This window comes from Amborella trichopoda, chromosome 11 (genome assembly GCF_054954075.1).
Source record: "Amborella trichopoda isolate Santa Cruz 75 chromosome 11, AtrichopodaSantaCruz75HAP2 v2.0, whole genome shotgun sequence".
NCBI classification, from domain to species: domain Eukaryota; kingdom Viridiplantae; phylum Streptophyta; class Magnoliopsida; order Amborellales; family Amborellaceae; genus Amborella; species Amborella trichopoda.
In genome coordinates this window covers 1,783,021-1,855,109 of record NC_142346.1, presented here as the reverse complement: position 1 = coordinate 1,855,109, position 72,089 = coordinate 1,783,021, and the positions used below count along the sequence as shown (strand labels likewise).

The window sequence follows — 72,089 nt, the reverse complement described above, 5'->3', positions numbered from 1 at the left end:
TAACTGTAAAGGAGTTTTAAGCCTGTCATGTGTGTGCACGTGTGTGCGTGTGTGATGCCCTCTTGAGATCAAGGTTCACCCTTTCCAGGACTAATCCAGTCATGGAGGACTCTACGGCTATGACTATTGAGTTTTTGCGAGCAAGATTGCAGTCCGAGAGATCTTTGTCAAAATCGGCTAGAGACAAGGCTGTTGAACTGGCTAAAAGGGTTAGCCTCTCTATCTCTCTCTCTCTTTCGTACTTCAGCATTACACATCTCTCTCATACAAGAAATGCCATGGAGTTGTGGATATGGCTTGATTATTTTCTTTACTAAGTTTTGACCAACTAAACATGGGGTTAATCCAAATAGACTGTTTAGATCTGGTTTTGGCTATTGGATTTCTCAAACTTAGACCCCCCACCAAAAAAAAAAAAAAGAAAACAAAAAGAGAAAGGGGTAATGGGTTTTGTTTGCTTTAAATTTGAACTAATTTATGGATCCAATTTTCCTCAATTTCATAAGCTCAAGTATGTGCTAATCTTGTTGCAATGTGAAGCTCACAGTTGCTGATTTTATTGAAAATGGTGCTCTTAAAACTTTGAGTTAAAGCAATGTCTTCGTGTAATTTTGTCTCTTGATTCAGATGGTCAAGAAATCAAATGCATTCTGTGTTTATATATCACGTGAATTCTCCTAGTTTACATTCTCAAACATGAATGATCCCAATTATCACATGCTTCCATCCTAATCATGTCCCAATTTAGGTCTCAGAACTTGAGAAGCAGCTAGAGATCGTTCGAAGTGAGAAAGAGAGTGCAGAGAATGCCACTCAAGCTGTTCTTGAAGTACTTGACAGTCTTGAAGTCGTAAATATTTCTGATAAATCTGATTCAGACATGGAGCAAGATGGAAATATCCATGAATCGAAAGCTAGTAGTGTTACTTCTGCCAGGGATAACTCCATAAATGGTGGTGAGGATGAGGGAAATTCCACAACCTCGAGATTAAGAAGCGATGGTGATGATGAAATGTCGAGTTCGGAGGTTGATACAGGCAAGGTTGAAGCTTCACAATTTCTGCAGAAAACCTTATCTTGGAGAGGACGTGATGATACATGTAACTCTAAGGGAAATTTTTATAAGAAGACCCCTGATCAAGCAGCTCGGCTTAAGTATAGTAGCATCATAGTTGTTCGGGATTCTCCCAAAAGGCGTTTTGGTAAGTCGTGCCGCCAGATAAAAAGGAGGTAAGCAAGGTCAGTTGATCGAATTTCAGTTTGTTGCAGTTTTTAAATGAACATTTGACCAAAGCCTTTGTGAAGAACAAAAATATGTTTTTGAAAATGAAAAGGTGTTAAAACTTTGAACCTGGACAGAAATTGGGCTGATTTGAAGATTGCAAATCCATTATTTTTCAAATCTTATATATTTTGTATGTCTTGGTCTAGCAGCCAATTATTGTGTGTGGGGCAGAGACAATCCATAATCAACATGTGTATTGATTACGAAATCCTCTTGTGGATATCGTAGTTTTTTCAAATGATATTTCCTCCAAATAACCTTACTGAGATGCGGATGAAATCCCCAAATTTAAATGAAATTCATCAAAATTTGACCAAATTTTTTGAACTTAGAATTAACTTTATCGAAATCTCTTGTTTGGTTTTGTTTCTTCAATCCTTAATCTAGTAGTATCTTCTATCTGCTGTCCAGGTGCAACTTTCGGCTGAGACACATGAAAATTCCTTGCATTTTAACTTGAAAAAAAAAACCCTTGAGTTTTAATAATATATACATAAATCTGTTGTGGCCATTGTGGTTTGGTCTTTCTTCAAACCTCACTCTGGTTCTATATTAAGCTGTTCCATTATCCCCATTTGAACGTTAGCTGAGATTCACCAAATTTCAGCCACATCTCGCCACAATTCTTATTATCAGTATGAAATCTCTTTCATATTACTTGTCGATGAAAGAAGGATCTCATTTTATTCTCCTCCTGCTTTTAGTTTTCTTTTAAGCCACTGTTTGGTTTTCTCTTGCTGTATGTTCCCCAGAGTACCCATTTCTCATCTCTAGGTTTGGCCAAAAGAATTCATTGAATTATACATGATTGGCTTGGAATCTCCTAGTGCTTTTATATTTTGCCTTTCTTTTATGATTATTCTTTCATACTTTTTCTTTCTTTGAGTCTGACTCTAGTATTGGACCCCATTACTCATATCACAAATGTTCTTGGTACCAGATCAGCTTCTGCATATGTGCCAGATGAATCCTCCCTCCTTAGTGATCAAGGATTAGGAGGAGATGTTTCAAAGTGTATGGGAGTTAAATCTGAGATCTTAGATATCAGTCATGGATGTATTAAAGAGAATGCTGCCTTGGTTGATCGGCAACTCTATGTAACCAAGGAGACCATGTCTGGGCAAACCTCAGGTGAAGAGGGTGCGGCCAAAGTGCACCCCGAAAGTGCATGCTTAATAGAAGATCAGAGAGAAAAAATTGACCCAACGAGTAGTCCTTATAGAAGTGAGGGAGATATTAATATGGACGGAGCATTGGAGAGGATTTCCCAACTCGTTAATCGTTATAAAGCCGAAGAGAGTGCCCAAAGAGAATGGGAAGAGAGACAAGTCAATAGTCTAACTACGGTATGGTTTCATATCTTGTTATTGTTATGGTGATTTAAGGAAAGTATACTGCTACAATTCAGTGGGCTAGTGCATGTTCATAGTCCATTTTATTCATCATCATATTCGATGGGATGGTGCTGGAGAGAGAGTGGGACACTATTGGGTTCATGTCTTGTTACCCAGTCCCACACTCTCCGTGTTGCAATCCATCATTTCATTGACAGTGATGATCTCAATGGACACTGGTTTTCCATATCCCATTTGGATTACAGTAAAAAAAATTATTTTTTATTTTACTGGCGAAGTAGGGTATTTTATAATTGCTTGTACATGCATGCTGCACAAAAATGCAAAGACCATGTATGAATATGTTGCTATTTCAGTTTGAATGGCTTCCTCATAAGCCTCATAATCACTATTGAGTTAACTGATGAAATATAGGCGGGGAGACTTTATTTTTCTTTGGTTCTTTACTTCTATTAATGCATGCATTTAGTATTAGAAAAAAAAAAATGTTCGCTTTTTACCTTTTTCTTTCTTGGGGTGATTTATTGGGACACCATCTAAGAGCTTCCTCTTGTCTCTATGATTGTCAGGATATTCCCATGAATGCATAGCATTTCTTATTTTTAAGCTAACAAACTGTTTGTATCTGTTGATGCACAGGGTTCTTCCATGCCTGAGAGCCAATCAGATGCCGTCCAAGAAAAGATTGATGGACATAATGAACAGGAACCGGCAACTCCACCTCAAGAGAACTTAGTCAAGATTGATAAAGAGAAGCAGGAGCAAGATTGTGCGACTTTACCCCAAAGCAACTCCTCAGTGATTGATACAATAAAGAAGCAAGAATCTAGTGAAGTTGATTGCAGGAGAGTTCACAGTGGGAACCATTTTGTAGGAGCATCCTCCAGGGAACAAGGAGATTTTATGAGAGCTTCTTTAAAGGAAGATGTGTTAGTGGCTCTTGCACAGGCTAAGTTGACAATAAAACACGAACTCGATAGAGCCCAGCCTTCAAATGGAGGGGCCATTGTACCCGTTGCAGGCCCTGGTGTTCAGAGAAGCAGTGAAGCTATCAGCTCCATGGAGTTTCCCCTGAACTGTAGTGGCCTTTTCAGACTACCTCCTGATCCAAGACCTGAAGCTTTTCCTAGTCAAGTGAGCTCTTCAAGGAATTATCTTGATACGAGTTCGAATTTTTCAAGGCCAGAACCTATGACCAATCGTTATCCTGAGATAGTTCCGAGTTTCTCTAGACCGGAGCTTATGGCCAGTAGATATCCTGATCTGGGTTCTGGTATTTTGAGGTCAGAGCGCTCTTTTGATCGATATCCTGATCTGGGTTCTGGGTTTTCGGGTTCAGATCGCTCTTTTGATCGATATTCTGATAGCAGTTCAGGTTTTTCAAGGTCGGTGCCTTATTTTGATCCATATTATGCTATGAATACAAAATTTTTTAGTGCAGAACGAGATTTTGATCGATATTCTGGTTCAAGTTTGGGTTTCTTAAGATCAGAGCATGGTGGTGCTCAATATCCTGATATGGGTATGAATCTCATGACGCCAGCCCGTCCAACTGATCGATATACCAATATGAATTTGGGTTTCAAGCCTCCAATGCCTTCTGGAAGCAGGTTTCCCAATAGTGTTTCAGATACAGAAGCCAGAATGGCTACTACTAGTCGTAACCATCCTAACAATGATACAAAGACTAGTAGGCCCTCTGGGAATATGCACTCCTATGCGAATCTTTCTCCGAATATAAACAGTGAGATTTCTACTAGAGAGAGAAGCATGTTTACACAAACAGATATGATGGCTAGAAGTGACCAATCTTCTACTAGAAAGAGAGACATGTTTCCAAAGGATGAGATGTTGGCTAAGACTGACCAATCTTCAATGCTGTCTGGAACCAGGTTTCCCTATAGTGGTTCAGATATAGAAGCCAGAATGGCTACTACTAGTCATAACCATCCTTACCATGATACAATAACTGGTAAACCCTCTGGGAATATCCACTCCTATGCGAATCTTTCTCCGAATATAAATAGTGAGATTTCTACTAGAGAGAGAAGCATGTTTCCACAAACAGCTATGATGGCTACAAGTGACCAATGTTATACTAGAGAGAGAGACATGTTTCTAAAGGATGAGATGTTAGCTAAGGCTGACCAATCTTTGAACTCATCTCAGAATATGAGAAATGAGATGCCCCTTGGTGATCGGTTTTCCTTTTGGGGTGGGAGGAATGGGCCTACTGGACAAGGCTAATTAGCCCTCTAGCTCTGAAGACCAGTGTTATGGTGCCATTTCTTGTCTTCTTCCACACACAGGACATTTCTTCTTTTTTTTCTTCTGGTGGGAAACAGTAATACTTGGTTTCCGAAACCGGGTTGTAGTATATTGGCTTGGGGTATGTATATCTTTCTTCTTTAGATCCTTTCTGTGGATGGGAATTTCTGGTTTTGGAGCAAAGTTATGTTGTCGGCTCATAAGTTTGGCATATCTTGTGGAGCATTTTGATTGAATGGGAATTGTTTACTTTTAGCAACGAACAAGTTGTTGGATCTGTTAGCTCCTTATGCAATTAGGTAACAAATTAATGTCCTTGAGTTTTCTAGAGGCCTTTATCTCTCTTGTTTGATAAAGTGTGAATTCTAACATGCCTCTTCACGACGGCTTGTCCTGCTGTCATGGTGGTGTGTTGTTCATACGTGTCGATGTCTCGGGTTTGTAGCCCAGCTTGACTGATGCCTTCTCGATTTAAGAACCCTCTCCCATTATGATCATCCAAGTTTTCTCATCCTCTATTTAGGCCCCATTCCCCATTTGTATCTACTTCATTCAGGCCACTTCCACAATCAGATGATCTAGATTTTCTTCTACTCTCCAAACCACTACTTTGTTGAACATGTCTGTGTTTCACTATCAGTAGTAGCCCATGTTGTCGAACTTCTGTGGCATGTGAGTTATGTGTTTGACCTGAGGCTGGCAATAGGCCAGGTCTCACTCGCTAGAATCCTGTCCCAGGCTCTTCCTTTCAATTTGACCAGCCTGGGCCATGATTTGCCCAATCCGAGTCCAGGCCAATGAAGCACTTATACTGGTCTAGTGCTGGGCTTAGCTGGGTTGGGCCGCTCTATGTGCGCTTTTGTTTGTTGAATGTTCATGCCACTCCTTGCACACTTAAAGACTGTCAATAACTGATTTGCGGATATGAACCCAACTACCGGTCAATCAATGATGCAGCAACTAAGGGCTAGTGCGATACTCTGCGCGGTTAAGCTAAGGGCCTGTTTGGAAGGACTGCTCTCTATTATTGTTTTCTTCTGCTGTGAGGGATGTTAACTCATCTCATTTGCATTCATGACTTTTTGGAAATATTCTTGTGTGGAAAACGCTACCATATAGTGGCCATTTGGTAATCAATGTTGGGAAGCTTTTTATTCTGTGATAATGAAAGGGAGAATATCCATTTTGGGGTGGGTTTAGGGGTAGGAGAATATCCATTTTGGGGTGGGTTTAGGGGTAGGAGAAATCCATTTTGGGGTGGGTTTAGGGGTAGGGACAGGGCCCTAGAACAATTTACATTTAGGTCCATGACTTTCGATAGGTAACATTCATTACGAATGCTCATCCCTGAAACACAATTCCTGGAACCATAGCAACTGCTCATCCCTCAATAGATCCTAGAAAGTGTTGAAAGGGAAGTGATAGCAAACTGTCTGGTACAGGGCCTTTGTCTTTGTTTAGAGATAGTGTTTAATTTTTTTTATTGTAAAACAACCGCTCCAACCAGGCACTAGAGCTAGAGAGTTTCAAAAAGAGAATAGGTGAAGTATCCATGGTGGATCTTAATAAAAACTTTACACTTTTCTATCTTGTTTGAATTTTATTTCTATTAGGTTTGAGCTTTTTTTGAAGCATTTTTTTGGAAGTGGCTAATTATGACGACTTCCATGGCCTCATTATCTTGGTTTGGGACCCAGGATTTTAAGACCCTAGAGGGGTATTAATCTTTATTGGAAGTTGGCCATGGCATGGAATATTCATGTGCCTTCTTTCGTCCACCTTCCCGTAACCATTATTACAAATAGATTTCTTCCATTATTTTTAAGTAATCCATGTCATGATGGATGTTCTCAATTAGATAAACCACACCCATCCCACTTGGATCCTGGATGATATGAGGAAGGGACCTTGGTGTTTAGAAGAAGTGGAATTAGATAGAGGTCTCAAAAACGTTTTTAGAGAATTGAGAGTCCTATTCAATCAATGGAAACAAGAAAATGGTGTAACTTGGATATAGTCGAGTTTTCATGGGACCAATTGGACCACAGTTATCAACATTGGACTAAACCAACGGGTTTGACGGATGGATTGGTACCTCGGCCGATGTGTTTCAAAGCAAAAACTAGTTTCACTAAAAGCCACTTAAAACCAATTAAACAATATTGGGTAAATTCTATTCTTATTTTTTACTTGTTTTGGCTTATCGGATCGGATCCACCGCTTACAATAGCTAAAGTACATGGGTAAAGTTATTTTGTGATTTAAATTATTTTTTGTATTTTTTTATTTTATAAAAGAATAGAGTAGCTAGTTTTTTTGTGATTAAATTATTATTATTATTATATTTTATAAAAGACTAGATCAAATAATTTGATAAGTAGTCATATCAATTTTGACTAGACGATTCAATGGTCGGTTGGAATCATGATAACACTGGATTGGACAATGTAAAATTTGTTCCCTCCTTAAGAGATTCCTAAGATAACTTCGTCCTCGTAACTAGTCTATCGAATGTCTTGGTAATGAGTGAACTTATTTAAAACATTGAGAGTGGACATAAAGTGTGGTAAGCTTTTTATGCTTCCCCTACAATATAAACCGAATATATTTCCCCTTATCCAACCGTTCATTCTGAATGGAGGGCTAGATTGTCCCAATCACAATGTCATGTCACTACACCATTTTATTTATAATTTTTTTCTATAAAATATTTTGGCACTAAATTTTGAGTGTCCAATTCTCTATTAAACTCGTACTTACGAAAAATATAAAACAAATATTCCCAATAAATTAAAATGACCAAAATACCCCTTAAATTTTTAGGGGTATTTTGGTCATTATTTTATCAAAAAAATATTTTTAATATTTTTTGTAATTGCGTCTCGAGGAGAAGATGCCACATACCAAATTTCATATTCGTACAATTTATATAAAAACAATTAAAATAAAAATACTCTGAAGCATCAGATTTAATATTAAAAAGTGAGTGGCTCATTTGATCAAAATTGGACAACTGAATGGTAGGGGAAGCATAGATCTTCCATGTTTCCAAAGTATTTTTGTGTGTAAAACGTGTAATATTAAAAATATAATACATGCACATGTACACATGTGCATGTGTCACCCACACACACAATAACAGGATTTTGTTTCGACGAGTCCTAGATTTTATGAAATCAAAGTAAAGCCTATGCCCAAATCCTCGTGTGGGAAACATTTTTGGCATCGGAAATTTTCATGATGGCTCTAAAATCAATTTTCAATACCGATTATAAAATTTGAAGTTAAAAAAATATTATAAATCTTGAGTGGATGGTTTTAGATAATGTGTTACAATATACACTTTTTAGGGTTTAAAATCCTAATTCTTTTTTCACAATCACATTATTAAGACTGAGATGATTGATTTAAAGGTTTTTCAACACCTACAATTTTTTATAAATTTTGAGGTGATGTTTTATTTATTTTAATAAAACTGCAGCTATATCAAAATATTTTCCTTAATTTAATAGAGAGAGAGAGATTTGCGCTGTTAAAGGGCTAGAGAGAGAGGTGCTCATCAAATGGGGAGAGAGAGAGAGATAGTAAGAGGGAGATGCTCACAAAATCGGGTTCCAATTTCCAAGGGAGCTAGACCACTCGTGCTTTTAGGTCTTGCGAGGGACTGAATGAAAGTTGAATTTCCATGAAAATAATTTTTTATTATTCGAAATTGTCGAATATGCCTGGTAGCAAAGCACATACACCTTTTTAAAGTGTTATTTTCTCACTACAAAGTGGAGTCCACCTCTAACCCACCACTTTTTCCACTTCTCACAAATCTTATTTACTCAACAAATTATTGTCCCTGTCACTCTTTAGACAGAGAGAGAGAGAGGAAGAGAGAGAGAGATATGAACAGTTCAGACTTCAAAGAGAGTGATCTGAGCAGTTCACAAAACAATGAGAGATGAAACTTATGCATAGTGGACATAGCATGTGTAAATATACAATAAAACCGTTTATTTTTTATACAAAATTTTTATAAACAACCGTAATAGTTAGATGTGAAATATGACATAACATAATTTCATCAATGTATACCATTCACTATGGCTGAGTGCCATTTTGCACAATAATAAAATTTATATAAAGCGCATGCAAATAGTATGTTACACACTGATACTAATATATTAAAAGGAAAAAGAGGAAAAAAAAAAGAAGGGTTCATTTGTTTAGTATTTCAGGACATATTTTAGTGGTTCAAACCTTTGACCTCCTTCACCTAAAATGACACATATACACATAAACGAATGAGGATTGTATACAATAAAAAATTGGGATTGTCTACGAAGACACTATTTATTTTTGGAAAAAATTTATATAAGGTTGCAACTTTAAAATGTAGAATTACATATGCACCTCAAACATCCATCGCAAAAGGTTGTTTTAATGTTGCAAAACCCCCTAATTGATCATCTCGACATCGAGATGTATGAATATGAAAAAAAAAAAGATTTTGAGTCCAAGAAATAGTACATCTTGCAACATATTATTTAGACCTTCCATTTTCAAGATTTTCATATGTTTAGAGATCTACTTGATTTTAACCGTATTTGGAGTTTAAAATTTTATAATCAGATACGAAAATAGATCTGAAGATAATCCTAAGAATGTTTTATACCAAAATTACATGTTATGATAAAATTTGGAAGTACACTTTAATCGGATTGTTTAAAGTTGCAACTTTATAGAAATTACATCATTTATCTTTTGTACATAGAGGTCACAATCATTTTCACTAATTAGATGTCAAATTGTATGGCTTGAGATGAATCACGAAGTTCAAGCTTTTTTAAAAAAAAACTGTGTCTATTCAATGACACTTCTACAATCACCCATTTTGAAATTTAAGCTTTATTGCTTTTTATTTCAAAGTGTTAAATGAATGTGAGGCACTCAAATACAAACCAAAAACTTGGTATTTAAACCTCTTTGATAATTCATTACAATATGTAACGGGGCAAGCTTTCTATGTTTCTCCTACAATATAAAACTTATATACTTCCCCTTATGCAACCGTCCATTCACAATGTCACATCTCTACACTATTTTATTTTTAATTTTTTTCTCAAATTTTGGACATCCAATCCTCTATTAAACTTGTACTAGCGAAAAATATAAAAAATATATTTTTAATAAAATAAAATAACCAAAATACCCCTAAAAGTTTCGAATGATATTTTGGTTATTATATTTTATCGAAAAATTATTTTTAATATTTTTTATAGGTGCGCCCCAATGAGAAGATGGCACGTACCACATTTCATATTCATAAAATTTGTATAAAAAAACTAAAAATAAAATACTTGAGACGTCAAATCTAAGATCAAACGGTGAGTGACTCTCTTGATCAAAATTGAACGGCTGGATAGTAGGGGAAGCATAGATCTTCTACGTAGTAGGGTAAGTATAGAAACATTTCCCATATGTAAAATATTCATCAAACTTCTTTTTCAAAAAAATAAAAAAATGGTTTTTAAATATTTTCAAACAAATTGCACGCGTTTACAACCAGACCATTCTTTCCAATTCAGTCCAGTCTGGTTTATCGAGCCAAACCGGGACTGGTGGGTGCCTGGTTCAAGCCACCGGCTGGGATTTTTAAGCACAGTTGAATACCGACCAGTCACTTTTGAAGTCTAAGAATATGCACTGGAGATAACTAGTAGGTTCAACATGTTTTTGCAGTAACGCACTGAAGTTGACTAGTGGGTCCAAGTAGTTTCCTTAAAAAAATCCCTACAAATATATCTCTTCACTCTTCCTTTTTATTCCATCCACATAATTTTCACCTTTTAAAAAAGGGGATAAATGGGTGGGTCCGCAGTCTGGATCAGCAATCCAGAAATATTGAAAAAATATTAAAAATAAAAATAAAGTAGGGCTCCGACAAAGCCGGTTGGGCTTTGATGTTGCGCCAACAATTGAATTCATGACGCAAAACGCACTCGTTGAAACATACGATGCGATGTAAGTGAGTGCAAGAAAACCACGAGGTAAAAAAGCAAACTAACAAATGCAAGCAAAAAACATATACGTGTTAGTGTAACGACTTGCACGCTAGGCAAGCCGTTGCTTGTCGTAAAAAAACGAATGCAAGTTAGCGCAACTGCTTTCACACAAGGCTAGCTGCTGCGTTGCAAGAAAATAAATGTGCCTTGTGCTAACGACTTTCATGCTAGGCTAATAATTGTTTATTGCAAGAAAACAAGAACCGGCCAAAACCAGCTGGTTCATAAGGGAACTAGTGGGTTTTGATATCTAGTAGGATTTGGATCGGCTTGATATCAACCCAAATCAACCAATTCCAATCCAAATCACCAATTTTTGAAACCGATTTTTCAGGTATACTTTCTTTCCTTAACAAGAAGAAAGTGTCGCTAACATAAAAATCTCTCTCTCTCTCTCTCTCTCTTTCAGGTATACTTTCTTTCCTTAACAAGAAGAAAGTGTCGCTGACATAAATCTCTCTCTCTCTCTCTCTATCTCTCTCTCTCTCTCTTTCTCTTTCTCTCCTTAATAAGAAGAAAGTGTCGCTTAAATAAAAAAGGGGTGATAATGGACCTGATTAGATCTGCGACCGACGAGTATAGTCGATCTCGGGTCTGAGTATGAGTCCAAATTTTGGACCCGAATACTATTCGGGTCTGGTTCTAGGTCCAATTGGACCCAACCCATATCAATAGTCATAGCGTATATGATGGTAATCATAGGATATATTATGCCAATCATGTGCCTTTAAAAATGCACTAGAGGTTCATATTGTCACAATATCAACAACATTTACAATATTATTGGTAAATAAATAATAAATAAAGCTCATAGTCCTAAGGTGGCAATGGATCCAACTAGACCTGAGACCCGACGTGTCCATATACCGGTCCAAATTTTGGACCTGAATGCTATTCGGGTCCAGGTCCCGTCGGACCCAACCTTGCCACATTGTGTATATTCTCTCTCTCTCTCTCTCTCTCTCTCTCTCTCTCTCTCTCTCTCTCTCTCTCTCTCTCTCTCTCTCTCTCTCTCTCTCTCTCTCGGCCCAACACATTGTGTATATGTACAACACAATGATTTAGAAAGCAAATAAGCAACCTGGATTAGGCACCCCAAAAATCGGTCTGGATCGGTAAATCGGAAGTCCGCATCACCGTTATATTGTGTGGAAAAAACTGTGGACTGATGAAAAAACACATGAAAAAATAGTGAACTACCAAAAAACCGATCTGAATCGATGAATTAGCAGTTCGGATTGCCATTTTAATTTTATTGTAGAGAATTGTCGTTTTATTGTGCAGAACCGCCGATTTCTTTCTAGACTCCCGTTTTTCTATATATACACAAAATCAGAGTGGGGTGACTGTTCCTCAGGTTGGACCGAGCATTTCTGTGCGGACCCGGTATTTTTTAAATAATTGGTCCAAAGGTACCTCTTTCACCTTTTCCCCTCTTTGCTTTATCCTTTTTCCTTCTTTTCACATATTATTTTCCTTCCCACCTAATGCTTGTTTGATAACTGGAAGATAAATTATGAATTGGAAATTGGAAATTCTTTTTTGCTGGGAAGAAAGAAGTTACTGTAAAAAGTTTTGGGTTACTGTGTTTGATTACCTACTGGAATGTTAAAGAAATTCTAAATAATTGTGTTTGATAACGTTCTGAAAGATTAAGAAGTTCTAAACAACAAATTACACATTATTCACTACTCAAGTATACACATATCTATTTCCATAATTTCTCTAAAATATGATTTCTTCATTTATGTATTCAAAGCATCTAATTGACTGTTCACTTCAACAACCTATTCAGCCACTAACATCAACTACAATCAAGCCCACCATTATCTAAAAAACGAATTACACACATTATTTATTACTCAAGTATACACATATATTTTCATAATTTCTCCAAAAACAATCTGATTTTTTCATTTGCATTCCAAACATCTAATTAACTATTCACTTCAGCAACCTATTTAGCCATTACCATCAATCAAGCCCACCATTATCTAAACAACGAATTACACATTATTCATTACTCAAGTATATATATATATTTTCATAATTTTCCCAAAAACAATCTAATTTTTTGATTTATGCATTCAAAGCATCTAATTGACTATTCACTTCAACAACCTATTCAACCATAAACATCAATTACAATCATATCACTTTTCTTATAACCAACAAAGGTATATTCAGTTACAATTGTATCAACATTGATGAAGTATAGACAGATTGACCAAATAAAGCCCAATCATTTTCCAAGTATCGAAATATTCTTAACATGCAAGCCTACCCAAACTTATGAATTAGAAACGACTGACAAAACGACGGGTAATGTCTTGTATGACACAAGGAACAAATTAGCCTTCCCAGCTTTACATCTCCACCATTAGATTGACTCATTGTTAATGGCCCACAAATAGGAAAAGTAAGTGTTCAGAGTATAAAGGGAGGCAGGAAGCAAAGATTGGCATTAATTAACACAACACATTGGACAAGTAAAGGAATGTTAGAGAGAGAAGTAGAAAGCAGATGCGTCTTAGTGATTCCTCTTTCCAATGGTGTATACCATGTACTTGTTAACACATAGAGCCATAAGGCTTAGCGTGACTTTGTCTGGGTTGGAAAGCCTATAATTGTGGAAGGAATCATATGCTTATTACATCCAACATCCACATGAACCAACGTCTATATGAATGTTGGATAGATATCCCTAAGATCAGGGAAGACCCTTTATCAGATACCCGTTGAGAAATACAACAGATAGCTTTTTTTCTCCCTATAAAATGGGAAGCTTAAGAGAGGAAGAAAGTAGCAAAAAAAAAGAAAAAAGATATACAAAGTTTCATCTGTAAACAAAATACTTTTCTTTTCTCTCTCTCAAAAAAGCAAGAAAAACCTAGGCTTTGCGATCACCAGCCTCACAACATCTCTTCTCTGATCTCGGGTTGGTCTCGCGCTCCATCAATTTTTTGCTAACACTGGTATCAGAGCATGGTTGTAATGATGATCTAGGTGCTATCGTAATTTTCTCAATCTCAAATCGGCTTTTTTTTTCTATTATGAGTACCTAAGTTGTGAGTTCCTTCTTTGATCTTTTATTTATTTATTTATCTGTTATCATCCCTTTTGGAAGGTTATTTACATAAGGGCCATCATCAAATTTTGCTATATTATCGTCTTTGTTTTAGGAAAGTCCCGCTGTGTTTACAAAACAGTAAACCCCTATTGGCGATAATGCAGTGAATTTCAGTGCATACCATTGAATGTCACTGCTGTTCTTTTTTTTTTCTGACTTCATACTCATAGAATATCTTGCAAGTACGTAAAAGTCACATGCTAGTCTGATAAGCAACTAAAGTGAATTGCTATTTTTTTTTTACTTTATACTCATAATATTTTGCATTATGATAAGCACCTAGAGTCGCTTGATAATCTTGTTGTTACATTGTTTCTAAACAAACAAAATTGCCATCAATATCTAGTTGGTATTTTTTTTTAAGATATTGCGATATTGCATGCAGCCATATTGTTTAGGATATTGCGATATTGCATGCAGCCATATTGTTAGGATATTGCGACATTGCATGCAGCCATATTTTTAGGATATTGCGATATTGCATGCAGTCATATTTTTAGGATATTCCGATATTGCATGCAGCCATATTTAAGAGATTGCTTATGATTACAGAAAAATATAAAACGATGGGCAGCACACATTTTTTTTAAACTAAGAGAGTTGAAAATATTTTTGCTGGGCCCCAATCTCATGTATTAGTTGCGTGCAAGTCATTGCAACCCACCCATTAAATCGTACATATATCACATAACTGATAAACATTTTGTGGTGGATTATCTGTTACAAAGATATAGTCACTCGAAGTATATATCTTGTCTTATATATTGCTGATATTTTTATTAAAAAAAAAAAAAGGGATTATAGAAAACTTGTTTTGCTCAATTTTAGTATTGCCGATTTTTTGATGCACTTACTTGGTGTGATATAGAAGTTGATTTGTCTACTTGATATTTTTATAAGGGCTCACACACCCTTGATATTGCTCTTGCACCCCAAGTAAATAATATAAAGGGGAAATTTTCCATTATAATTGTAGTGCTTACCTATAAATTGAGAGATTCCTTTTTTCAGTTTTTTTTGTCATCACTTAATAACTGACATTGTGTGAAATAATTGCAACTCTCTTTGTACGAGTATTGACCACATATTAAATTTTGGTGTCTTGTTTAGCTTCTTTAGAACTTAGAAAGAATTAGTTTGCTCATACAAAACTTAGTAAATGGCTAGTAGAATTGTAATGGCTAAACTTTCTAAAGTTGAAAAATTGAATGGAAATAATTTTAGGATATAGAAGAGGAAGATGAAATATCTTCTCATCTAAGATAGAATAATATATGTACTAAGAGAAGATCCACTAGAAGTTAGTGATAAACCAACTAAAGAAGATAGAAAAAAGCTAGAAATTTGTTTAGAAGATGACCTCATAGCAAAAAGATCTATGTTAACTTTTATGCAAGATGACCTTATCAAGGTTTTCGAGCATCATGAAACATATAAGAAAATGTTAGAGGCAATAAAAATTAAATATGACTCAACCTTTGAAACACACCTCCAATTACTATAGAGCAATATAATTCATTTAAGACGAAGGAGGGTAATAATGTAGTGGAACATGTTAACAAGATGCTTGTTATGGCTTAGCCACTGCTGGGAAAGAAGTCCCCGAGCGCACGCAAGTTTCCACTATCTTAAATAGTCTTTCACCTTAATGGAGGATGTAACAATTGCACTTAGGTTGAATGTAAAATCTCTTACATTAGGGGGCCTACCTATGCAACTAGCCTAGAGCAAGAGCACATGAACAAAGATAAATGGAGTGAACTCATGTTTGCTCAAGGACCTCCCAAATTTAGCCAACACAAGCCAGAGAACCAGAAATTTCAAGAGAAGTTTAACAAGTAGGTTCACAAATAAAGGAAATAAGCCTTACAACCAAGAAACTAAACATGGACCGCAAAAATGCTTCTCATGTGGTCAGTCAGGTCACTTCAAGAACCGCTGCCCACAAAATAGAAACCAGCAAAATCCAAAGAATGGTAGGAATGTAAGCAAGAGGCATGAAGTTGTTTGTATGGTCTCTGAGTGCATGCTGGCTGACCACGACATCAAATGATGTTTGGGTGGACTCAGACGCTAATCGACACATCGCAAGTTCAAAAGGCCTCTTCGAGGACTTTAAAGAAATAAAAGCCAGGAAGAAGTGCATTTACATAAGGAACAATACTTATTTTTGATGCATTAGATGTAGAAACTTGTAGGCTGTATGTAGGGATAATCAATCTTGTATGAATTGATGTATATTTTGTCTCTTGTATGAGATGAAATATTGTATATGTCCCCTTGCTTATAAGAAAGGGCTTTGAAGTTCGCTTCTGATCATTGAAAGTATCAATCGGAAAGCGTGGACAAATTTATACTTGTGGACACTTAGTTGAGGACCACAACTTATTCCTTCTTCGTGTAAATGAGAAAGCTGAAAATAAAAATTTGTCTTATTCTAGTTATATTGATTGTGTATTGATTATTGATTCATATACTTGGCATCTTAGGCTTGCCCGCATAAGAAAAGACAAAATAAATAGGTTAATAAAAGATGGTCTTATTCTAAATATAAGCAATGTGGAATTTCTAACCTGTCAGTACTGTTTGTCAGGAAAAAATGACTCTTGTGGGTAGAGCTAATGAGTTAATGAATTATTCAATAAAAAAGAGAGAGTTAATGAATTATTGAATGTGGTCTACTCAGACATTTGTGGTCCCCTCAATGTTAAAACTCATAGATGGATGTTATATTTCATCACTTTTATTGATGACTTTTCTAGATTTGGATACGTTTATCTAATTCACCATAAATCAGAAGCTTTAGAAAAATTAAAAATATATAAAACGGAAGTAGAAAACCAATTGGGTAGGGACGTCAAACTCTTCGAACTGATAGGGGATGTGAATATACATCCGAAGCTTTCAATGCGTATTGCTAAAAATATGGTATTAAAAGACATACCACTATGTTGTATACGCCACAACAAAATGGAATAGCTAAAAGGCGTAATAGAACCCTCTTAGAAATGACTAGATCCATGATCACTCATACTAATCTACCTAAATTTTTTTTGGGAAAAGCAATAAGCACATCCATGTATATTCTTAATAGGGTTCCAACTAAGGCAATATATTCTACCCCTTATGAACTATGGACAGGTAGAAAACCTGATCTATCTAACTTAAAGAAGTGGGGGTCGACTGCGTATGTCCTAATTCCATATCAGCATAGAAATAATTTAGAAAACAAAACTCTAGTTTACAATTTTATAGGATACCCCGAATGATCAAAGGGATATCTATATTATCATAAAGATAAGGGGCTCATTAAAAGAAGAGATGTAGAGTTCTTAGAATATTTTATTGAAAAAAACTACCTATTGTCGATAATGACAATCCACTTAATATCATAGATGACTTAGAACCACAACCTACAGTGGATATGAATAGCCCTAATCAACAAGATGATGTTGAAGCAACCACACACCCAATGTTAAGTGGTTAAAAGAGGTCTAGAGCTTCTACATCATACTTTGATGATTTCTATGTCTATATGAGTGAGGAGACAGGTAACCTTATTGACTTAGATAAAATCCATAACCCTTTTGACTTCAATGATGCTGTGAAGTCACAAGAATCTCAAGAATGACTTAATGTTATTAGAGAATAATTAGATTCTATAGAGAAAAATAAAGTTTGGGATCTATGTGATTTGCCATCAGATAAGAAACCTATAGGTTATAAATGGGTACTTAAAAATAAATTAAACTCTAATGGATCAACTGATAAATTTAAAGCTAGGTTAGTAGCGAAGGACTTTACCCAAAAAAATGGAGTCAACTATGTTGACACTTATTCCCCAGCTGCAACCATTATATCCATTAGAATAATTTTGGCAATCGTTGCATATTATGACTTAGAACTTTACCAAATGGATATAAAGACTGCATTATTGAATGACGAATTCAAGGAAACCATCTACATAAAGCAATATGAGGGCTTCATAATTAAAGGTCAAGACAATAAAGTATACAAATGAAATAAGTCTTTATATGGTTTAAAACATTCTTCAAGACAATGGTACTTAACATTTCATGATGTCATCCTACAGATGGGATATGAAGTAAATAGACTGGACCACTGTGTTTATGTCTTGAAGAGTGAGAGTAAATTCACAATACTTTCATTATATATAGATGATATTCTGATAGTTGAAAATGACTTAGAAGTGATTGATAAAACTGAGTCATGACTTTCTTCTCTGTTTTAGATGAAAGATATGAGAGAATCGTCTTATATCTTAGGCATAAAAATAACTAGAGATAGAAATAAAAAAATGTTGTGCTTGAGCCAAGAGAAATATCTTGACTCTGTTTTTAAAAGATTTGAAATGAAAATTTGTAAGTCATTGTCTACTCCTGTTGAACAGGGAGTAAAGTTGTCTTGGAAGAATTGTCTAGTAGAAGGACAAAAAAAACCTAATGTTACCTATGCACAAGCTATTAGTAAGTTGGTATATGCAGTAAGATGTACAAGACCAGATTTGAGTTATGTCGTAGGACTTGTTAGTAGATATCAAAGTAATCCAAGCATAGCTCATTGGAAAGTAGTAAAAAGAATTCTAAGGTACATTAAGGGAACAAAGCATCTAAAATTATACTTTCGAGCAGATAAACTTGAAGTTATAGGATATTCAGATGTAAATGTTGCTGGGGATAAGGACGATTGTAAGTCCACCTCAAGACATATTTTCCTCTTTGGAGGGGCAGTTGTTTCTTGGTCTAGTAAGAGACAAGCGTGTGTAGCTAGGTACACACAGGAAGCAGAATACATTGTATGTAGCATTACTTGTACTTTCAACATCTGGATAAAGCGCTTCATAGATAACTTGAAGCTGCAAATAATTGACGGACCGATCCAAATGTTTTGTGATAATCAAGCTATAATTAATTCAAAGTGGAGCAAATAGCTCCAAGGGAAGACATATAGATGTTCAACATCATTACATTCATGATGTAGTTGAGAAATGTAAAGTAACTGTTAGTTACTTGCCCTCATCAGATATGATAATTGATTCATTAACTAAGGGTCTAAGTGTTGAACTACTATCTAATCACACTAGTTTAATGGGACTTAAAAAGTATCTAAATCAGTCAATTTTTCATTAGTGACAAATTCGTATTAGCGTGAAAATCCTCACGATGGACATTTGTTATGAGAGGCATATTTGTGAAACCGTGAGAAAAACCTCATGACAAAAAATTTTCTTAAAGGTCATACTCAAAAGTGGGAGTACGCATGTGACTGATTATTACGCTCGGCCGTCATGGCCAAGTCAGAGATGTTAACACGTATGGCCATAAGGCCTAGCGTGACTTTGCCTGGGCTGTAAGGCCTACAATTGTGGAAGGAATTCTATGCTTATCACATTCAACGTTCACATAAATCAACGTTCATATGATCGTTGGATGGATATCCCTAAGATCAGAGAAGACCTTTCTTAGAGACCCGTCAAAAAATATAAGGGATATCTTTTCTTCTCTCTATAAAATGGGAAACCTGAGAGAGGAAGAAAGTAGCAAAAAAAAAAAAAGATATACAGAGTTTCATCAATAAACAAAGAACTCTTCTTTTCTCTTTCAAAAGTGTTTACAGTGTAAATCAAAGAGATCTTTAAAAGAAGATCCCTCATATCTGAACCCACAAACTGATTTTAAAAAAGTAATAGAGAGTGGGGAAAATAAAATTCTGATTTGAGGCCAGATCTACTCAGAAATGAGCATATATATTCTCAGATCAGTGGCAAAGCCAACATAGATCCTAAATACTAAACACTGAATGAAAAGCAATAAATTAACTATTTCTAATTAAAATGTAATAAAAATAAAAAATAAGTAATAAAAGAGTAAGAAGCGATACCAAATCGGGCCAGATGGCCTGGGACTTCCGAGCCTTCGAGGGCTCGCCCATATCAGAACGGGTGTCATCTTTGTCTCTCTTTCTCCAAGTGTTGACCAAGCCTCAGCCTGGTTGAATGGTTTTTTTTATATAAAGATAGCTTAGAACTAGGATTTCTTAGATTTAAGTTTTTCTTTCTCTGGGCTCTCTCTTTAACTTCTAGCCTCCCATGTCCCAACTCCTTTCCTTCTAACCTACACGTCCCACGTCCCAGCTCCTTTCCTTCTAACCTACACGTCCCACCTTTTTAAGAGGTGTCCCTAGTCTCCCACGTCCTACCTCCTTCCCAAAAAAGGGACGTCAGTTTTATTTTTCTTAGAGACGTAATAAGGATGTAGAATAGATAACTACTAAAAATGGGGATTTGCTAGGTGTGGAATTGATAACTATTAAAAACTGAGGATTTGCTAGGTGTAGAATGGATAACTATTAAAAGCAAGGGATTTGTTAGGTGTAGAATGGATAACTACTAAAACTAGAAGATTTACTAAGTGTGGATCATAGGATGGAACCATGGATTGCGGTGGTCTATGGTTTAGAGGTCTATTGAAATAGTGTGGTCCTATGGGTTCAAGAAAACCATAGAATTTACCAATTTTAAAATGGGATATCTACAAAAAAACAATAAAAATTTGGGCTCTGCGATCACCAACCTCACGGCATCTCTTATCTGATATCGAGTCGGTCTTGCGCTCCATCAATTTTTTGCTAACAATACTAAGTTGCTAACCAGCACAAATTCAAAGAATCCAACCTTGTATTCTTATTTTTGTTAGTAACTCTACTATAATAAGAATTATATGAAAAATCTATTATTCTTGTAATCCTAGATATTAGAAGCCCTTAGTTGCCACAACATATGCCCTTTTGCAAATTCCTAAAATTAGGTTTTGAGAAGAGCCCTAAAAGACAAAACACTAGTATTTCTTCATATTGGGAGTATGGAAGAAATCCCAAAACACTAAATTAAGGAATTTCCTAGAAATGGACATCAAAAGAAAAATATCCCAAAACATAAAATCTTTGTACAACATGTATCTAAAATAGAACCCTGAGACATTAAACTCTGAAATTTGTTGAAGTTGGTATAAAACTTCACTGGGTATGATCTCTGGAGGTTTGAAGATTCCACAACCAGAAACCAGGTGTTGTTTTTAGAGAGAGAGAGAAAGAAAGGGATACCTGATGACGAGGAGCAGTTGTGGAGGAGGCGAAGGTGTGGACTGTAGTGCGTGAGGGTGTTAAAGAAGCGACAAAGGTTGGGCCCTGACTTCCTTTCATCCCGCGAATGTTCTTTTTTTAAGTTTCGTGTTTTGGGCAAGGTTTTTATGCTTCCCCTACAACATAAAACTCATATACTTCCCCTTATCCAATCATCCATTTTGAATGGAGGGCTAGGATTGCCCCAATTATAATGTCATGTCTCTATGCTATTTTATTTTTAATTTTTTTTATACAAGCTATTTTAATACCAAAATTTGTATGTCCAATCCTCTATTAAACTCGCACTGGTGAAAAAAATAAAAAAATATTTTCAATAAAATAAAATGACCAAAATACCCCTAAAATTTCAAGGGGTATTTTGGTCATTATAGTTTATCTAAAAATTATATTTAATATTTTTTTATAGGTGAACCCCAATGAGAATATGGCGCATACCAAATTTCATATTCATACAATTTGTATAAAAAAAAACTAAAAATACAATGCTTTGAGACGTTGGATTAAAGATCAAACGGTGAGTGCCTCTCTTGATCAAAATTGGAAGGTTGGATGGTAGGGGAAGCATAGATCTTCTATGTTGTAGGGGAAGTATAGAAACCTTTCCCCCGTGTTTTTACACGGAGCATTTTTCAAAAGTAAAGTGGAAGAGCTACAGTAAACTGAAGTTTTTTTAATATATCTTTCCTTCTTTTTTTTATCAAACACAAAAGGATAACCAGAAGTTAGTTCAAAGAAGATGAAACTTACCAGTCATTTTTTATGTCTAGTTTGATTTAAAAAAAAAGCACGAAGGCATATTTGATAAGGCATATTTGATAAGCGAGAGTTAGTTTAAGAGAATGAAACTTACCTCTTACTATTCATGTTTTGTCTGATAAAACAAAGGGAAAATATCATACTGAACCCTAATTTTCCATTTTATTTTACAGTAGACCCTCCTTCTAATTTTTTTTCAAGCGGCATAAATAAACCCTCAAATATTGCACCCAACCCCCTTATCCCTTATTTTCCCATTTTTTCACTTATGGCTATAAAAACTGACTCCAACAAACTATTTTATTCCGTCTCAATCCAAAATCCTTTTTAACCCTCCTTTCCCCTATTTTCATTTTCACTACGGTAATATATATATCTCTCTACAACGGCAAGGGCTCTCTCTCTATTCACCATAGTGAGTCTGCTCATTTCTCATCGTAAGTTTTTCTTTCTCTCTCTTCTCTCTCTCTCTCTTTCTCCTTGCCTTCGAAACCTCCATTGCTCTCACTGTCAAGTACTCTCTCTCTGCATTCGAAACCTCCATTTTCTTATAGAAATTAGGGTTCTTGTATATCTAAATTTTGGACAATCCAACACAAGCTTCTTAAAATATTCCAAAAATAATCCAAATATCTATTCATGCCCCTAAATCAGTCATCACACAATATGAATCCAACAGAAGCCCTAATATGACCACAAGATGGCATCCATTCCTATTTTTTATTAGAAATGAATCACCCTTACAAGAGCCAAAAAAACCCTAAAATCGTCATAATTAGATTAGAAAATTATACATGCATTATATAGGTCCTTCGCTCAAACAGAATTCAAATAATATATGAATACAATATCCAAAAAATAAATAATTCAATAATTTGCATGTTTCTTACCTAAAGTTATGGCGCCAAAAAGGAGGAAGCAGAAAAAGGGAAAGCCACATAATTGAGGCACCTTTGCATAAGTCTTTATCTCTCAAGTCATAGAGAGTGAGTGAGTGTTTGTACTGCGACTCCACAAGCCAACACAATTGCATTTAGGGGAACAAAGGAAATATATTATTATTAAGTTTCGCTCGTTTTCCTTGAAAATTTAAATTGCGAAAATGTTCCCTTTGTTTTTTTTTTTCCTTGTTTTCATTTTCCATTTCGATACATCAACACACCTCATGAAGTGCACTCTCCCTCTAACAAAAAAACAAGGCAATGCATAAATTTCATCGTTCTCTCACTACTAACACAAACCCATGAATTGCACCTCTCTTACCGACAACAACAAAAATCAAAATTTCAGTAAAAACCATGAATGCATCTCTCTCTCTATTTCCAATAGCAACAACAAAAAAAACCATGTAATACACGCTCCTCTATCTTCCTATTTGTCCAGTTTCACTCTCTATCTTTTACCGATGTTTCTCTCTCTAAAACTGCAGATTGGTTTTTTTCTCTTTAAATCTGAAATTGTGTTCCCCTCTAACCTCTGAGAATGTGTTTCTCTCTAAGACCATAAACAGGTGCCTCTGCTGTAAATCAGTTCCTTCCTCTGTAAATTCTTAAGTGCTTGAAATTTTTAGATTTTGAAAATGGATTGTCCAAAATTTAGATACACAAGAATCCTGATTTCTATAAGAAAATGGCGGTTTCGAAGGCAGAGAGAGAGTACCAGACGGTGTGAGCAACGGAGGTTTTGAAGGTAGCGAGAGAGAGGAGAGAGAAAGAGAAACTTACTCTAAGAAGTGAGCAGACTCTACTATGATGAATGAAGAGAGTACCATTGCCGTTGTAGAGAGAGATATTACCGTAGTGAAAATGAAAACATGGGAATGAGGGTTAAAGAAGATTTTAGATTGATACGGAATAAAATAGTTTGATGGGGTCAATTTTTATAGCCAAAAGTGAAAAAATGGGAAAATAAAGAATGAGGGGGTTGAGTGAAATATTTGATGATTTATTTGTGCCGCTTGAAAGAAAATTGGAAAGAGTGAAATCATTGGTTTTGGAGTGTGCTTTATCTTGGGGGTTTCAAAGATTAAATTAATAATGTATATTGCATTCTCTGATTTTCTTTTTATTATCTCTATCTATTTTGTTGTCTGCTTTTTTTTTATGTTGAGTTCTGAAAATAGAGTACCAGTTTGAGAGTTATTTGCGGTTTCTATAAGGTTGCAACCTTAAACAATCCAAGTAAGTTCACCTCCAAATTTTATATTAACATGTAATTTTGTTGCAAAAAAATCTTAGGATTATCTTAAAATATATTTTAATATCTAATTAAAAAATTTTAAACTCCAAAAATAGTTAAAATCAAGGAGATCTATAAACATTTAAAAATCTTGTTTATGGACGGTCTAGATAATGTGTTGCAAGAAGACTATTTTTTAGACTCAAAAACTTTCTTTTTTTAAATTCATACATCTCGATGTCGAGATGACCGGTTGCAACCCTATATAAACTTTTCCGGAGTTTTAATGCTATGAATGAGTCTTGAACTTCTAGGATGGTAAGGACAGGGAACTGTTAGTAAAAAATAATGCATTTTGTTCTCATATTTCTGTTTTTTTTTTCCTTGTGAGTACCAACATATTAAATTTCAAGAATAATTTGTGAATGAAATGTGGTTTTTCTTTTTTATTAACATTTTAGGGCTCCAAAGGAAATTCACTAACCCTGCAGACTGTACTCTCCTCCTTGCCCATCTGAATTGGGTTTTTTTAGTACTGTCTATGAGAACGCCTTCTTAATGAGGAATAGATGCCTAAGAGGTCTTGCTTTTTTCAGACATTTTTTTTATGAATGCATGTCTATGAGATTGTTTTCTTACGAAAATGTGGATTTTTAGATGAAATTGTTAAGTCTTTATTTGGATATTTGAATGGATGCCTAAGCAGTCTTGCTTTTCAATCTCTTGCTAGATGCACTAAACATGCTATTTTTTATTTGTGTGAATGGATTCTTTCTAATTACTGCATTGATGGACATTAAAGATCGCCACAATCTGATTTGGATTTTTTTTTTATTGTGAAGGCCTTCTCATCATGAAAATGTAGCCCTTTGGACGAAAATGTAGTTTTTTTTTTTTTTTTCAGTTTGTTGATGAGTGGATGTCCAAGATCTGTCTTTTTTCTTTCTTGCTAGATGGGTATAAGTGATTATGTTCATCACAACTATATCATCTGTTTTCCTCTAGGTTGTTTTTTGTCAAAATTTGGTGTATTTGAGCTGCTATTGACAACTGAAGGAATAGATAGTTCATGGCATGAGATTTATTGAAGTACTTGTTTTAATTTTTTAGGGAGTGTTCATTTACTCTTTGTTGTCAATTTAGGGTCGAATGATTGTTATGGGAAACTTGTGCTCTACATTTTACAATTTTCACCATCACTTGCTAATCTTCTACATTTTGCAATTTTCACTATCACTTGCTAATCTTCCAGCATGTTATGGAACAATAGTATTTAGAACTTTTTTAACATTCCAGGTTATCAAACACAGAAACCTCTATAACTTCTTACAATAACTTCTTTTTTCCCAGCCAGTGGTGATCGAGGGTGATGATTATTAGGTGGATCAAGAAAGCGACAGAATTCCCTTGAGACTCGATGAATTGATTCGGTGAGGAGTGCTACTAGTAGCTATGGTGCATCTAACGTGGAGGCAGATCGTGCTTCCCTCCCTCCCTTCATCTCTTTCTCTGTCTCTGATGCAATGAACTACCATGAATCTCGGTCCCTTTCCTTCTCTCACTAAACGCCCACTTCTTCACTCCCTTCCTTACTTCACTTTTCTTTCACTTCTCTTAATCACCTGCTTTTTTCTCTATCTCTACACCAATGTCCTTCCTTTCTACACACCCCCATCGCTTGAACCACTTACGCCAAGAACCAGCCGTGGAAGTTGCAGAGCCTCTCAAGAAACTGATAACCTTCCATATTTCAATGGGAAATGGATAGAAGATCCCCAAAAGAAACCCTTTTATGGAGAGGAATGCCCATTTCATAGAAACGCATGGAATTGCTTGAAGAACAAGAGAGAGAACATGGAGAAGATCAATTCATGGAGATGGGTTCCTGATTCATGTGCTTTGCCAACGATTGATCCATTTGGTTTTTTGGGTTTAATGAGGAACAAGAGAATTGGTTTTGTAGGTGATTCTCTGAATGAGAACTTTTTGGTTTCTTTCCTCTGCATTCTTAGAATTGCGGATGAAACAGCGAGGAAATGGAAGAGGAATGGGGCTTGGAGAGGTGGTTATTTCCCAAAATTTAATGCGACTGTTGCGTACCATCGTGCTGTTCTTCTCGCTAAGTACCAGTAAGTTATCATTTTTCGATTTCAAATTCCTCTCACTAAGCTACTTTTTAACAAAGGATACCTAACATTTTCTCTTGGCTATTGGTATGCATTTTAATTTCGAATTTTTCGTTTGACCTACAAAAATGAAGTATAATTATATACTTGGGTCACACGGTTCTTACCCCCCAAACCCCACCCCACCCAAAAAAATACAACAGAAAAAAAAAGCAGATTTGTGGGTCATCTCTGAAATTTCTTTTCAATAGAAATGTGTGATGGATATCTGGAAAAAACTACTATTATATTTCATGGCCTGTGATCTTCTTAACCATAGTTCAGTTGTTTAATGTATGCGATTTGGGTGCCTGATATTTCCTGGAGTTGCAAATTCTAAAATTTGAAATTAACACTGACCAGGAATATGATAATGGTATTGGGTACGCATGGCAATTTGTAATTGTGTGAAATCTGACAGTGGTTTAGCATGATCCATGTATCAATGATGACTTTGTTTAGGCAACTTGTGAGAATATATGGCCTTTGGAGCATATAAGCATATGCTGGCTTGCCAAGCACAAACGATTTTGATTTTTCTTCTTTGAATATTGTAAAAAATTTAATACTGAAATAAATTCATTTTGATTTTGTTCCCTTAGATTCTAACTTTGTGGAATCTCAAAAGATCGCTGATTAGATGATGTCCAGGTATCGCGACTATACAAGAATACCATAGCATCATCCCACAAAACTGCAGGAAAAACAAATCTGACTTTAGTGAGACATCCAGATCCTTTCCATCTATTTATATGTATCTATTTATATGTAATTATCAGATCCTTTGTTCGCTAGTCTTCTTTAGAGACCACACTGGCTAAGAGATTACTTCTTCCCTAAATATCTTGTTCTCTCTTGTTGGGTTTGTCTTCTAGCTTATTGGACCAATAACTGTTGTTGTTCTCAATCAATTTTTATTTTTTGTTTGGTGATGATAAGAGGATGCATATTTGGACTCTAGCTCGATATCTAATAGTTGCGTGCGTCATTATATTCCTAATTATACAAAGGGACGATTGTGCTTGCTCCTTGGTTTTCTGGCAACTTGGCTAAAAATAAATTATGAAAAACTAAAACTGAGCGTTAATTGCCTCTCTAGGCTAATTGTCTTTGAGTTGATTGCTAAGAGTAAATCCGACCTGTTTTGCTCTTGACGTTGTGGAGAGTGGAAACTAATAATGTTTTATGAGTAACATAAACGGATAGTTGGTGCTGGTTGAGTCGTTATTATTATCGCACATTGCTTTGCAAGTTTATGTAATCAATGAATTAAATTATAAGTAATGCCTTATAATGTGCCAATTTTTTTATCATACAATATGCATTAAGAATCAGATTGTTGCATTATCCATATATTTTTCAAATGTTTCATGTTATAATGTTCATTATATATCCGATGAAGATTGAATTATCTGGTTTTAGAATGAGTAAAAATATCAAAAATAATGGCATAAACAATCCTTTCTGTAATGTATACTGCGTATCCTGGACATCCATGATGAACTGTAGTTCTAAAGGCAGACATTAGGCCTGGAAATCATCATGATCTCCATCGCCCTTCTTGAGAACAGATGATGTTTCCCAGCTGCATATATGTTGCACCCCTTTCCTTGGCATCTTGCGGGTAGACTAAGTGAGGCCTGTGGTTCCCCTTAGCGTGGTTCAAAGGACCCGCAAGTCCTAAGGGGACTTGTGCTTCTTTGGTGGAGTTAGCTCTCTCTCTTGGCAGGCCAGTTCTTTAGGCCTACAAACCTATATGAGGGAGTTGAGACGCCCTCAATTTTGACGAAGTGAGAGGTCAAGGAGGTGTGGCAATGGTGAATGGTGCATGCACAGGTGGGCTTCTGGCTAAAGACCCTTAGTGGTAGTCCTTGGGAAAGATAGTGCGGATGGCTAAGGCTAACTTAGGGAGAGGCTTGGTGGGCTCGATCATGGAGAGTGTGGCCAAGAGGGACATGGCTGTTAACCATGTGCAAGAGGGGGCTTGGCATTATACCTGGCTGGGTAGGTTTATAGACAGTAACAGTCATGAGTTGGTATTTTTGTAACTGCCCTAGACATGGGATTGTGTAACCCATGAGCTATGGAGAGAGGGATTGCACATGTAGTTGGCAAGTAGGACTTAAAGCCGTTGTAAGTGCCAGACCATGGGGGTGGGAATGATTGGGGTGCGTGGTGTGGTAGGGTCAGTCCCTACTAGCAGGCAGCACACAGCTGGACCGTGGGCTTCACGATGCGCTTGAGCTGGACAGGCAGCCCAGTTCGAATTTGAATTTTGGCAGGATCATGATTGCAGTGTTAGGTAGCGTGCACCACCCAGGCGAGCTTGGTCAGAAGGCATGGGTGATATGGCATGCAAGGGGTTGCAAGGGCGTCGGAAATGTGGGCAACACTCCTCTTGCCCATCATGATGCCACCAGGGACGTGGGTGTGCTGAGCAGTCACTTGGCAGATCGGGGCAGACTGTTGGAGGCTGGCTAACAAGTGTCCCATGTGTTTTTGAAATTCAAATGTTACGACTAGGTACTATATAAACCCCAGGCCCAGACCCTTTAGGGGGCCATCTATGGCTGTATTCTCCTTTATAATTGTACAAATCAGTAATAAAATTCAGCCCATGGCCCTTTTACTCCCTTATGTGTGTGTTTGCTCTTTCATCTTGTGTGACTTGTGGAAGGTTGGCCTGGCCTTAGGGCACGACTTGGGCATGGCACTACATGGGTTGGGTGGTGTGAGAAGCCACCCCCATGACAGTTGGCATCAGAGCCGAAGGTTGGTTAGTTAGTAGGATCATGGCTGGTGGTATTGCTGAAATTCGAGATTATGTCAACCACCTCGAGGAACAATTGGAGCAACTCACCCAAAGGGCTCCAGGATGGTGGGTTGGGGTACAGGCTTGCTCTTGGAAGCCTAGATTGGTGCTTTGTAGACCAAATGGATGACCATTGTGGTGTCTGTGATGCTTATATGGGATCCTCATGGACAACCTCAAGGCCTTCACGGAACCCTTCAAGGCCAACCTTGCGAGCCTGCATGAAGACATGACACTTATCAAGAAGGCTTTGATTGCCACCACATGTGGGCTAGACACACAGAGAGTGAGGGTGTTATAGGCTTAGAGCTGAGGGTGTTCGAAGGCCAGGGAGAATCCCAAATGTTGGATATCTTTTTATGGTTCGTGGAGCAATACTTTGAGAATGCTCATACCTGTGAGGAGGATTGTTTTGGCATTTTGAACCATGTACCTCATAAAAAATGCAAAGCTTTGGTGGAGAATGTGGGCCAAGGACTTGTCAAGGCCCAAGGTGAGCACTGAGGAGGTCTAGAAACAGGAATTGAAGGATCAGCCTTTGCCAAGAAATGCAGCATGGGTGGCTCAAGAGGCTTTGAGAAATCTTTCGCAGATAGGTTCGGTGAGGGACTATGTGAAGAGGTTTGCATTCCTCATGTGGGACGAAAGCTGCAAGGTTGGGCCCAGGCTGAGTTAAGGAGGTGAGGCATGCAAGACTTGCGCATTGCTACGGCGGCAATGGAGGGCCTAGCAGATTACGATCTTCGTGATGTTGTGGAGTCAAAGTATGAGGATCGACTGTCGAGGGTAAATGGTGAGAGAGTGGTGTACCGCCAAGCACTGGACCTGAGAAGGGGACGACCATGATAGAGAGGCACCTGAAAAGGCCTTCTTAGGCTGTTTTATTTACAAGGGTGACCATTGAGCGAGGGAGTTCTTGCAAAAGCAGCCCCTTAGCATTGTTCGACTAGTGGAGTATTAGGAGGCCACAACATGGGCTTACTTATTGCGCTCAATGAAGGCAGTGTAGTTGGTATGAACTGGTGCATAGACTTGGGGGAAGTCACAAATTGTAGTTGAGGTGACCGATTTGAGGAGTCAAGTGGTGACTTAGGCAGGTCACCATACGGAGACCATCGATGGTCAAAGTGGTCCAGTGGTCAGAGTCATTTGACTCCACAATGGGTGGGACATCCTCGACTAGTGGGAGGTGCGATGTGCATAGGCATCCACCTAGCCTTAGTGGGGAAAACAAGAGGCGATTTAACTGGCGTGAGTACTGCAAGTATTGCTTGACATCTCGACCTGTGATAAGGCTGCTATAAGGCCTTCCTCTTGAGAGCTGTAGGTGGCAGCCTGTGTCGTGGTAGCAACAATAAACCTGGCCACACACCCAAACACATGCTGGCAGCTCAAGAACCTGACCTTGTGTGATGAGTAGAGACTCGGTGATAAAAATGCACCAAGCCAAGTGAACAAGTATAGATTTGGTGGCAGCATCGGACCCGATCAAGTGCGAAGACTAGAAGAGGCTTGGTCCAAGCAAGCATGAGCTTTGGGCCAAAACCGTAGTTTATGGGTGGTGTTAAGCCAACATCAAACAAGGACTTCAGAGTTCAGGTGGGTGAGGCTTGTTAGACCCATTTCTTTGGTGTCATGCAAGTAGGCTAAGTTGGGCAAGTCGTCCCCTTAGGGACGATGCAAAGGACCCACAAGTCCTAAGGGAACTCGTGTTACTTTGGTGATGTTGGCTATCTCTCCTAGCAGGCCATCTCGTCAGGCCTACAAACCTATATGAGCGTGGTGAGGCCCCCTTAGTCTTGATCGAGTGAGAGGTGAGGAAGGTGTGGCATTAGTGCATGGTGCACGCACATGTGGGCTTGTGGCTAAAGACCCATAGTGGGAGTCCTTGGGCAAGCTGCTGCAATGGATGGCTCAGTCTAACCCAAGAAGAGGCTTGGTTGGCTCCACCATGGATAATGTGACCTGATTGGTGATGAGTGTGAACCATGTGTAAACGGCAGGCCGACTGTACACCTGGCTGGGTGGGTTTATACACTGTGATGGTCATGAATTGGTATTTATTTGTATAATTGCCCCCATGAAAGTTGTGGCTATGTGGAACTCTATGTAGTAAATTCAAAGCTTTTTCCTTTTCTTTTATTCAATATACCTAAATTCCACTTATATGGGCCACTTTGCACTGCTGTAAATCAAAATTAAAACCCTAAATACAATCTAAGACCTTTACGTTTACTACTAAAATAAATAAACACCATTCCTTCTAGGCATGCCTTATCGAATTTAGTCAGCTTGACCATTAGGATATTAGGTAATCTGTGGGGTGAGAGAGATTAAATTTGAGCCATTCATCCCACAAATCAGACATCATGATTTTGGGTGAAAATTAGGAGCCTTATCTCTTTATAATTTGAACTTCTATTTAAATTTGAATTATAACCACTTAGTATTATCTAGATCTTCCAAAACTATAGGAAATCAAAGATAATTCTTTTTATTTTTGTCGAAAACAAAACTCCCACTTGAATAGGGAACAAATCTATTTAATTTTAAAAGATTTCCTAACTAAATAAACTTTTAACTAGCATATTAAACAAAATAAGTGGGCGTGTCACCCTATGGACTTTATATGGCGCCTACAAGGCCACACGTCCCACTCATGGGTGGTACTCACATGGGGGAATGGATCCTAGGTCCCCACATGTGGCCTTCTTGTTTTGAAAATTTCGAAAATACCCTTTTTGATGATTTTACAGTTGAAATAAATTTTGAAAATTCTGAAAATTTGTATAAATCACAAAAACATTTCTAATGCCAAAAATAAAATATTTAGAAGTGGATTGGTACCAATAGGTCAAAATTAGTGACAATAAGGGCACTTCACTTGACCCAAGAACTATGAACTACTACTGTTTTCTCATCCAACCCAACAATGACCCGTGACCCACAGTCTCAATCTAGGGGCTCATGATTTGCTTGTCAAAGTTGGCCAATAAACAGTGGAACTATGATTTTGAGATGTGGATTTCAGTCTCCCCTTTTAAGAGCGAGTTCAACACTTGTCACTATAGTGTAAAGGGGGCTGTCTCCATGCACATGTATACGTGTCCCCCTATAGGGCTGCTTCTAGTAATGCTACTGTCATGTGTACATGCCATGCGAAAGTTTGTTGAGGCTTTCGCCCTTGCTTTCACAGGCATACAACCGTACACATGACTTCGCACAATTCTCTTGGCCTACAGATATGATCCTTGGGCATCTCTTCGACTTCAACAAGGGATGACCCACTGTAAATCCTTCTTTGTAGTATCACATACCCAGTGGTAAGGGTTTTAGACATAACTAGGACAATGAACTGCCCAACTCATGGTCAGTCAACACACACACTCCCACTGAAGTGCATATTTCATTAAAAATATCATTTTTACAAGCTCTCTAGGCCTTTAAAAGGCCATAAAACTCAACACAAACCCTACACCCTAAATATGGGCTGGTGTAATGGCCATGAGCCATGTGAGAGGAGTGCACATGTGGTGGGCAAGTATGCCTTAAAGCCATTGTGATTGGCCATGGGTGATGGGCAGTGATTAGGGTGCATGGCATGGAGGGGCTCGGGCCCATTGCAAGACTAGCGCACAGCGGGACCATGGGCTCCATAATGCGCTTGAGCTAGGTAAGTGGCCTAGTTCGGATTCAAATTTTGGCTAGCTTATGATGGCTGTGTGAGGTGGCATGCACCACCCATGCTGACTTGGTAAGAAGGCATGGGTGGTACGACATGCAAGGGATTGTAGGGACCTAGGAAAGGTGGGTAGCGGTTTCCTTGCCCATCATGCTGTTATGGGGTGTCGATGTGATAGGTCAGGGCAGAGGCTGGCTACTAAGTCCCTTGTATATTTGAAATTCAAATGTTGTAAAGGGGTCTATATAAGCCACATGCTCAGACCCTTGAGAAGGCATATGTGATTGTATACTCCTTTGTAATTGTACAGTGTAGTAACAAAACTAGGCCACAACCCATTTACTCCCTTGTGTATGTGTTTTTGCTCTTTCCCCTTATGTGGACTGTGGAAGGTTGGTCTGGCCTTAGTCGGGGCAGGACTTGGGCTTGGTTCCATATGGGTTGGGTAGTGTGAGAAATCACCCGTTTGACAATACACTTTCCCATGCGGAATCTTGGATAATATTTTCGTAGATCTTGGAATCGGTGCTTGATATACCATTATTTATGCAAAAGGCATACCAATATGTTTATTATTTTGACCACTATTTATTACATAAATGCAGGCGTACATACATTATCATGCATTTCATTTCAAAAAAACATGCTTACAATTATTGAATAAAGATGGCAGCCTTTAAATTCTTTGGAGGAAAATCAACTGAAGGGGATTTACAAAGTCGATGTTGATATACCTGCGGATGATTGGATTGGCGTCACCGACTTTTATGATGTTCTAGTTTTTAATACGGGGCACTGGTAATAAATCTTCTTCTAATGTACATATTTTTTTCCATGGTTTATGTTGAAAATGAAATGCTTCGAAATAGCCTTGATTAGCAAGCTTTGAATAGATTGCTGGTTCCATAAATGTGCATTTTTAAGTGGCCCCATTGTGTATAAATGAGGTGTAGGTATCTGTTCGTAATTTGGTTGTGCATTCCATTTTTTAGTAGTTGTTCTTGTGAAATTATTTACCAAGAATGAAATAGCATATTTTGTCTTTAATTTGTCTTATAAGTCTTCTTATGACGTCTTGAGATACAGTTGGGTTATGAACAGATTTCTGGTTTTGAGTATCCATGAAAATTAGGTACTTATTATGTTTTTTAGATCCTTGAAATGGGTAAAATGGTTCTTTCGTGAAGATATTTGCATTAAATATTTATATAGCATTAGTATCTTGCTTGTAGACAGTAGCAGGTTTGTTTTTTTATTGAGAAGGTTAACAATTTGTATTAAATGAGATGGGTACCTCAGTAAGAGTCGAGAGTACCCACAGACTGGGTCTCCGAGCCAAAAATGGCCACCTGGCAGTGGGCCTGTACAAAAAGGGAAGGGCTAAAAATACCCCCAAATATAAAAGTTAAACTTGAGCAAACCAGGAGGGGCTTATAGGACACGCTATAGTTGTTGGAAACGTCCGTGATTCCGAATCGTTTATGGAATTAGAATCGTGTGTATCAGAAGTTTCGAAATCTAGGAATCGCTGTCTGTACGATTCGGATTTGAGAAAAGTGATTCTCACTATTTCGGAAACGCGATTCAAAAAATTAAGAATCGTGTTTCCTATTTACAAGAATCGATGTCCCTTTGTGTTGGAATTGCGTTTCATACCTATATGGAATCACACATGACCCCACTTGTTTCAGTGGTTGCTGGAGTCGTGATTCGATTAGATTGGAATCGTGATTCTTAAAAATATGGAATTGTGATTCCTAAACATAAGGAGTCGTGATTCCTAAAATTCTAGAATTGTTGTTCCCATCAATTTGGAATCAATATTCTCGCCATTCCGGAATCATGATTCTCCCCATATTAGAATCGAGATTCTCCCCTTACTAGAATTACGAACCAATTCCCTCCGGTATATGAGAGAGGTATTAAGAAAATATATAAATTTACCCATTACTACGAGATCAAATTTAGTGTATATACTCAGTCCAAGACTCCAAGTACTAATCTTAACCTTTATGATATCTTTGTGGACAATCCCATACAATGGACTCGTTCTACCGATAACCCTATTATGCCTACAAGGTCTGGAGCTAGTCTACGACATACAAGGAGTGAAAACAAGGGCGAGCTCCCTTTATCTCATTTCTTTGAATTATAAAATAAGTAATTCTTCTATGTTAAATGTAGTAAATATATAAGCTAGTCTAGGGCATATAAGGAATAATTCTTCAATGTTAAATGTAGTTTTGAGTCTTTTGACTTTTGAAAGTTGAGTTATTCAATTTTTAGTCAATTCCTCTGATATTTAATGATTAATTTAACCTAAAACACCACACAAGGCACTTCGCTCATATCCTTATTTTCTTCTTATTCTACTTAAAAAAAAGCATTTTTATCCTCTTATTCAACTTGAAGAACTGATGGTGTCGATCATATATTAAACATTATTATATAAGTAGTTTAGTACCCACACCATTTACCAAATATTATTAAATTTGAAGTAAAAATTTTTTAGTATTATTTATTTTTGGTAAGAGTTCTTAAAAAGTAACATGGAATGAAGGATGGAAATTAGTAAATAAGAAAATTAAAAATTTAACATATTACCTATATTTTAAAATTTGATTTTATTGCCGTGTGCAACAACTTCAAATTCTCTCACGCTCTCATACATGTCGCGCTCACTAATGATTGAGCACATATCGGAGGGTTCTGTTCTCCCTATGCTCACATTACTTTCATGTTATATATTATTTAGTTGAACACTTGAAGTTCCTATTCTCACATTACTTTAATATTATATTATTTAGTTGAAGTTCCTATTCTCGTATTACTTTCATGTTATATTATTTATTTCAAAAATTGAAGTTCCTATTCTCACATTACTTTCATGTTATATTATTTAGTTGAACACTTGAAGTTCCTATTCTTACATTACTTTCATGTTATGTTATTTAGTTGAACACTTGAAGTTCCTATTCTTACATTACTTTCATGTTATATTATTTAGTTGAAGACTTGAAGTTCCTATTCTCGCTTATAGTATTTAGTTCAAGAATTGAAGTTCCTATTCTCACATTACTTTCAATGTTATATTATTTAGTTCAAGACTTGAAGTAAAGATTGAACGCATTTAACATGGGAAACAAGATGCAACTTTTAGAAATATTAAAACTATTGAAGTTTAGTTTGAACACATTTAATGAGGGAGACGAAATGTAACCCATTACAAATAAAAACTTCTTAGTGTTAAGTAAAATTTGAGAAAATTTAATTTTAAGAAAAATATTATTTTTTTATTTCAAAAAACACTATTATAACTCATCAATGTCCTCGACTGGGTTTGCATGTTCCTAACGAATAGTCATGTGCATGGGGTAACGGTGAATTTATATTGGAGGAGAAGGATGAGGGGAAAGAGGGAATTTATGCATTCATCCAACAAATATTCATATACATTATATCATCCAAAAGGCCAAAGAAGAGGAGGAAAAGGATGAGGGGAAAGAGAATCTATGAATTCATCAAAAGTTATATATTATATCATCAAAGAGAGAGAGAGAGAGAGAGAGAGAGAGAGAGAGAGAGCTATTTTTTTCTCTTCTTGTTCCTTCGGGCGGCTTTGAGGTTTTGTGACATCACTGAAGACAATGCAACCTCTCCTTCTGCTGGGGTAGGCAAGGGCTGACTGGGTTGATGCTCAGAGGCGGGAATGCATGCCAAATCATCAACCTTTGTTGAAGTAGATGGGCTAGTGGTAGGACCTTGAGGTGGTACTATGGCAGCTAAATGTGTGTCATCGGCATCGAGGTACGCATCCATCTGTTCCAATGCCTCTATGTCATCCTCTAGGTGATCGTCTTCTGGATGTGCATCCCAATTCTTGTATCGCTCTTCATAATTCTACCCGTAATCTACTCAATAACCTGTTATTGTAATGCATGTATACCAATAACTCTGATCTGTTAGCATTAAGTTGATTTCGTTTAATGTTATGGATGTAGCTGTATGTGCTCTAGCATCTCTTGGCACATGAAGAATTAACACTTTGTGATAATACCTTCACTGTAATTGAATACAACTCAGGAGCTCCACCACCATACAAGTCCCACCATGCTACAGCAGGCATAGTGGCCCGATCACTGATGGATGGTGCCAGGGAAAACAACCCCTCTATTTCCCACGAAATCATTGATTTGCTGCCGCACTCTACCCCGTTCGACCTCGTCTGCAATTAACACGTTAAGAGCAACATGGTAACAAGTAGACACTTCTGGATTTTGATGGGGCTTCACCCTCTTATCTCCCCCCGGTGTAGGCATAGCCAAACCATTCACATGAGTAATACTTCGGACTGAGGAGGAATGCCAAACAATGGAAAGGAAGATTGGACCAGTCCCAACAATTAACGACTAACGTCTTCACTCTTTGAAACAGTGTGTGATCATCATATAGAGCCACTGCAATTGCTCCTAACATTGTATCCATACGCTCATATGTATCTCCCACAACAACTTCGTCACTGTTTGCAAATATCAACGTCTTCCATATTGGTCTAGTGAACCTTAATATCATTTTATTTGTTTTCCAAAATTCGTCGTCCATAACAACTTGGACCTCGCCTGTTCAGTGTTGCCTGCCCCACGTCTAAGACTCTCCCACTCATCCCCCAACACCAAGGATGCCAATGTGACTCGCACTTCCTTCAAACGCCTCAACATAATGTAATGGTATCCAAACCTAGTTTCTTTTGCTTTTAAAAGCTCGATGCTCGAATAAGTCCTAAAAATGTGGAGACATCTTGTATGATTTTTGATGTACATCATCACCTTTTTGGCCAGTTTGCAATGGTTCCTAACAAAAGCAAAACTAGGATTTTTCTTTTTCTTGTCAACAACATCCTTCATTAGAAGACTCAAGGTGTGCGCTAAACAACCCGACCAAAAAATGTGAGGATGTCGGCTCTGAATTAAAGCCCCAACACCCTTGTAATTGGCGGCATTGTCAGTGACAATCTGAACCACATTATACGGTCCAATAGTGTCTATAGCCTTTAAGAGAATATCTGCAATATATTGGCTCGAATGCTCAACACTAGAGTAGTCAAGACCATTCACAAACATAGCCTTTCCACTTGACACGTCTATGATATTGATCAAAGACTGATTCTTCACATTGCTCCAACCATCTGAAACAACAGACACACCATAAGCAGCCCACTCATTCCTTATTTGGCCTAATGATTGATGTATTCTACTTCTCTCTTTATCAAGTAGAGTTGTCCTGAGCTTCATATTTGGGGGCCATATAGCCACTTCGGTGCATTATTTATGGCGTATACCATTTCGTGAAACCTAGGGCCCCTTGCAATGTTAAAAGCGATGCCGTGGGAATAAAAGAACCTTGCAGCTGCAGCATCCGCATCATCCCTGGCTTGCATATTAAATAATTGCAGAATTTTGGCCTGAGTCTGTCCTTTCCCTTTTCTATCCGCACTAGTTGATTGTAATAGTGATGGGAACAAGGATTTGTCTATTTTCATAGCATCAGTATGTGGCCTACTCCCTTACATCCTTTGAGCTTCATCTTCCTCATGTTTCAAAGCCATCTTCATTTCTTTTGATAGCTTAGAGCATGTTGAGATTCCTTTGGACCTGTGCCCAAATTGTTGATCCAAAAGGTGAACACGCACACGTGCATAAGATCTAGCAAAAGGAGCCTCCCTACAATTAAAATTGCATAACCCTTCTTTGTTCCCCCAGACTTTTGTATAACTGCCAGCCACAATGACATATTTCCACAAGGGAGTTTTGGTGGGCTCCTCAACCTCATCTTCAAAATCTGAGGCCTCAGCTGTATTATCTTAGCCAAAAAAATCATAATAACCTTCCTGTCCTGCCATGCTAATGCTACCTGTGCATTTGATAATGACAATATTATTATTAAGCTAGTTAAGGTCTTCCCTCTATCCAACGCATAAAACTTGGACCGCCCCCCCTAATTCCGACCCAAGGAGTTTTAGCTTGGATCCACCCTACCTAATTCTGAACCAAGGCATCAACTTGGATCCGCCCACCCGAGTTCTAACCCAAGGCATGTAACTTGGATCCGCCCACTTGAGTTCCAACCCAGGGCCCATAACCTAGATTCGCACACCCTAATTTCGACCCGAGGCATGTAATTGCCCACCAAGCCGACTCAAGGCATGTATCTTGGACCTGCCCATCCGAAATCCGAGGCATGTAACTTGGATCCAGCCAACAAAATGCTAATCGAAGGCAGTTAACTTGAATCGCCACCCGAAGACAAACCTAGCCGTCTTATATATTACAAAATGAAAGGGCCCTTTCCGACTAGGCTACACCGGTACAATTTCACAATATAGTTATAGAACCATTTGAAAAAAAACAAAAAAAATAGATTGGTTCAATGTCATGGACATTAGGGGTTTTGCATAGAAGATGGATCAGAGGTTGAGAAAAAGCATTTGCATACATATAAAAGCTCCCTTTTGATTGCTGATGTGGTTAACTAGTATTTCTATCAACTCTTGTTTCAAAAAGAAGGAACGAATGTTGAGAAGAGCATGTGCATACATATAAAAGCTCCGTTTTGTTAGGAACTTGTACTTCCATAACATTTGTTAAGAAAAGAAAGATCGGATGTTGAGAAACGCATGTGCATACATAAAAAAAAAAGATCCTTTTGATTGCTGATATGTGGTTAAGGGTTTTGGAAAGCACTTAGTCCTTAACTTGTATTACTTCTATGAAGGCTTCTTTTGAAAAGAAGGATCAGATGTTGATAAAAGACAGGTGCATAGAGACTTTATTGTAGAGCAATGAATTTCCCTCACTATTCGCGCTTCCCATTTGAAAACCACTCGTTCACAGTTCTATATTCGAAGTCTCTCTAAAAACCATTGAACTTTTGATGGATTCTATATTCTTTAACTCATACCCATTTAGAGAGCATGGGTTCGTAGTCTCTCTTAAAGCCTTAGAACTTTGTATGGACTCTATCAAAAGCCTGCAACTCCTACCCATTTAAACACCACATGTTCTCTATTCGTACTCTCTCTCTCTCTAAAAACCTTTTAACTTTTGCTGGTTTATCGACTTGTACTCTATCTAACAGTCTTTTTAACTACTTTCCATTTAAAAACGTTAGTCAACACATGAACTCTACTCGTAAAAGGCTGTTTAAAGACAATATGATAGAGAATTTAAATTCCAATTCACTATTCATACTTCCCATTTTAAGCTTTTCGAACTCTCTAAAAACCTTTGATCTTTTTATGGATTCCCTGTTCATACACTATCTAACAAACCTTGACCCCTTCCCATTTAGAAAGCATACGTTCTCTATTCGTACACTCCCTCTCTCTATCTCTCTCTAAAAAGCTTTTAACTTTTGATGATTACTCCATTGGTACTCTATCTAAAAGCCTTTATCGACTTCACTTAAAAACCTTTACAAACACATGTAACACTCAAAAAAAAAAACCTTTAAAACCACATGTACTTTATTTGTACTCTCTTTCTAAAAATCTTAAAATTGTCTACGGTTTCACTATCCGTACTCTACCTAAAAGCCTTAACTAGTTTCCATTTAAAAAGTCCCCTGTTCGCATGAAACCTTTGAACTTTTTCCCAATTATAACCAAACCATTATACCCATATAGTACTTTACTTTCTTATAGCAGCTCACTTAATCATTCACCCAAAGCCACGCATCATAGAATATCTAGAAAGAGCAAAAAATGCAGTTATTATACTAACCCATAGCCACACATCATAGGATATATAGAAAGACCACAAAGGGCATTCATTATATGTAGAAAGAGTACAAGGGACATCATTATATTCAGGGGGTAGAAGCATTGAATATATAAAAAGTAGAAACATTAGTCATTATATATAGAAAGAGGTTTTAAGTGCATTATACATATATATATATATATATATAGAGGAAGATACTACAAAATGCCTATAGGCGAAAATGAACAGTGATTTAGCCTACCCTCATCATCGTCCAAAGTTCATCGCACAAAACGATTGTCCGGTAGTGTTGCATTTTTCATTTTTTTTCTACAAATCGGAATGACTTGAAATTTGGAGCCCGTGTTCATAAAAAATAGACGAATCTACAAAAAATATCAAAAATATATTTTACATGAAAATAATTGACCAAAATACCCCCGAATTATCTGTTTTATATTTTTATTAGGTGCGCCTCACTAAGATGTACACACGCTCCAAATTTCAGGTCATTCCGATTTGTAGAAAAAAAATGAAAAATGAAACACTACCGAACAATCGTAACCGTGCGATGAATTTTGGACGGTGATGAAGGTAGGAGAAATCACTGTTTATTTCGCTTATAGGTGTTGGGAAGACTTTTCCATATATGTATATATAAATATATATATATAAATAAATAATAAATATATATATATATATATATATAGAAAGTGTAGAAATAGCAATCAATAAATATAAAAAGAGAAGAAAGAGCAAGCAATATATACAAAAAGGGCACATAGAGTGCAGCATATATTTATATATTATATACTATAATGGATAGCCAAAAAGTTGAGTAGCCCCAAGACTAACTTCCCACATTGATGGGAAGCACTTGGAGGCATGTGGGCCGAAAAAGCCACGGCAAAACCAATCAGCCATAGGCACATGACCATCCAAAACAAAAACCATAAAAGCATCCACAAAAAAAAAAAAAAACAGTGGGGTCTAAATCCTCCTCCATCATTGCACCAGGGTAAGTAGGAAGAAAACCACCATACGGACCACCAAAAACGCCAGGAATAAACTCCACATTAGATGCATGGCTAGACGAAGGGCTGGGAGACTTATCGGTGTAAAACCTTTGAGCACAATTCATTTGAACAACCCTCACATTCTCCAATCGAGACATCAAGGACAAGATCTTCTCCTTTAGTAGCTTTCTCTCCTCCTCACCGGATGCTCTAAGCCAACGCTCATGTACCACCTGTGAAGCCAGCTCACTATTCTCAGCCCTAAGAGTTTCATAAAGCGTGGTAACCTCTCGATGTTTTTCTTCGGTAGTGGGTTCAAATCCTATCGTGGTTAGGTAGTTGTAGGCCTCCCTAACAACAGATTGCTCTGCTTCATTTTTGGTAAAGCATGAAAGCCCCTCAAATATTCAGCCACGAACAGTGACCGAGGCTTTAAAAATTCTACACTTAGGAGTTCCATTTTGAGATACTAGATAGGTAGGTAGTTGATCATCTTTTTCCCCTTGGGTTAATTCTTGCAATTTATTCTTAAAGGATACGTTCTCATGTTCCAGAGCCCTAGGAATAAGAGCCGTAGGATTTCTTTGGTGTATGTGGCTTGCAGGTGACCCACTTTCCATAACAGTGACCTACAAGCCGGTAAAAATAAATATAGATGTAGAAGTATAAATTAACTATGAGATGCATGTCGTAGAAATATACATCTCAGGGCTAAAGAAACAAGTGCATAGTTGTGATCACCATCAATATTTATACAATTTAATGCATTACTTTGGAAGGCTAAAACAAATCATAAAACTTAATTAAAATTCAAGCAAATTAAGAAAGAACACAAAAAACATAAGCTCATAATAGAAACAATTCCAATCCATCAAACATAAGCTAAAATTCAAGCAAGAACACAAAAAATATAAGCTCATAATAGAAACAATCTCCAACCATCAAACATAAGCGTACACATCAAACAACAATGTAAATTTATGACTCACTTGAAACAACTACTTCAATACTCAGTCAAAGAGCAAATAGAGAACGTAAATTTCAAGTCACAAGACTTGCAAATAACTAGTGAAGGTTTGTGAGAAAGCAATTATTAGTTTGAACTTTGAAGGTCTTAAGGACGCAATCCAAAGACAATTTGTATACACATAAAGCGTAGCCTGCAAAGTATTAGGAAGTTGCATCATAGACACAATTGCCTAAAACTTGTATACAGAAGAGCGGAGCTCCTCAAGGGCATCCTCAAACACCTTGGCCAGTGTTTCAAAAAGCGCTAGGTGGGTCCTAGGCGGCCTGGGGGGTCCAGGCCTCCCAACGTCTAGGCGGGTGCCTAAAACCTGGGCGGCCCAGTCGAATCCAAAAAGGATGCCCATTTGAATAAAAAAAAGATATATAGTATAAAAAATAAAAATTAGGTATTTAGGGCACTTACTTTGAGTTTGATTGCTCAATCTTCAAACTTCCACCTCAAAGATGCTTCTAATGACTCAAAATCTTCTAAAAAACCCCCCAATAGATTTATAAAACATAAAAAATTAAATCTAATATCAATGGGTGATGTTTTGATCAATTTTTGTCCAACTTTGAGAAACCCTTCGATCCTAAAGAAATCACCAAAAACTAGCATTTTGGAGGCTTTCTCTCTCTAAAATGGGCTCCAATAAGTTTTAGGTTTCAAATGAACTTAAAACAATCCTTCTAACCCTTAATATTTTAAAAATAAATCAATAAAAAAAAAAATTTTCTGCCTCTAGGCGGGTTGCCCGCCTAGGCGGGTTCCATACCGCTTAGGCGGCCGCCTAGGGACTGCTGCCCAGATTGGCCGCCTAGTCCTGGGCGATGCGCCCAGGCGTTCTAGACCGCCTAGGCGCTGGGCGGTCTGCTTTTTGAATCACTGACCTCGGCATTGCGGGAGAGCATCGCCATTTTGAGAGCGTCAAGGCTCACACCAAGGGCATCAAGACGGCGATTCAGGGTCACTGCTAGGTCATCAAGACGCCTATTTAGGCGTTCAAATTCTACCCATAGCCACACAATTTCACTCATAAAGCGATCACACCGCACTATAAATAATTCAGTCTTCACAATGAGATCCTCAGCCATGGTATACCATGAGGAATTGTCTCCCTTGGGTGTGTTTTCCATGCTTTAACATTAAACATTAAACCAACAGAGTGACAAACAGCAAAGTGACAAACCATTAAAGCAACAGTTCATACTTTATAATTCATCATTACATACTATATATTTGAAACTAGCAAAATGATAACTATATAATCCATATTCTATAGTAATGTTTATTTTCTTTATTTTATCATCCTTAAACTTTAGCTAATGTAAAAGTGACATTAAAGAACACAGTAGAATTTTACTATGCAGTTGATACATAGAATCAACTTAGAAGGAGAAAGAAACACATAATATTCTACTTATCTATTATCATATGCATATCCCCATATAATCAATCAACCTAGAAGGAGAAACAATTACAATATAATAGTATCATAAGCATATCCATCAGAGACACCCCCCCATTAATATGTAATTAAATTCTATACAATCTGGATTTCTGGACTACTGTTTCATTTTGTTTATTCTTTTTATTTCAAAACCTTATTGTAATAGAAAGACAAGGAATCCATCTATAGCATAAAAAGTTAAGAACAATAGTATTTTACTATATAATAAAGACACTGAACTATTGCAGAATCAAATAAATCTAGAAGGAGAAGCAAATACATTATGCATTTCCATTATAAGCACCCCAACTTTAACGTGGTTAAATAGAGAGACATTAATTAGGTATATTTACTTTAAAATATATACCTAAATCATATATACGGTAATAATTTACTTTAAAATAGAGACAGTCAAGTATTAAATAATCAAATTAGAAAAAGCACAATTATATTATGCATATCCATTAGAGACGGTTAGGTATATTTTTTCTTTATTTTTTTTATTTAACACTGAGAATAATGAAGAAGAAACAGAAAGGAAGCAACTCAAAAGCAAAAGAAGGATGATATTTTACAGTTTCGCAGGAGTATTTTTTATGCAATCCAACATTCGAATATTTATGCATTCCAGCTCTTTCTATAATCTAGAACTGCGGTTTTAGCTTAATTTATTTGTATTTTATTTGAACTCTTTAGTGCATTGAACATTTTGTCATTGATTTTCAGGACTAATAACCTTAGAAGCCATTATTTGAAATGCATAGCATACATTCACATGTCTGAATGTAAACTTTAATACAAAAGAGCAGCTATGTTTTCAAAATTATGGCACAATGTAAGTGATTGAAAGTTGGGCATTTATAAGATATATAGAGTCCCTGTAATTTTTGCCTTTCTAATGGCGAACTCTGACTACTGTGTTTAAGTGATTTCCTTCAACATGATCAATGCCAAACTGATAAATGTACAATGCATCAATAAATATCTCGAAAAATTAAACACTCTCATGTAGGTATGAAGTATGAATCAAACATGAAAAGCAGTTGTAGTTAAAAATGTCGAAAATCTACGACTGTTAATTCTAAAAAAATAAATGTAAACATAAATTTATTTTGCATCAACAGATTCAAAATCAATAGAATAAGAAATAGATTTACATTAGCAAAAACATCATTACAGTGGGTGAAAATGGAATGAAAAATGACGAATCGGTAACTCATGAATCTTGAAAATGTAAAGAAGATAAATAGTTAAAGATAAAACCATTTCGATAGTAACAAAAAGTTAAAAATCTGAAACACCATGAGTAGGGGCCCAAATCCCCTATTACATTCCCACTTTTTTCACCCAAACAAAAAAAGTCTAAAAAAAAAACAAATAAAAATATTCGTTCACAAAATGGTTTTTCAAGAACGTAGATAACAACAAGTGACCAGGCATTTGTTTTTAAGTTCAATGATAGAGTTAGTGAAAAATCTGGAACACCATGAGTAAATGACTGATATGAAATAGAGCTCATTCAAATCATGCTTGATCATACATGCATGAAGCAAAGGATGTAGCAAATCATGCTTGATCATACATGCATGAAGCATAGGATGTAGCAAATCATGCTTGATCATACATGAAGCATAGGATGAAGCAAATCATGCATGCATGAAGCATAGGATGTAGCAAATCATGCTTGATCATACATGAAGCATAGGATGAAGCAAATCATGCTTGATGATAAATGCATGAAACACAAGATGAAGCAAATTATGCTTGATGATACATGCAAAAAGCATAGGATGAAGCAAATCATGCTTGATCATACATGCAAAAAGCTTAGGATGAAGCAAATCATGCTTGATCATATATGCATGAAGCATAGGATGAAGCAAATCATGTGCAGGAGAAGTTAAAATGTGCAAAGAATTGCTAAAATGGTGACATACCTTTGCCCGAGAAGTATGTGAAGCCGGTGAGGTAAGGATGCAAAGCCGGTGAGGGAAGGATGTGGAGCTGGTGAAGGAGAACTTTGGGTGAAGAAGGGGAAGCCGGTGGGGGGAGAAGATTAGGAACAATGATTTGTGGCTGTGAGGGTAGAGAGGTGTTAGGATGAAGATGGTGAAGGCGGTGCTGTTGATGGGATGGAGTGGTTTTATGGGGGGTGATCATTTCGGTGCTGACAGGATAAGTAGGTGACAAAGGGGAGGATTTAGAGAGAGAGAGAGGGGAGGGATTAGAGAGAGAGGGGAGGGCTGAGAGAGAGAGAGATAGGAGAGGGTTTAGAGAGAGAGGACAGGGTTTAGAACTTTATACTTTTGAGAGATAGGTTGGAGTGCACAGAGCCACAAAGATATGGGCATGACTGCTGAGAGATTGCATGCCCAGGGAGGGTTTAGAGAGAGAGAGTGGTTTAAAGACATGAGAGAGAGGGGGCAGGGTGGAGAGCGTTTAGAGAGAGAGAACGTTTAGAGAGAGACAAGGGAGGGTTGAGAGAGAGGATCGTGCAATAATGATGATGAGTGGGAGAAGTTGGAGTGTCTAGAATGGGGGTAGGTGATGGGGTGATAGTTTGAGGCTTTGAGTTTTGAGTGCCTCGAAAATGGGGTAATAGGATGGTTGATAGGCAGGGCATGTATACAGAGAGAGAGAGAGGGGGGAGGGCTTAGAGAGAGAGGGTGGTTGATAGGAAGGGGGCACGTATACAGAGAGAGAGGGTGGCTGATAGGCAAGGGCATGTATACAGAGAGAGAGGAGGGAGGGTTTTGAGAGAGAGAAGGGAGGGCTTAGAGGGGGAGAGGGTGGCTGATAGGAAGGGGCAACGTATCCAGAGAGAGAGAGGGGGGAGGGCTTAGAGAGAGAAGGGAGGGCTGAGAGAGAGGGTAGATACAAGGCACGTAGACAGAGATTGGAGGGCTGAGAGAGAGGGTAGATACAAGGTACGTAGAGAGAGATGGGAAGGCTGAAAGAGAGAGAGAGGGGAGATAGAAGACACGTGGAGAGAGATGGGAGGCTGACTTGACTTGATTTGATAATTTTTTTTATAAAGTTGGCTTAACAATGATAATACTATATTGTAGGGGACATGGAATGATGTTAATTAAATGAAGAGGGATATTAAAGATCTTTATTAGATGTCAATTAATGCTACGATTGAGGGAGTTCTACATGTGACATGTGTTCATGTGAAATATACTGTCAGATGGGGTAAGGGTAGCACACGCATCGAGATCCGACCTAAGACCCAGTGGGCAATAACCGAATGGGTCCGGGTATGGGTCCAACATCTGGACCCATGGGTCGGGTCTGAGTCCAAAACTTGTACCTGAACCCTGTTGATCTAGTTCTGCCCAAAGAAGGGTTCGAAGCTACACTAAGTTAGGACCGTAGATGGGGGAGAATTTCCAAGGAAAGCCATCGGAAAGTCTGGAGAGGATCGTTGTAACTAAGAATTCCCCGATGTGGGAAGAGACAAGATCGTGCTCAGAAGGGTTCCAGATGACCTATATGCCCCTTGAGGCCCCTATTGCAAGTAGGGACAGCCACTGACAAGGTTTCTTGCCCCAGACTTGACGAATCAATTGAAGAGTAGGGGCCGGTTGTTTGGTTTAAGTAAGAGCAAGGATGGTGGGGCAGTGTTTAACACACATTTCCCTAGCCGCATTTCGTTTGAGAGACGGTCCCAAACCACGGATGTTCCAAGTAAGGATTTTCATGGTAACACCGGAGAGGGAAAGGAGGAGGCCCAGTCAAGGGGACCTCCTTGGAAAAGCTTCTCGAGGGGGAGGAGGAGAGGGGGACGTCGAGGTGGGCCCAAGAGAGGATTGTTTATCATAGTTGACCGAGGAAAAAAGGTTGAGGATCTCTCTTTTACCTCTAAAGCTCACCTTCAAGCGGCTTTCGGCATACAAAATGAGAAATTGGTGGAAGGGTCCTTCTGGTCCCTCATGGGGAAAGCCCATGGTTCTAAAAATATCCTTCATCCTGTCTAACTCTCTATCAACCTGGTCTCTTACTGAGCTGTCTGCTTGATCTAGCGTCTGAGAATCATCCATCGGCTCTGACGAAGTAGGGTTAGAAAGTTGCGGCTCCTCACAAGGAGGTGGGTCAGGGAGGTTGAAAGGATTGGACGGGAAAAGGTCAGGGGTAGAGAGGGAGGAGGCTCAAGGGTCAAGGGGTTAGAGCAGAGGGACTAACCACATAGTTGTCTAGGTCAGAGGCAGGGATATTAGGGGCTAAGATTGGGGAGACGAGGTGGTTGAGAGACGGCTTGTGGGCTCAACCCAGGTGGAGCTAGGAGACAGGATGGTGGGCAAAGAAAAGAAGGCCAGAGGTTGAGGAGAAGACGGGAAAGGAGGGGGGAAGCGAGGAGTGACGGAGAATCTCGGAGGGGTGGAAATGGGTACTGTAAGCATGAGTCAGCCTAGGGATAGAAGAGGGGTAAAAGGTGAGGTAGTGGTAGGGTTAAGGAGAGTCGAACACAGGTTGTGCCGAGTGGGGTAGATGGGGGTGTCCAAAGTGGTGGAAGGAAGGAAGGTGGAAAGTCCTAACACGACAAACAAACATGTCCTCGAGTGCCCTTCGATAGTTTAAAATTCATGTTCAACCCTAATTATGAAATTTAATATTTCAAAAAGCTACATATTGAGCAGATCTATAAGCACTTGAAAATATTGAAAATAGATGGTCTAGATAACTTGTTACAAGATGTACAATTGTTAAGATTTGGAATTCTTTTTTCTTTATATCTGTACATCTCGAGGTCGAGATGATCAATCAAATTGTTTTCCAACTCTGGAACACTCTCTTCTACTAGATTTTTAATGCGTATCTTACTTTGTAATATAAGGTTGCAACCGTATCTAAACCTTTTCCATATAAATATAGTTGCTAGATGAAGAAAAAATGTGAATGAAACCTTACAAAATTCTCTATATTCGTTATATGGATTCTCCTCTTGTCTTAGCCTTTATTAGGCGTGCTTAGATTCTTTTTAATGTGGCAACAGAATAAAGATTTAAGCCAATGCTAAAAAAAATGGTCTGCCTGGTGCTTTGGTGCCGCCTCGCCCTGCCTAGAAAGCTAGAGAACCATGTCTAGGTCTAGGCATACCTCCTTGCCGTAATGTCTCTTGAGCCCTGGTGACTTAGTGGGATGTCATGCTTTAAGCTGAGGGTGTGGGGGGTGGGGATGGTTGGTATGCCTACCCCACCACCCCGCGACACCCCCTGGCGACTCCCCGCTGTCCCCAGCTGTCCCAAAAGACCAGACTTGTTTCTGGTTTGAAAGCGAAAAGAAAAAAAACAATATCCTCGAAACCTAGGCACCTGCTCAGCCCCTAGGCAGCCAGACATTCCCCCTAGCCACCTATCCATGTCTTGCGTGTTTGTGAAACTTGAGTAAAGCCTTGACTCTTACTCAAGGGTAGGTAATTTGTTATCCAAATAATCATAAACATTGGCTAGTTAGCACAGATACAACATCAACGATATTCGAACATGATTTTGTGGAGACATATGCTTACAAAACTATGGATAAGCACTCACATGAAAATATCACTATGAATTGGATTATATGCTCCCAGCCAGTGCAGGTAGCTAGTGTGTGGCCTAAATTCTTTCCTTGAGACTATAGTAGAAACAGGTATCTTCTACCTGCCTTCCAGTGATAGGAGTTTTACCTTAGTTTTTGAAGGCGATAAGGCTTCCTTTTATTGGTGGGGGATTTGAACCAGAATTGTGGTGTTGAGATTGTTGATACCATAAGCAGTCTTGCCAGTGTTTTGAATCCAAAAGAACATATTCGACCCTGAAACCCACATTATATACTTCTTGAAAGGTTAGAAGTCCACAAGCTGAAGTATGTCTCGTGCATGCTTATAGGAAGCCATAGAACTTTCAAATAGCACAAAACGACTTAATAGTAAGAGATTGAGTTGGACTGGTTTTGATATAGGCCACACGACTGTAGAAACTGACTAGTACTGTCTTAGTCACAGCCCGAATTGACTTGTGGGCATTATTACCCAAACATGTGACTATTCTTCTTGTGTCACGTGTCGACACTTCCAAGTAGGTGGTAAACAAAAATAACGACTAAGTACAGCCCCAGGTTTGAACCCAAGGCTTCTTGTGGAGAGGTGGTACTCTGCTGCCACAAGCCCTGCATGGATATATAACATGGAAATATAAGATACATATATATATATATTATATACATAGAACATAAGACATTATAAATAAAAATAATGCTATTGTAAGGCTCGATGTTTGAACCTGAACCCCTTTTGGAGATGTAGTATGGTCTTCCCCTACAAAATATAATACTAAAGACCGCTATTTAATATAAAATAAGGTGAAGCTTAATTCAAACCCCTGAAGCTTAATTCTTGGGGTTTGAACTCAGGGCTTCCTAACCGTGAACAATATAGTTGCTACCACTATGAACATTGCGAGGCCGTGTAATAACCATGTAGGTTTTATTAAATAAATCAATTATTTAAAATTAAAACTTCTTTATGGACATGGTTTGCTGTATTTGGTTTTTTGGATGAAATAGACCCGCTAGACATTTGTTGGACAACAATACTAGTGTTCATGTCCATATAACATTGCTTGCCTTAGGCTACATCAGCCAAAACGTTCTTGGGGATGGTCCTGGCCATTCCTAGGCTGAAACTTTTAGAAACGGGCTGAACCTAGAAAACCTGCTTGCGGCTGACCCACTTTTAGCTTTTCTCTTTTCTTACATGTTATTATTAGCCTAATTAGCTAGACAAAATGTTGTATATTGTATAAGTTTGTTATTTTGTTGATAATAAATACATAATTGTTGCTTGGTTTCAATTATAGTTGTCGGAAATGCTTGTGATTTCTAATTGTTTCAAGAATTGGAATCACAGAAACGCGGATTGCTAGAAGATGCCTATACCTGGAACTATTGTCCGTACAATGCATATCAGATAATGCAGGATTCCTACCATTTGATAATCGTGCTTTGATCCAATAAGAATTGAGACTCCTACTTTGTTGGTATCGCTGTCCCATCAACTTGAAATCAGGATTCCTACCTTGTTGGTATCGCTGTCCCATCATCTTGTAATCAAGACGCCAAACGTATGGGAATCGCGTGCGGAACCACTTGGAACCAGGCCAAAAATATTAAGAAACGAGTTCCAAAAGGCAAAAGATTTGAGGTTTTACCATTTTAGATTATCTATGAGCAAGAATTCCTTAGTATTGGATTCTATATATTGATTAGGGTTACCTGGAGTTCCCCTATTTTGGAATTGATTCTTGTAGCAGCCCACCCCTAACATCGGAGTTGATATATTGAGTGCCCCTTATCACATTTCTCTGCAAGTATAGGAATCAAGGTCGAGTATGCTTAACTAAGTACTTTCCTAGAGTTTTCAGATTGAATATAGAAAATAAAATTATTTTATTTATTAATAATATACTTTTAAAATTCCAAAAATCTGTGATTTCTATTCCTAAAAATCGGAAATGAGGTCTTATGTTAATTGAATCACGGTCTTGTGCACCTATGAGTTACAAAATTGGTGAGGTGGAATCTAGATTCCAAAGAAACGAGATTTAAAAAATGTGGATATTTCTCCATGAATCGGGATGATTCCTCCATAGACACGTGGAATTGCAATTTTGAATAGGAATCACTACCTCGGGTGGACAATTCCAGTGACTAGTTTGTACCTTCTCATATCCTAGATAAAGGCTGCGCTTAGCACAATGTGTTTGTGTATAGAGATGATGATGCTAAAGTTGAAAAATGGAAATTTATGAAGCAATATGTAACACAAATGAAAACATTGATAGCATTATAATATAGTGCATATTTGCACGGAGGAAAAGCTTATTTAACATCAGAGATATTTTTTCTTGCACACAAATTCAAGGGTCTGCATAAATTCTAGAAAGCATTCAAAACATGATGATATCTACATTGATCTCTATGTATAGATACTATTGAAATCTTACGTTGTTTTCATTTCTTAAGGCATTCATTAACTATTCGACAAATATTAAGTTGTAGTTATATGGGATGCAAGTTTAGTAACAATAGAAGTAAAACTGAGGAAGTAGTTAAGATTGATGGTCAAGAAATATCCGAGGAATATGTTGCACATAGAATTAGAGCTGTGTGGGCAAAGTGGAGATTTGCATCCAAAGTTTTATGTGATTGCCATCTATAGGACGACTATAAGACTAGCCCTGTTTTATGGGATGGAATATTGGGTGGTCAAGAAACAACATATCCAAAGGATGAGCGTAACTGAGATAAGGATGTTGAGATGGATGAGTGTTAATACAAGAAAGGATAGAATTTGGAATGAATATATATGACGAAACTTAGGTTTGGCTTCAATAAGTGATAAGATGAGGGAAAATAGACTTAGGTAGGCTGGCCATGTGCAGCAACATATCCATAGGATGAGTGTAGCTGAGATAAAGATGTTGAGATGGATGAGTGGTAAAACAAGAAAGAGTAGAATTTGGAATGAATATATATGACGAAACTTAGGTGTGGCTTCAATAGGTGATAAGATGAGGAAAATAGACTCAGGTAGGTTGGCCATGTGCAGCGTAGACCTAATACAACATTGGTTAGGAGGTGCAATTTGGTTCAAGTGGAAGGCTCTAAAAAAGCAAGAAGAAGGCCTAAAAGGACATGGATGGAAGTAGTGAGAAAAGATATGGTGACTTTTGGTCTTACTGAGGGTATGGCCTCTGATAGAGAAGAATGGAGGAACACGATTCATGTAGCCCACCCCAAAACATTGGGATACGGCTTGATGATGATGATGGGTTAAGGGTACGACACACGACACATGCCACTAAAAGAAAAGGGAACCTTATTGCTAAAGAGATTGTAGGGCAGGCGAGCTTTAGAAAAAGACGGTTTAGGGCAAACTGTGTAGGGTAGGACTAGGGTATTGAAATCTAAAAGAGATCCCAAATTTTAAGGAGTAAGATAAACTTCCCTATGGTTAAAAGAAATCACGTAATTCTAAAAAGGTGATAACTAAGGATATGATTTGTATCCTTAGTTATCTCAAAGATAGGATAGCAAAATCCCCGCAATCGTACAAACAACTCTTATAATAGTAATTATTATCATCATAGTATATGTACCTTCTCCATAAGTAATAATACTTAAAAAAATCATCTCTCCCCACTACCGTGATATGATCAAATATTAATGGTAATGCATATTTATTGAAACCTATCATATGAATTAAAATTTGTTAATTCATATATCTAGTTTGAGGATATAATATCAACTAATGCAATATGATATGGTTAACTTGATAGTGGTGTTTATATATTATATATTATAGTATAATATTAATTTAAAACAATTATTATAATAATTGAAAATGGAAAACTATCACGCATCATTATTTTATGGCATAAATATATAGATTGTAATAATATATCATAAACATATTAATAACCTTCATATGTTATGTATGATACACTGGATCATTTGTGTGTACATTTAGAAACCATTATTAAAACTTAACTGTAATACGATTTCGAAAATAGTATTGCGAATATTTATAAATATGATGTTGATTATAATATTCAGATAATAACACAAATTTATAATTTTTATGTTATTTTTGCGCATTATATAATTTTAGTATTAAATTTTATCTTAAGCCATATTTCTAAATATTAATATAATAATATCTTAATATTATTGACACAATGACCTTTAGCTTAAGGATTGTATAACATGAGGTTCTTATGAAATTTATGCGCTAATAAGAAAAAAGCCTCTTATGAAATTTATTACTCAAGATTTTATTTACTTCGACCGTCGTCTTTCCCTCTCTCTCTTTGAACCCAATCCTTATCTCCTAAACCCTTTGAAAGTTTCTATAGCGAATCTCCGTGACAAAGCCTCTATATTCCTTCTTTCTAAACTTATTCAAATGAAGTGCAATCCAAATCAACTCCTTTGCAACTCCTGAATAGGATTCAAGATTCCCTTCCTTTCTGAACCTTTTTCCTTCTACATGTAAAGATTTCAAGGCAGGAAGGCCTGTTTCAGGTAAGCCCCTTCATCTCTCACTCTACATATATATCTTTCTTTATCTCCCCTATATATATATCCCACTTCTCTCTCTCTCTCTCTCTCTCGCTCTACATTCTTTGTAATTTAAGGCCACATGCATCTTTCTCTCTCTAGAAACCAGTTTTAGAGTCCACATCAATTTCACAGATCTCTCTCTCTCTTTAGAAAGCACAACATTAAGGCAAGAAGGAAAACAAGGGCCGATTTCTTTTTTCATTGTCATCTTGGTATGAAAATAAACTGGGGATCCACCTTTTCTTTCTCTTTTATCAATGAGGACTTTGTCTTTCTTAATGAATGCCGGGTACTTGGGCCTTTCTTTATTTTGTGATTTCATATCCCCACCTCTCTCTCCCACCGCTTGCGCCCAATTCTTTCTAAATTAAGGTCCATGTGTATATTTTCTAGAACCTTTTCTATGAGTTCTCATATGAGGCCTTCAGGAAACAGAGGGAGATAGGAAAATAAGGGCTCACTTCCTTTTTTATTGTCATCTTGATAAGACAGTAAAATTAAGCAACCCACATTTCTTTCTCTTTCATCAACGAGTTATGGAAAGTTTTGACAAAGTCTTAAATTGGCCGCCTACTTAACACAAGCCACCTCCTTTACCCAGGCATGGAATGGGTTAAGGGAAAGTTTAAGGTCCTCACTCCTTTATCAACGAGTACCCCTCTTATTTTACTTTTATTTTGTGTAATGATTAAGATAGGGACTTCTATTTTTCATGTTCAATGTGTGCTTTTTTGTTTTATTTATCGTACCCTTTTATGGGTTTATTGGAATCTGCTTAGTCAACTTTTGTTTAGCTATTCCACAAGGAAGTCGACAATTCCTGTATTTTTAGTGCCGGGAGAAGACATAGGGAAAATCAAATTGAGCTAGAAAATTTAAAATTTAAAAGGGGAGAGAATATACACTCTCTTTGGGTTCCCAGGGTAGTCCACTCCTAGAAAAGATATCTTTGTAAGACCCTAGAAATCAATTTTCTGCTTCTCTACATTTTTCTTTTCAAACACTCTACACATTTATTAAAAAATACTCTAAATCTTTACTTATTCTTTGAGATACCCTATTCCCAACTAAATCCAAACCCTTCCTCTATTTAAAATTAAACTTCCAACTCTATCCTTCAATTATCTCCAACAAAAAAAAGACAATATCATCATCATCATCATCATTATAGCCTTTTACCAATTAATTGGGGTTAGCTACGCGAATCCTGGTTCGCCATTCTGCTCTATTAAAGGTCATACCCTCAGTGAGGCCATACGTTCCCATATCTTTCCGAACTGCTTCCAACCATGTCCTTTTAGGCCTACCCCTTGCTCTTTAAGTCCTTCTACTTGAACTAACTCACATGTTCTAACAGGTATTGTACTTGGTCGGTGTCACACATGGCCAGCCCACCTAAGTCTACCTTCTCTAATCTTATCGCCTATTGGTATCACACCTAAATTCTCTCGAATGAATTTATTCCGAATTTTATCCCTTCTTGTCTTGTCACTCATCCATCTCAACATCCTCATCTTTGCTACACTCATTCTATGTTTATATTATTTTTTGTACACCCAACATTCAGCCCCATAGAGCAAAGTTGGTCTTATAGCTGTCTTGTAGAACTTGCTCTTCAGATTCATTGGTATGCGGAGATCACATAAAATGCCAGTTGCACATGTTCACTTCGCCCACCCAACTCTAATTCTGTATGCGACATCTTCCTCAATCCCTCCATTTTCTTGGATTATCGACCCAAGATATCAAAAGTACTTTTTTTTTTTTGTACTTCCTGACCATCAATCTAAACTACTTCCTTGTCTCTACTCCTATTATTACTAAACTTACATTTCATGTACTTTGGCTTATTCCAGCTAATTTTAAAACCTTTGGATTCTAGAGAGTCCCTCTAAATTTCTAACTTTGTGTTGATGCTGTTTAAGGTCTCATCGATCAAAACTATATCGTTTGCCAACAATATGCACCACAGTACCTCACCTTATAGGTTCTTAGTTAAGTCGTCCATAACTAAGACATAGGTATGGGCTCAATACTGATTCTTGATATAGACCTATTGTCACTGAAAACTCACTCGTCTTTCCACTAGTTGTTCATACACTAGTTAGCGCTCCATCGTGCATTTCTCACACCATGTCAATGCAGTGTCTGGAGATTTATATCTTTTCCAACACCCGCCAAATCAAATCTCGAGGTACTTTATCATAAGCTTTCTCTAGATCAATAAAGACCATGTGAAGGTCTTTTCCCCACACCCTAAACTTCTCAAGCAGTTGCCTAAGTAGGAAAATAGCCTCAGTTGTTGGCCTTCTTGGTATAAAACCAAATTGGTTAACTAAAAAAAGACACAAATACCCAAATTTAAATAAATAAAAGACCATATGACCTGAAGTCTTGAACCGAAGTTTACGGTATAAAAGAATAGTAAATAAAAAAATGAAAACCTAACTACATCAAAATTTCTTGCAGATTATTTTGATTATTGCAAGACATTTTTAACATAATTTATTTAGGATTTCTCGGTTTTGCTAGGTAATCAAGAATGTATTATAAGCTCAAAGTTTGCAGGATCATATAATTCGTTTGTATTCTTCCTCTTCTCTTAATTTTTTTGTTTCTCCCTTATTTTTCTTACTTTTTTCTTCTTGTTTTTATTTCTTCTTCTATTGCGACCCTCCAACAGCAAATAGACCTCATTCAAAAAATCCATAATCATCATCATCATCAGAGCCTAGAAATTGTTGTGGAGACGCTTGGAATTAATTTAATGTGATTTTACATCCCTCTTTTTCTCCTGACTGCATGTTTGCTTTAAATTTGATTGGATTCGATTTTATTTAGCTGATTTTGTTTAAGGACAGATGTCAACCAATTTCAGATTTGGATCTCATCTCTCAGGCATTAAACTAATTTTCTTGAGGCATTAAAACTAAATTTCTGAAGTGCATTATTTCACACGTGTTTGTTTATTTAGTTTTTTGCATGATTATTTGTTGAAATTGTAGTAGTTAAACTTATTTGAATTTAAGGAGTTATTTAAACATATTAGAGTGTTGTAATCAAAGATAAGTGGCAGATCTTAGGTGACATTTCTTGCACGTGGACAAATGTACCCCTTCTTTTAAGCTTCTTCAATATATAGTCTACTATTTTTCTTTAGCTTTTTTATTTCGATGTGGTTCATGATTGATGTGCATTCTGATCAATCATGTGAGGTACCTCTCAAATCATTTGCATCCCTTGAAGTTTGTTTGGGTAGTTAAACATGATTGAGCTCAAAGGGGATGATTTGTTTTGTCATGGATGAAGTAGCAAGCCAAACAATGTGTGAATTGAAGTTCAGATTTCAGGGGGGAGTGAACAGTTTAGTCTTCAAAGGACTTGATTACGGGGATCTTGAAAGGAGAATAGGGGAAGATGAGGTTGAATGTGGTGTTTCAAAACATGGTTCAGGCAGTGGACTTGGCACCTGCCCGAGCTGAGTGACTCAGGCACGTTGGCTTGGATTTGCACCAGTCACGTCCGCGTTAGAGAAAAGAGGCAAAAACATGACAAAAAAGTGTGAAATTTTTTTAGAATTAAAAAATTTCAGGAGAGAAAAAATCTCACAAAATATACAAAACCATAAAAGTTATATAAAACATGGAATAGGAATAAATCAATTTTATTTGCCAAAAAAAATAAAAAATCTTAAAAGTTATGAAATTTCAGAAAAATGGAAAATAAAAATGGAAAAATCATAAAAACATAATCCATTATATTGATTTAGTAAAAAAAAATCAATTTTTATGAATTTGTATTGAAATAAATGAAACATACCTAAACTTTCGAGGCCAATTCCCCGATCTTTGATTTGGAAGCAAATCGATGCCTCCAATCCTTGTGAAAGCTTCCTCAGTCCGCTCAAATCAAACCCTCCTACCAATTTTCGGTTTCAAGTCCGGATCGAGGAGATCGAAGCACTTGAAAAATTTGGATGAAAAGTAAATCCGAATTTTAAAATATCTTTAATCATAATTTTCTACTGTTTTTTGCGAACATCAAGCCTATTATTGGATCAGGAAGGAACACATAAATAAGGGTTGGGACCAAATGTCATCAAAGACTGAGCATCAATTGCAAAGAAATCACAATTTTTTAAAATCCGGCAAAAGCATGGCTGAACTTTGTTTATTATCTCAAAAATATGTCAAATATTGTTTTTAAAATCAACTGTAAGGCTTACAATAGATAAAGACAAAATCTCACTAAGGAATGAATATGGGCTCAAATTGCTACTGTTTACGGCTCCAAAAACAAAGGGATTCTTTAGGGGGGGTAACTTCTGTTCTATACAGTAGAAACCACAATAGACATTCTACTATAAATACAACCATAACTCCCAGACTATAGAGAGTTTCATCATGATCCCGAAATCAAAATTAATCTAAACTCATTTATCTAATATTTCAAAGTGGTTTCATCTCTTTCTAGTAAATTTGGGTCAGTCAAAAGCTTCACACAGAAACATAGTCAAATTCCTGGATTTTCAATTCACAGATTTGGCATGCTTGAACAAATGGTTAATAGCTTTTAAATTAAATGAGATATTAACAAGGGGTCTTTTCCATGTGGAAATACATTCAACATCCTACTGACCCACCAAGATTCATGGTCTAATGCAAGGTTTAAGGTACCCTAACAATCACTCAAACATGGACCACAATTCTGGGAATCAGAATACCCTTTAACAGAATTTTATTAAGCATGCACCCACACACACACACACACTGGAATTTCACATTGAATTAAGCAAATAAACATGCAGTAATATAAGCATGAAACCGTGGAAAACGAAATCTACTTACTTTGCTCCAATCGAAATCCCCAAGTGGATTGGGTTCAGGCTTCAAAGGTTTAAGGCTTATGGGGTTAATGGGCTTAGTGGGGTTTAATGACTAAGGGAGAAGAAGAAGAACGAGGGGGAAAGAGGAGCACGTGAGGGAGTGAAGGGGTGAGAAGAGAGTGAAACGTAATTTATGAGTAGATGGGGGGTATATATAAGCATGGGGAGCATGGTGGCATGTGGGTAGGGGTCATGTAACTTTTGTATGTATAATATCTAACCATGTAGTTATGTCATATGTATTAATATGAGTATGCATGTCATGGCATGTGTTATGCATTCATGTAGTCAGTTCATATGTTAATATCATGTAATCATATATTTGTCATGCTATCATGTTGTCATGGGGTTATGTATGGGATCATTCATACATACATCTATTATACATGGGGAACACAATGATGGAGGTGGAAGCGTACATATGCTACATGGTACTCAAGTGATTATACATGAGGAGAGAGAAGGCATGCATGAGCATGCATAAAAAGAGATAGTATATGAGAGGAGAGAGTGCATTGGGGTGAGTTTTTTTTTTTTTGTGGGGATTTGTGTACATAAGAGTGCATGTACGCATGGGGATACTTGCATGGCGCATTGGGATGCATGCAGAAAAATATTCGAGATACGGATCATGACTTTCTGACGGTAGCTCAGATCTGAGTGATTTTTGTACCGTCGGAAAGCTCGCGATCCCTACAATAACATTGTACCACTCAAAACACCAGACAGAGGCTATTCAGCAAATCGAAAAAGAACTCTGAGGTAAGCATTAGTAGGAAACGATTCACGACGTAAACAGGATCAACAACTGGAAAAGTCCTGGACCTTACAATTCTCATTAGTGGCAAAGCATGGAATCTTTTGTGTTAATGCCCAAAGTTTTGTCTCATTTTCTTGAAGGTCCATTTTGTTTGCTTGTGTTATTTATTTCTTTTACTATATGATCTTCCATTTTATTCTATCAAATTTGAGGGATAAACCACTATCGTTGTTCATTCTTTTTATTGCAGGTGGGGGATCGACAAATTTCCAAAGGAGACACCCCTTGTTTTCTACAAAAATGGAAAGGCAATAAATCCTCCACTTGGAATTCTAGATGGACTCAAGGTTGTCCTCAACAATATGATCTCTTACATTGACAGAGAAGTCCCTAAAGAAAAGCTTAAGTTCTGGCGTACGCAGTCACCAAGGCATTTTCATGGTGGTGATTGGAATGAAAATGGCACTTGCTTATTTGAAAATCCCCTCAACAATAACCAGGTATGCGATATATATATATATATAAGGAGAGAGAGAGAGAGAGAGAGAGAGAGAGAGAGAGAGAGAGAGAGAGAGAGACTTTGGCTTTTACTGAAAATGGTGTTTCCAGGTATGCCGCAATATGTGTGTGTGTGTCAAAAAGAGAGAGAGACTTAAGCTTTTACTGAAAATGGTGTTTTAATACCTTGATCTTGTATAAAACCCATTGACAGCTCGATATATGGTTTGACCCAAGGAAAAGAGGAGTAAACAAGGAAGCCAGACTAATGAACTCCATCGTTAAACATGCATTACTTGGCTCAAGCATCCATTTGCTTGATTTGGCCCATTTAAGTGAATTCAGAGCTGATGCTCACCCAGCTATTTGGCTGGGAAAAAAGGATGCAGTTGCAGTCTGGGGCCAGGATTGCATGCATTGGTGCCTGCCTGGTGTGCCCGACACTTGGGTTGACATTTTGTCAACTCTAATTCATGAGAGATTGGTCAAGAAAACTGGGCCTGCAATTTAGGAGCTCTTATGGTAATCCTTGTCATGCGGGCTATGGGGGAATTGTGAGAGATTGGAATTATGATGTAATTTTTGCTTATGCTGACCTATGTGGGATCAATACTCTGCCAATTTTGCAGAATTCTCTGTTCTTCTTCATGGTTTGAAGATCTTTAAAGAGAGCAATGTTGGGGATCTTTGCTATGTGGAGGGAGATTCATTGACTGTAATCAAATGGTTCAATAAAGAGCAATCTGTGCCGTGGCATTTGAGATCAATCTGGTTTAAAATTCTAGATTTGGTGGGATCTTTGATAGTCTCTTTTCATCATCTCTATAAAGAGGCGAACGATATAGCAGATTCCCTTGTTAAGAGGGGTGCGGCTTTATCGTCAATTGCTGTCTCTGAAAATGTAATTTTTGGCTGTAACTTTCTTTCATTAATTAAGTTTTGGATATTGTATAAAAAAAAAAAAATATGGCTGCAATATAGAGGATGATAGAGAATGATTCTAACCCATCCAAATGTGGGAATGTAAATCTTCCTAGAAACCTTGTGAAAGACCGTCTATAGACGATTTGTATTTAGATTCTGAAACTGCGGCGTATTGAAGAGCAGTGAAGCTATTGTAACTACAGCATATTGAAGAGGAGTGAAGCTACTTGGAGTGATTGAGCATACTGTCTATTTGCTCCCATAGATAAAACCTGGGCCAAAAGTACTTTTAGGAAATTGGATGGCTGTATTTATTCCATTGACCAAGCTCAAACTTTAATAGAAATTTTCTCGAACTTTGTGACACATTCAAACTATCAGATTTCATATCGGATAGTTAAAAATAATTGTGACCATTTTGTGTTAAAAGTAAATGATCTTATTGTATATTTTTTCATAATTTAGTGAGAAAATTACATACATATCAGTTATAGTTTTTGTTATTACGGTTCTTTCGAATAGTTTTCGTTATTATCATCGTATTCGTTTTTTTCATGTCAAAATAATTTTTTTTAAAAAAGATGACTTTATCCTTTTTCAATTGTTGAACAATCAAATTCAAAGTATTTTTGGTTGTTCAACAATCGAAAATGTTCCAATTTCAGTTCTTGAAGAAACAAAAATTTAAAATTTTTGGTTCTACAAGAATAGAAAAATGTTTTATCTCTTGTGACGTATTTTCTCTACCTCTCTAAAGTCATAGTTATCCAATAAAATCAAAAGGGAACCATTAGTTTGAGCCCCTAAATTTAGAAAAAATTGTAGGGATTGAGGTTGGAAGATTGTGAAAAATCTTGTGGTGTATTCTCTCTCTACTTCTTTGAAGCCCTGGTTATGCGATAAAATCAAGGGAAAACAACTAGTTTGAGCCCCTAAGAGAAATCAGGGATTAATAACTTACTTAAAAAAAAAAGGCGCTCGATGAAGGGGAGAGAGAGAGTTTAAAAAAAAAATCATTTTTATCCATGTAATTTTGAGAGAGAGATAGAGAGATGATATACAAACCCACAAGAGAAAAAAAAAATTTTGGTTATTGAAAAACTAAAAATTTTAAATTTCTCGGTTATTCAAAAACCGAAATGGGCTCGTTTTCACAACTAGAAATATTTTGAAACCGAAATAGAATCGTTTTCACAACTAAAAATATTTTGAATTCATAAAAAAGGTAAAGTCGTTTCTGTTTTTAATTTTTGTTTTGAAATAAAAAAAACGAACACGATGGTAATAACAGAAACTATTCGGTAGAGCCGTAATAACGGAAACTATAATAGATATGTATGTAAATTTTTCTAATTTATTTATTTGTAAAAATAACGTCACAAGATGAAGCAAGGACTTGGCTATTTGGGGAGTGAAAGATGTGGACTTGGCTATTTGGGGAGTGAAAGATGTAACTGATGATGAACTCAAATTTTAATTTTATTTTCTTAAAATAATCATATAGTGATTCTCTGGTGTATATCGGAGAAAACAACTCCTCACAAGTAGCTTTTTTGTGCGTGAGAGTTAATTTGCAATATGTGCTAGTACGTAATTTTATTAATGATTTATTTGATTGACATATGGAAAGTTTTGCGTGTAAGCAGATGCATGAGTCTGTCTTATTTTTCAATAGGATTAATATTTGAAATGGGTGAGGTTTGTATAAGTTTTACTCCATAATCAATCAAAATAAGGTGCACTTCTGAAAGATATTTCAGTGTTGGAGATCTATGTGATGGTTTGAAAATCTATTTTTATCTCTAATCATGAAATTTAAAGCTTCGAAAATAATATAGATTGAGCCAAATTTATTGGTACTCAAAAATCTTAAAAATGGATATTTCAGATAATATGGTACAAGATTATTTTTAGGACTAGAAATCTTTTTGTTTTTCAAATCCATATATCTCAAGGTTGAGATGAGCAAATGGAAGTTTTTCGGTATCAAAACGTACTTTTCCAGTGAGTTTTTGAGGTGCGCCGCACCTCTATATTATAACACCTTATAAAAATTTTCCTTGAAAATATCTTCAACCACCATAATGCATTATTCCTTAGATTCATGAATTCGCAACTCTATACTTGAGTGCATATAGACCAAGGATCAAAATGGTTGATCCAAATAAAATAAATTCTAAATAATTTATTTTTAGGGTTAAAAATTAGTTGTTTTGGTTGAAAATATAACTATGAAATTAGGATAACAAGTTTATTTCTAAGATAAGGGGACACATTACAATAAATGTACCTGCGTCAAACGGATCAAAACCCTATTCTTTTGAATATGGGTGCGGTTTGTATAAGGTTGAGGCTCTAAACAATTAATGTATGGCGTACCTTTAAAAAGCATTGGAAGATAATGTTTAAGTAGTCAAAATCTTTGTGATGGCTTTAAATTTTATTTTCATATCTAATATAATATTTAAAGCTTTAAAAATAGTGTAGGTCAAGTTGATATTTGAAAATATTAAAAATTGGCAGCCCAAATAATGTATTACAACATGCATTATTTCCCAAAATTGGAATCTATTTTTTCACATCTAAACATCTTGAGGTTGAGATGATTGATTTGAGGTTTTTTTAACATCAAAACAACCTCTTCTAGTAATTTTTGATGTACACCTTAATTTGATTGTGCAGTGAAGCTCTTAGATAGTCTCATCCCAGCCCAGGGACTTAGGATTGGGCGTATTATATTTTGACTCATGCTGCCTCTATCAAAAAATTGGAGGAAAAAAAAGGTAAAAAACAAGGTCTAGGCATTATGGGAAAAAGTAAAGCCTCTCTTTAAAACTTACTAAAAATTGTAGATCTGGGGTCAGGAAATCTTCAAATCGATCATTTCGATCTTGACCATTATGGTTATACAAAAACTTAGAACTTCAAGGCTTAAACATAGTGTATCTTATATCACATTACCAACACCATCTATTTTCAAGCATGATCAACAATATCTATGTCATTAGAACTTCAAGGCTTAAACATAGTGTATATTATATCACATTATCTATACCATCTATTTTCAAGCATTTATAGATCTGCAATATCTGTCATATTTTGAGCTTTCAAAACTTAGTTAGTCGTGGAAATTGATTTTAGAGCCATCAAATCTCCAATTCCCAAAGTATTTCCTTTATTTGTCATTGATAACTAAGATGATTTCTCTTAATAGAAATCTTCAATTCTAAATTAGTATAATATTAATAGTGATCATATGTGGTTTGTATAGAGCCTAGGCTCTAAACAATCAAATTAGAGCCTACCTTCAAATAATGTCGAGAAATGTGCTTTTAATATGGGAAATTTTTGTGATAGCCTTAAAATATATTTTTCTATTTATTTATAAAGTTTGAAGCTTAAAAAATAGTCTAGATCGACAGATCTATGAAAACTTGAAAATCTTGAAAATTGACGGTGCAAAAATACTTTATAAAATGTACTATTTCCAAAACTTGAAATCCATTTTTCCCCCATGTCCATGCATCTTGAAATCGAGATGATCAATATGAAGATATTTGGGCATTAAAACAACTTCTTCTGGTGAAATTTTTGAGGTATTATCAAATTTGATTGTTTAGAGCCTTGGTTCTATATAAACTTTTCCCTATAAATATTGCTAACAATAATAATTATAATATTGCAATGAATATTATAATAATTTACAAAATAATTAGAATCATAATTAAATATTTTGGATGTTGACACTTAAATAAGTAGTTCAGTGATTATATATTACAGTAACGAAACTATGATCATAATTTTTAAGGGGCAATGATTCATGCAACAGTTGTATAGTAATATGATGCAACAACCATAAAAAATCATTTTATGGCCATTTGTTTGATCCAAAATTTGAAATATGCACTCTTTTCATTCTAATGAACAATAAAAAATAAAAAAAATGAAAACACAAACTAGAAAGTATTTTTTTAGCCCAATTAACATAGGCTGTTTATTTTGGTGAGATTCTTATATCTAGGCCTTAGAAGGATTTTTTTCATTTCCAATTTTTTTAGATAGCTTTATTATCATTAGATGAATAATTTTTTTTAAAAAAAATATGATTTTAAGTTTATAAAGGCTAAGATCCTTAAATTCACAAAATAAATGTTCTAAATTTGTTTTTGGAGGGGTCTCATTTTGACCATATTTAGGGTTCAAATTAAACTTTTTTTTTTGAGGGGATTGATTATTGAGATGAAGAGAGTGTGTGTGTAAAATTTGAGGTCATAGAAATATCATAAACATGGTTTTCTAGAAGTGTCGTTGCATTATACTTGGATACAACCGTTGCATTGGATCATAGCTCAATTTTCTAATACAATAGTTATTTTTATATATATGGAAAAAGTTAACATAAAGCCGAGGCTCTAAACAATCAAATTGGAGCCTACCACAAAAATTTCACTGATAGCCTGTTTGGGTACATGGCTTTTAAGGCATGAAATTCCTAATATCTTGGATAATGCCAAAATCTACTGTTTTAATTGCTTAATGACTAGGACGCTTAAAATCATGAAAATCAAAATCATGAAAATAAGATCTACTTTTCCATGATTTCATTTCCACACCAAAACTTGTTTTTTTGAATTTTTAAGGCCCATGGGTTTTACTCATTGGCTCCCTCGACCCAAAACATAGGGAGCATTTGGTAGGTATGAAAATGTTAGAGAGAGAAAGTACCTAAATTTTTTAAAGAGAAACCATCTCAAAATTTTTAGAGAGAAAACTATAGCAATTTTTTACTTGTAGAGAGAGAAAGTATGTTAAAATTTTAGAGAAAGAAAGTATGTTAAAATTTTAGAGAGAGAAAGTTATGTTAAAATTTTAGAGAGAGAAAGTATGTTAAAAATTTAGAGAGAGAAAGTGCCACATTTTTTTGAGAGATGAACTATCTCAAAATTTTGGAGAAAAACTATGTCAAATTTTAAGTTTTTAGAGAGAAACTATCATATTTTAGATAGAGATACTATCTCAAATTTTAACTTTTAGAGAGCGGAAGTATGTTAAAATTTTAGAGAGAAAATATGGTAAAAATTTAGAGAGAGAAAGTACCAAATTTTTTTAGAGAGAAACAATATCAAAATTTTAGAGAGAGAAACTATATCAAATTTAAATTTTAGAGAAAAACTATCATATTTTAGAGAGTACATGAAAATTTGTAGATAGAGAACTATCTCAATTTTTTAGAGAGAGAAATTATTTCAAATTTTTTAGAGAGAAACAATTTAATATTATAGTTTTTAGAGATAGAAACAATATCACATTTTAGAGAAAGTACCTATAGAGTTTTAGAGATAGAAACTATCTCAAAATTTTTTAGAGCGAGAAACTATATCAAATCTTAAGTTTTAGAGAGAGAAAGTATTCTTAAAATTGTAGAGAGAGAGAGAGAGAGAGAGAGTATTCTTAAACGTTTGGAGAGAAACTATTATAAATTTTAGAAAGAGAAACTGCCAAGAAAAATTTAGATAGAGGAATATCATGTTTTTTAGAGAGAGAAACTATCTTGAATTTAGAGTTTTAAGGGCCGTTTGTATACCTGAAAATATATCTTGAATTTAATAATAACTTGTACCATTTTACAGTCATGACACTATTTCCTGCTTATTTTACGTGCCTTTGGCACTTATATGCAATCATATGTTTTTAACATGACATTGGTTTCAACATAATAAGTAATTGAAACAATATGATTGGAATAACATGATTTTATTATGATAAGCTTTATTTTTATTTATTTTTTATAGAAGTCTTTCAAATGTCTCTCTATATAATTTCATATAAACAATAAATTTATGATACTAAATTCAAAATCGGTAGGGCACGAGTTAAAAAATAAGAAGAAGTTTGATTAGTAAACTAGAAGGTTTGGTAATTGCAGTATAAAATTTTGAAATATTGGGGGAGACTAAATATGTATGTTATTTCAATTGAGATTTTAGTAATATCTTATGATGATTATGTTGTGTGAAATTTTTTATTATGATTGTGTTGTGTAATTTATCATTGATTATTTATTTGTATTTTTATTATTTTTATTTTTATATGACACTGATGTCTTCAGATAAGGGGACAAGCTTAAAAAGAGAGGGATCACATTATGTTGTGTGAAATTTTTTATTAAGATTGTGTTGTGTAATTTATTATATATTTTTATTTTTATTATTTTTGTTTTATATGAGCTGATACCTTTAGATAAGGGGACGAGCTTTAAAAAAAGAATCACCTAGTTATTATGAAGAGAGAGGGTCGAAGATTTTTTTATTCAGAAATAGGGTAGGCAAAAACGTACGCGAAAAGATAGCTCAAAATTACCTGTCACTCTCTCGTAATAGATTTTTCACCTATCACCGCCCCGTAATGGATTTCTTGATTTTTGGAGAAATCTCGCATAATCTCTCTTTCCATTTACTTACGACCGTAATGGATTTCTTAATTTTTGGAGAAATCTCGCGTAATCTCTCTTTCTATTTACATACGATTAAGTACAGCCAAACAGTGGAAATGTTATATTTCCTTGTAACCTATTATCACATAATAGATTTTCAGGTACCTAAAGGACCTTTAAAGAGAAACTATATCGAATTTTGAATTTTAGAAAGAGAAAATATGCTACAATAAATATTTTTTACGGCTTGAAATCTTAAATCTTTTTTCACCATCACATGATTAAGACTGAGATGATCGATTTGAAGGTTTGCCATAATTTTGATAAGGCTGCAGCCATACCAAAATATTTTCCACAATTTAATAGAGAGAGAGATTTGCGCTCTTAAGGGGCTAGAGAGAGAGGTGCTCATAAAATGGGGAGAGAGAGAGTAAGAGGGAGATGCTCACAAAATTGGGTTCCAATTTCCAAAGGAAGCTAGACCACTCCTGCTTTTAGGTCTGGCGAGGGACTGAATGAAAGTTGAGTTTCCATGAAAATAATTTCTAATATTCGAAATTGCCGAAATATACCTGGTAGCAAAGCACATACACCTTTTTAAAGTATTATTTTCTCACTACAAAGTGAGTCCATCTCTAACCCACCACTTTTTCCACTTCTCACAAATCTTATTTGCTCAACAAATTATTGTCCTTGTCACTCTTTTAGAGAGAGAGACGAAGAGAGAGATATGAACAGTTCATACTTAAGAGAGAGTGTGATACGATTTTATTTTATTGCATATTTGGTTAAAATGTAATAGGAGAATTTTTGATGGGGGTGTCTCATATAATTGAAAGGGTAAAAGATATTATTTTATATTTTTTTTTTAATTGGTTTTCGTATACGCCTGAAGGACGGGATACTTTTCGGACCGATATTTTTATCAATTTGAAATTTGTCTTCTTAGAAGTTGGATTGCATCTCTAGAAGCTTGCTTCAAACTTAATTTTGATGGAAACTCATTCGGAAATCCGGGGCTTGTACGTGTTGGTGGGCCTCTTCGCAATAATTTTGGATCGATTCTTTTTTCTTGTTCGGGTCCTTGTGGGTCTACAATAGCCAATGATGTTGAATTGGCTGCTCTCCTTCAAGACCTTCAAATAGTGACGTGGTTTTAATAATGGAAATTTTTGTGATAGCCTTAAAACTTCTTTTTCAAAAAAATAAAAAATTAGTTTTTGAATCTTTTCAAAATTTTTGCAGGCCTTTACAACCATACCATTCTTTCAAGAAAAAAGTTTATATAAGGTTGCAACTTTAAAATGTAGAATTACATATGCACCTCAAAAATCCATTGTAAAAAGTTGTTTTAATGTTAAAACCCCTCTAATTGATGATCTCGATATGGAGATGTATAAATATAGAAAAGAAAAAAAAGATTTTGACTATAAAAAATAATGCATCTTGCAACAGATTATCTAGACTGTCCATTTTCAAGAGTTGCATACGTTAATAGATCTACTTGATTCTAACAATTTTTGGAGTTAAAATTTTATAAATAGATAAAAAATTAGATTTTAAGATAATCTTAAGAATTTTTTAAACCAAAATTATATATTATGATAAGATTTGAAGGTGCGTCTTGATTGGATCGTTTAAGGTTGCAACCTTATAGAAACCACACCCTTCTTTCAAATTCAGTCGAGTCTGGTTCATCGAGCCAAACCGGGAGGGGTGGGTACCCGCTTCAAGCCACCGGCTGGGCTTTTTATGCACAGTTGAATACCGACCACTCACTTTTGAAGCCTAAGTAGTGAGTCCGACATGTTTTTGTAGTAATGCACTGAAGTCGACTGGTGGAGCCTTAAAAAAATCACTACAATTCATCCTTCCTTTTTATTCCATCCATATATTTTTCGCTTTTTTGAAAAAGTTGATAAATGGGTGGATCGACGGTCTGGATCAAGACTAAAAAAATATTAAAAAAATAAAAAATTCACGCAGCAAAAAACCCTCGTTATTGAAACATAGAGAATCAGAGCCGTTCCTGTACGGAGCGGACATCTTTTAAATAATAATCGGTCCAAAGGTTGTCTCCCTTCTCTCTCCGCCTTTTTGTCTTATCTTTTTTCTTCCCACTTGAAGTACGGACGCACCGAAAGGCACGTGTTATCCTTCGCACACGAATGACACACGAAATGCTCTAAAAATCATTCCTTCTTCTTTACTTGGTCTCGGTCTTTCAACCGTTTCACTACCAACTAAGCACACGATTGCGACACGCTTCACCCACTTGAGAAAACATTCACCTAAATCGCAGAACACGTGCGAAAATCATCAGGCCTCATTTCTTTTGTGTGTAATGTGCGTGGATGCCCTTGGCCCTTTATAAACCATCTTCACCCCTCTCTCTAACCTCAAACATCTTTCTCTCTCTAACCTCAAATCTCTCTTCTCAACTTAGAGAATGGAAGGCCATTTATACCCACTCCATCTTCAACCCCCTTTCCCTACTCTCTCTCATCTCAAAAAACTCTTCCTCTCTCTCTCTAAACTCACTCTCAAAAGCTTTCTCTCCCTAAAATCACTCTCCCTCTAAACTAAAAAAACTGCGACCCCCCCCTCCCTGAACCACCTTCACTCTCCCTCTCTCTCTAAACTCGAAGGAATGCAACAAGTCCATCGCCTTCAAACCTCACCTCGAAATTTCACCAATATTGCCGATGGATGCCCTCAATGCCACGTCGGCCCGTTTTCCAACCTCCTCTTCCTCCTCTCACGTGAGTCTTGATGCCCTGCAGGGACCCAATCATTTCAACTGTCTACCCGAAAAAGACCCATTATTTTCGAACGCTGCCCTCCCTTCGCACGTGCGTTGGGGCCACCAGAATTCCCTCTTTTCGGATGAAACCCACATGTCCTCCCAAAATTTATCCCGAAAAGAACCATCGTCCCCAAACTGTGCACTCTGTTCACACGTGTCCAACCCAGATCATGCCCCCACTGCCACGTCATTCGATAAACCCCAGTTCCCTCTCTCTGACCCCAACGCAAAAACTGCGCCCTCGAAGAACCGCATAATATCCATGGACGCCCCTGCTGCCATGTCGGAGGGTTTTTACACGTGTTCCCCATCGTCATCGTCCTCATCGTCGACCACGTGGCCAAGTTCTAGCCACGTGCCTAAGCGGAAAGCCGGCCGCAAGAAGTTCAAGGAGACACGTCATCCCGTTTTCCGGGGAGTACGGCAAAGGAAGGGAGGAAAATGGGTTTGCGAAATTAGGGAGCCCCACAAAAAGACACGAATATGGCTCGGAACCTACACGTGTCCTGAGATGGCAGCGCGAGCGCATGACGTGGCAGTCATCGCCCTGAGGGGCAAGGACGCGGCCCTCAACTTTGCTGACTCAGCATGGAGGTTACCGGTTGCCCGTACGTCGTCACGGGAAGATATAAGGGAGGCCGCCAAAACGGCCGTTAAACACCTGACGGCACCGATCCCGGCTAGTTCTCCGGTGAATGACAGCTGCGACCCGGCCTGTCAATGCCGTGAAGTGACGTCATCAAGAGAGGCGTTATATTTAGATGAGGAGGCGTTATTTGACATGCCGGGTTTGATAACGGATCTTGCCGAGGGGTTGTTAATAACGCCACCTTCTTTTAAAGGGGGGTTTAGCTGGGATGACCTGGACACCCACGTGGATTTCGAGCTTTGGAAGTGGTAATTAAGGTTTTCGATGAAGGACACGTGGAGCTATCATTAAATGACACGAGTCATATCATTTTGTTTGACATAAAATGAATTCCGTGCGTTCACCATTAACCGGGGACTACGCTTTGTAAACACTTTTCTTTTCCATTTTTTTTTTTCCTTTTCATTTCTCATATTTCCTTTGTTTCATTGATTCAATTAAATTTTAGGTTCTGATTTTAGAGGCATACTTTGAGTTAATTGAGTTTAGGGTTGATCTAGAAAAATGATTTACATAAAAATAGTTATTTTTTTCATTTTTTCCTTGAATTAAGGGGCATATAAGAATAGTTATTTTTTTCTTCCTTTTCCTTGAAATATGACAACATGTTAGACATTGTATGATTGTAAATATTGTGAAGATGACTAGGTTTTCATTGATTTATTTGAATTTTGGACTTTATTAGAGATTATGTTTGGTTTAGTTGAGGTCAGTCAAGATGGGTTTGAAATATACCTGAGGTGCTTTAGAGGGCGTTTGATTATCATGCAAGCAGAATTTGTGCTCAAGAGGGAGCATATTGTATTTGATCCCTTGGATAAAATCTAGTTTAAGAGTATCCAAAATTTGTTGGGGGGGGGGGGGGGGGGGGGGGGGGGGGGTGGTGTCAAAATTGTTTTTTGTAGTTCTGGCGTGAGAAAACCTTTTAATCGATCATCTTGGTAGTTCTG

At 36.7% G+C, this 72,089-nt stretch overlaps 3 protein-coding genes across 31 annotated transcripts in view; all 3 read left to right on the top strand.

The window, feature by feature from the left end:
* LOC18441386 (transcriptional regulator ATRX) overlaps positions 1-5,167 on the top strand; it is a 6,397-nt gene extending 1,230 nt beyond the window's left edge. For 6 of the 11 annotated variants that reach the window (XM_088851953.1, XM_020671708.2, XM_020671705.2 and 3 more), the window contains 4 exons: positions 89-209; positions 749-1,230; positions 2,226-2,631; positions 3,280-5,167. In XM_088851953.1, the coding sequence (XP_088708079.1) occupies positions 102-209; positions 749-1,230; positions 2,226-2,631; positions 3,280-4,887 (2,604 nt within the window). In that variant the 5' untranslated portion in view covers positions 89-101 and the 3' untranslated portion in view covers positions 4,888-5,167. Of the gene's footprint in view, positions 1-88; positions 210-748; positions 1,240-2,225; positions 2,632-3,279 lie in introns of all 11 variants that reach the window. The other 5 variants (XM_020671709.2, XM_088851954.1, XM_088851955.1 and 2 more) reach the window with 2 other exon arrangements.
* Positions 5,168-24,361: 19,194 nt separating this feature from the next.
* On the top strand, positions 24,362-61,680 carry TBL12 (trichome birefringence-like protein (DUF828)). Of its 19 annotated transcripts, none has more exons than XM_088851945.1 (5): positions 24,362-24,507; positions 25,540-26,318; positions 33,515-33,646; positions 60,080-60,329; positions 60,957-61,680. In XM_088851945.1, exons 2-5 carry the CDS (start codon positions 25,723-25,725, stop codon positions 60,981-60,983), a joined length of 1,005 nt encoding a protein of 334 aa, XP_088708071.1. In that variant the 5' UTR covers positions 24,362-24,507; positions 25,540-25,722; the 3' UTR covers positions 60,984-61,680. The 19 variants fall into 19 exon arrangements, with proteins under 19 accessions (XP_088708071.1, XP_020527296.1, XP_088708075.1 ...); XM_020671637.2 differs by having other exon boundaries at positions 60,542-61,680; XM_088851937.1 differs by having other exon boundaries at positions 24,441-24,507; positions 25,544-26,318; positions 60,542-61,680.
* An 8,409-nt stretch (positions 61,681-70,089) lies between these two features.
* Positions 70,090-71,605, top strand: LOC18441389 (dehydration-responsive element-binding protein 1B). Its single transcript, XM_011627675.3, has one exon. It carries the CDS (start codon positions 70,390-70,392, stop codon positions 71,389-71,391), a length of 1,002 nt encoding a protein of 333 aa, XP_011625977.2. The 5' UTR covers positions 70,090-70,389; the 3' UTR covers positions 71,392-71,605.
* The last annotated feature ends 484 nt before the right edge of the window (positions 71,606-72,089 follow it).

Coding starts and splice junctions, on each gene's coding strand:
- TBL12 (XM_020671637.2), top strand. CDS start 25,723: ATGAATCTCGGTCCCTTTCCTTCTCTCACTAAACGCCCACTTCTTCAC. Junction 26,319..33,514: donor GTTCTTCTCGCTAAGTACCA/GTAAGTTATCAT, acceptor TATTGAATAAAG/ATGGCAGCCTTTAAATTCTT. Junction 33,647..60,079: donor GTTTTTAATACGGGGCACTG/GTAATAAATCTT, acceptor TTTTTATTGCAG/GTGGGGGATCGACAAATTTC.
- LOC18441389 (XM_011627675.3), top strand. CDS start 70,390: ATGGATGCCCTCAATGCCACGTCGGCCCGTTTTCCAACCTCCTCTTCC.